Source organism: Aegilops tauschii, chromosome 3 (assembly GCF_002575655.3).
Source record: "Aegilops tauschii subsp. strangulata cultivar AL8/78 chromosome 3, Aet v6.0, whole genome shotgun sequence".
In the NCBI taxonomy this organism is placed as follows: domain Eukaryota; kingdom Viridiplantae; phylum Streptophyta; class Magnoliopsida; order Poales; family Poaceae; genus Aegilops; species Aegilops tauschii.
Window position 1 is genome coordinate 519,570,001 of NC_053037.3, and position 72,089 is coordinate 519,642,089.

General features: G+C 44.2%; 2 protein-coding genes and 2 non-coding genes across 4 annotated transcripts; all 4 read right to left on the reverse strand.

Annotated features, from left to right (window-relative positions):
• Window positions 1-7,219: 7,219 nt before the first annotated feature.
• On the reverse strand, window positions 7,220-8,715 carry LOC109786361 (probably inactive leucine-rich repeat receptor-like protein kinase At5g48380). Its single transcript, XM_020344932.3, has 2 exons — window positions 8,428-8,715; window positions 7,220-8,248 (listed from the first exon to the last, which is right to left on the reverse strand). The coding sequence occupies exon 2, from the start codon at window positions 8,209-8,211 to the stop codon at window positions 7,426-7,428; it is 786 nt and encodes a 261-aa protein (XP_020200521.1). The 5' UTR covers window positions 8,212-8,248; window positions 8,428-8,715; the 3' UTR covers window positions 7,220-7,425.
• A 17,268-nt stretch (window positions 8,716-25,983) lies between these two features.
• On the reverse strand, window positions 25,984-26,054 carry TRNAG-CCC (transfer RNA glycine (anticodon CCC)). The gene has a single exon. It is a non-coding gene; the product is annotated as a tRNA-Gly (tRNA).
• A 77-nt stretch (window positions 26,055-26,131) lies between these two features.
• Window positions 26,132-26,204, reverse strand: TRNAA-AGC (transfer RNA alanine (anticodon AGC)). Its single transcript has one exon. It is a non-coding gene; the product is annotated as a tRNA-Ala (tRNA).
• Window positions 26,205-36,125: 9,921 nt separating this feature from the next.
• Window positions 36,126-36,818, reverse strand: LOC141021028 (uncharacterized). The gene is made up of 2 exons (XM_073495961.1): window positions 36,358-36,818; window positions 36,126-36,253 (listed from the first exon to the last, which is right to left on the reverse strand). Exons 1-2 carry the CDS (start codon window positions 36,815-36,817, stop codon window positions 36,240-36,242), a joined length of 474 nt encoding a protein of 157 aa, XP_073352062.1. The 5' UTR covers window position 36,818; the 3' UTR covers window positions 36,126-36,239.
• Window positions 36,819-72,089: the final 35,271 nt, after the last annotated feature.

Below are 72,089 nucleotides of genomic sequence, written 5' to 3' on the forward strand. Positions count from 1 at the left end.
GAAACGTCACAGAGCATATGAGATGTTCCAAAGACTGAAATTGGGATTTCAGACTAGTGCCCACGTCAAGAGGTATGAGACCTCTGACAAGTTTCTTAAGCCTGCAAACTAAGGGAGAAAAACTCAATCGTTGAGCATGTGCTCAGATTGTCTGAGTACTACAATCACTTGAATCGAGTGGGAGTTAATCTTCCAGATGAGATAGTGATGGTTCTCCATAGTCACTGCCACCAAGCTATTAGAGCTTTGTGATGAACTATAACATATCGGGGATAGACATGATGATCCTTGAGCAACTCGCGATGTTTGACACCGCGAAAGTAGAAATCAAGTAGGAGCATCAATTGTTGATGGTTAGTAAAACCACTAGTTTCTAGAAGGGCAAGGGCAAGAAGGGATACTTCATGAAACGGCAAATCAGTTGCTGCTCTAGTGAAGAAACCCAAGGTTGAACCCAAACCCGAGACTAAGTGCTTCTGAAATAAGGGGAACGGTCACTGAAGCAGAACTACCCTAGATACTTCGTAGATGAGAAGGCTGGCAAGGTCGACAGAAGTATATTGGATATACATTATATTAATGTGTACTTTACTAGTACTCCTAGTAGCACCAGGGTATTAGATACCGGTTCGGTTGCTAAGTGTTAGTAACTCGAAATAAAAGCTGCGGAATAAACGGAGACTAGCTAAAGATGAGATGACGATATGTGTTGGAAGTGTTTCCAAGGTTGATGTGATCAAGCATCGCATGCTCCCTCTACCATCGAGATTGGGGTTAAACCTGAATAATAATTATTTGGTGTTTGCGTTGAGCATAGACATGATTGGATTATGTTTATCGCAATACGGTTATTCATTAAAGGAGAATAATGGTTACTCTGTCTATTTGAATAATACCTTCAATGGTCTTGCACCTAAAATGAATGGTTTATTGAATCTCGATCGTAGTGATACACATGTTCATGCCAAAAGATATAAGATAGTAATGATAGTACCACATACTTGTGGCACTGCCACTTGAGTCATATTGGTATAAAACGCATGAAGAAGCTCCATGTTGATGGATCTTTGGACTCACTCGTTTTTGAAAAGATTGAGACATGCGAACCATGTCTATTAGTATATATGCATGAAGAAAGTCCATACAGATGGATCATTTGGACTCACTTGATTTTGAATCACTTGAGACATGCAAATCATACCACATGGACAAGATTACTGAAAGGCCTCGTTTTCAGTAAGATGGAACAAGAAAGCAACTTGTTGGAAGTAATACATTTTGATGTGTGCAGTCCAATGAGTGCTGAGGCATGCAGTGGATATCGTTATGTTCTTACTTCACAGATGATTTGAGTAGATGCTGAGAATATTTATTTGATGAAACACAAGTCTGAATTATTGAAAGGTTCAAGTAATTTCAGAGTGAAGTTGAAGATCTTTGTGACAAGAGGATAAAATGTCTGTGATATGATCATAGAGATGAATATCTGAGTTACGAGTTTGGCACACAATTAAGAAATTGTGGAAATTGTTTCACGACTAATACCGCCCGGAACACCATATTGTGATGGTGTGTCCGAACATCATAACTGCACCCTATTGGATATGGTGCATACCATGATGTCTCTTATCGAATTACAACTATCGTTTATGGGTTAGGCATTAGAGACAACCGCATTCACTTTAAATAGGGAACCACGCAATTCCGTTGAGACGACACCGTATGAACTATGGTTTAGAGAAACCTAAGCTGTCGTTTCTTAAAAGTTTGGGGCTGCGACGCTTATGTGAAAAAGTTTCAGGCTGATAAGCTCGAACCCAAAGCGGGTAAATGCATCTTCATAGAATACCCAAAACAGTTGGGTATACCTCCTATTTCAGATCTGGAAGCAAAAGTGATTGTTTCTAGAAACGGGTCCTTTCTCGAGGAAAAGTTTCTCTCGAAAGAATTGAGTGGGAGGATGGTGGAGACTTGATAAGGTTATTGAACCGTCACTTCAACTAGTGTGTAGCAGGGCACAAGAAGTTGTTCCTGTGGCACCTACACCAATTGAAGTGGAAGCTTATGATAGTGATCATGAAACTTCAGATCAAGTCACTACCAAACCTCATAGGACGACAAGGATGCGTACTACTTCAGAGTGGTACGTAATCCTGTCTTGGAAGTCATGTTGTTGGACAACGATGAACCTATGAGTTGTGGAGAAGCGATGGTGGGCCCGGATTCCGACGAATGGCTCGAGGCCATAAAATCTGAGAGGATCCATGTATGAAAACAAAGTATAGACTTTGAAAGAACTACTTGATGGTCGTAAGGCTGTTGGGTACAGATGGATTTTAAAGGGAAGACAGACAATGATGGTAAGTGTCACCATTAAGAAAGCTCGACTTGTCGTTAAGATGTTTTCCGGCAAGTTCAAGGAGTTGACCGCGATGAGACTTTCTCACTCGTAGCGATGCTAAGAGTCTGTTAGAATTATATTAGCAGTTACTGCATTATTTATGAAATCTTGCAGACAGGATGTCAAAACATTGTTTCCTCGACGATTTTCTTGAGGAAAGGTTGTATGTGATACAACCAGAAGGTTTTGTCAATCCTGAAAGATGCTAACAAGTATGCAAAGCTCCAGCAATCCTTCTAAGGACTGGAGTAAGCATCTCGGAGATGGAATGTACGCTTTGATGATCAAAGATTTTGGGTTTATACAAAGTTTATGAGAAACTTGTATTTCCAAAGAAGTGAGTGGGAGCACTATAGAATTTTTGATGAGTATATGTTGTTAACATATTGTTGATCAGAAATGATGTAGAATTTCTGGAAAACATCCAGGGTTATTTGAAAAGTGTTTTTCAATGGAAAACCTGGATTAAGCTACTTGAACATTGAGCATCAAGATCTATAAGGATAGATAAAAAACGCTCAATAGTACTTTCAAATGAATACATACCGTGACAAGATTTTGAAGGAGTTCAAAATAGATCAGCAAAGAAGGAGTTCTTGGCTGTGTTACAAGTTGTGAGTATTGAGTAAGACTCAAGACCTGACCACGGCAGAAGAAAGAGAAAGGACGAAGGTCGTCCCCTATGCTTTAGACGTAGGCTCTACAATATGCTATGCTGTGTACCGCACCTGAAGTGTGCCTTGCCATGAGTTACTCAAGGGGTACAATAGTGATCCAGGAAGGGATCACATGACAGCGGTCGAACTTATCCTTAGTATCTAGTGGACTAAGGAATTTTCTCGATTATGGAGGTGGAAAGGGGGTTCGTCGTAAAGGGTTACGTCGATGCAAACTTTGACACTAATCCGGATGACTCTGAGTAGTGAACCGGATTCGCATAGTAGAGCAGTTATTTGGAATAGCTCCAAGTAGCGCGTGGTAGCTGCATCTACAAGATGACATAGAGATTTGTAAAGCACACACGGATCTGAATGTTGCAGACCCGTTGACTAAAACCTCTCTCGTAAGCATAACATGATCAAACCCTAGAACTCATTGAGTGTTAATCACATGGTGATGTGAACTAGATTATTGACTCTAGTAACTCTTGGGTGTTAGCCACATGGCGATGTGAACTTTGAGTGTTAATCACATGGTGATGTGAACTAGATTATTGACTCTAGTGCAAGTGGGAGATTGTTGGAAATATGCCCTAGAGGCAATAATAAAATAGTTATTATTATATTTCCTTGTTCATGATAATTATCTGTTGTTCATGCTATAATTGTATTAACTGGAATCCGTAATACATGTGTGAATACATAGACCACAACATGTCCCTAGTAAGCCTCTAGTTGACTAGCTCGTTGATCAATAGATGGTTATGGTTTCCTGACCATGGACATTATATGTCATTGATAACGGGATCACATCATTAGGAGAATGATGTGATGGACAAGACCCAATCCTAAGCATAGCACAAGATCGTGTAGTTCGTTTGCTAGAGTTTTTCTAATGTCAAGTATCATTTCCTTAGACCATGAGATTGTGCAACTCCCGGATACCGTAGGAATGCTTTGGGTGTACCAAACGTCACAACGTAACTGGGTGGCTATAAAGGTGCACTACAGGTATCTCCGAAAGTGTCTGTTGGGTTGGCACGAATCGAGACTGGGATTTGTCACTCCGTATGACGGAGAGGTATCTCTGGGCCCACTCGGTAATGCATCATCATAATGAGCTCAATGTGACTAAGGAGTTAGCCACGGGATCATGCGTTACGGTACGAGTAAAGTGACTTGCCGGTAACGAGATTGAGCAAGGTATTGGGATACCGACGATCGAATCTCGGGCAAGTAACGTACCGATTGACAAAGGGAATTGTATACAGGATTGATTGAATCCTCGACATCGTGGTTCATCCGATGAGATCATCGAGGAGCATGTGTGAGCCAACATGGGTATCCAGATCCCGCTGTTGGTTATTGACCGGAGAGTCGTCTCGGTCATGTCTGCATGTCCCCCGAACTCGTAGGGTCTACACACTTAAGGTTCGGTGACGCTAGAGTTGTAGGGATATTAGTATGCGGTTAACTGAAAGTTGTTCGGAGTCCCGGATGAGATCCCGGACGTCACGAGGAGTTCCGGAATGGTCCGGAGGTAAAGATTTATATATGGGAAGTCCTATTTTGGCCACAGGAAAATATTCGGGATTTTTCGGTATTGTACCGGGAAGGTTCTAGAAGGTTCCGAAATGGGGCCCACCTGCACGGGGGGACCCACATGAACGTGGGTAGTGGGGGCAAGGCCCCACATCCCTGGTCAAGGCGCACCAAGATCCCACCTTAGAAGGAATAAGATCATATCCCGAAGGGATAAGATCAAGATCCCTAAAAAAGGGGGATAACAATCGGTGGGGAAGGGAAATGATGGGATTTCTTTTCCCCACCTTTGCCAACGCCCCAATGGACTTGGAGGGCAAGAAACCAGCCCCCTCCACCCCTATATATAGTGGGGAGGCGCATGGGAGCAGCACCCCAAGCCCTGGCGCCTCCCTCCCTCCCGTGACAGCTCTTCCTCCCCGCTTGCGCTTGGCGAAGCCCTGTCGGGATCCCGCTACTTCCACCACCACGCCGTCGTGCTGCTGGATCTCCATCAACTTCTCCTCCCCCCTTGCTGGATCAAGAAGGAGGAGACGTCCCCGCTCCGTACGTGTGTTGAACGCGGAGGTGCCGTTCGTTCGGCGCTAGGATCATCGGTGATTTGGATCACGACGAGTACGACTCCATCAACCCCGTTCTCTTGAACGCTTCCGCTCGCGATCTACAAGGGTATGTAGATGCACTCCTCCCATCTCGTTGCTAGCATCTCCTAGATTGATCTTGGTGACACGTAGGAAAATTTTGAATTTCTGCTACGTTCCCCAACAGGCGCTGCCGCCAAAGAACTGTCGGACGCCACAGCCCACAGGCATGGGAATGAACGCAGATTGGTGGTCGGTGGCCGTGGACAGCGGCCTGGTGCAGAAGGGGCATGGGACCTTCAGAGCCCTAAACAACCGACTGTGGTCAACGCCTCCCGCCGTCAAGTGTCGACCCAGTGGTTGTAGTTCTCGGGTTTAGTGGGAATGGGATTGATGCACCGTGGAGGTGGAGAGGCCATCGAAGACACCGAATTAGCACTGAGAGAGTAATTTCTGAATGTGCTTGGACAGTGAGGCGAGAGAGGGTGGGAGTTAAGTCGGATTCGATACGACCCATCCATCTCTCACACTTCCCCAGGTGTGCAGGTGAGAGCCACACCAGAGACTGGCTCCCAAAAAACGGCCGAATCAACCGTTCTGCTTAGCCTACCCTAGAAGTGCTTCAGGGTTTGATGCAACCGAGACAATAAAATTTTTGCACCACCGGTACTTGGTTGGGTTGAATGCACGCAATCAAATAGTCCTTGGGACGGGCTAGATGACAGTCGCCTGATTATTATTTTTTGGTTCAGTCGATTGTTTCAAGTCGTCGGATGCGATGAAGGGCTAGATCCCTTTCTTCAACCTCCCTCTAGACCTCCTATTCATCCTTTTCCTTTGAACCGACGAGTCACTGCTTGCCTAACCGCCTGCTGCTGCCATTCGCAGCCGGCGGTGCTCCCGCGCCAAGCTCGCCGCCCCGCCCTGCCCCCAACCACCGGCCATCGTCGTGCCGTTGCTTCCCTGCCATTCCTTTAACCCCGGTCATGATCCATTTCTTGCGGCAAACCTGTACCCCCACCCCAACACCCCTAAGATAGATCATGGGGTAGCTTCTCTGGAGAGTGGCAACTGCTTATTCCTTCCTCTGGCGGCTGCCCCCTTTGTAAAAAAATCGACCGACCAAAATTCTATTTTCAGTCAACTTACATTTAGCTATCGAGATAGTCCTTGACATACGAACAACAACGGTGTGGAATGCGGCCTTCTTTTTCTTTCAGTTTTGCTAGAACTCATCTAGATGAAATATAATTTGGTCTCATTCATCTTTTATAGCCATTGAATGTGATGCTATAAGATGCGTGTGTGCTGACGTGGGTTGTATCTGTTCTTGTTTTCCAGATGAATAAGACTAAATTATATCTCATCTAAATGAGTTCTAAGTTTTTTTTGGCCGTAGCTTCTCGCTTTGGAAGGCGAACGCTACCTACCTACACAAGCTAGCGATCCCCGCGTCGTCGGCACACGGATGGATCGATCCGTATCCTCTTAACTTGGGAGGTTAGACCACGACGCCCGCTACTAGCGAGTGGCGTAGAGCGTGCGTACGTGGTGCGCGTGCGCTTTCCGGCGTGCGTCTCGCTGCGGATGTCGATGGATGGCCTCGCCATCGGAACCCATCTATGCAACTCGAGAGATGGCCCTCTCGCTTCAGCGAACCATCTCTGACCAAGTCACGGGTCAGCACACAGCAGTGATGGAACCAGAGCGCGTCCGTGGTAGTTAATTCGAGAGGCCCATCCTCTAGCTTGGACAGCTCAAAGGCACTGTACGTCGTAGTACAGCAGACAGCAGTGCCCTCACGGGTGGTGTAGAAACTCTCAACTGTTTCGTTAACGAATGAAGAATCTGCGGGCGGGTAGTCCCTTTGCTCAAAAAGAAAGAAATGAGTCAAGCAGTGCCCAGAACCGGAAGCAATCGATCGCGTGCGCAGCTTTGCCGTCTCAGCTGGTTTGCTTGACCTTGATTTCGGGTAGTGGGCGCGCATCAGTACGTACATCAAAAGCTAACATTTGATTTTTTTTTCTGCTGCTCCGGTTAGATTATGATCACAACTCACGCCATTGCACAAGAGTTGAAATATGCATTTCCCATTGCAAGCAACAGCACGCGGCACATGCCAAGTTGACTTGTATACTGCGCATCGGGTGAAAGATAACTGTTCAAACGGTAGACAAAATAAATAGAATAGCTGTTGGAGTTGCCGCTAATGTCAGACAAAGTTCCAGAACAGGTGGCAAGATCATACGCGGAGGCTGCAAGCACGGGGCCTCCCGGAGAAGCCGAACCAGTGCGGGAAGTAGAAAGCCGCCACGAACCCCACGACGAACCCGACAGCCGCTCCGACAGTAGACTGGTCGTTGATCGTGATCAATCCCCATCTCTTGCCAGGGCACCCGTCCAACGGCGCACCGCAGAGCCCACGGTTACCAGCAAAGTGCGAGGCCGGAAACTTCCGCAGCAAAGAAGGAACAGGCCCCGATAACAGGTTGTCCGCGACGCTGAACGTCGTTAACCGGCCAAGCGCGTTGAACCGCTCCGGAATCTGGCCGTCGAGCCGGCTGTACTCGAGGTTGAGCACGTTGAGATACACCATGTTGGCGATGCCGTCCGGGATCTCGCCGGAGAAGCTGTTGTTCGAGAGGTCCAGGTACGACAGGTGCGGCGCATCGTGTGCGATGCGCGAAGGGATCGGCCCTGAGAAACCGTTGCCTGAGAGGTCCAGCGCGATCATGCTCGTGCAGTCATGGAGGCCTTGGGGGAACGGCCCTTGGAGTCCCAAGTTGGGCAGGCGCAGAGTGAGCACCCTGTTATCGTCGTGGCTCCAGCATTCCACGCCGGTGAATCCGCATATGTAGCCGCTGCGGCCGTTCTTGTTGAATTTCCAAGAGGATTTGAGGATGCCGTTTGGGTCGGCCACTGATTTTTGTACGGACTTCAGGCACTGGATGTCAAGCTCAGAACCGTGGCACAACGATGAGCTGCTCAGGAGCAGCAGCCACAGGAGGAACTTGGTATCATCGGCCATCGCGATCGTGGAGGGAACGAAATTATCCAAGCATCGCCTGATCAAATCAAAGCTTGTGTAAGAACATTTAACACTAACACTATACTTGAAATCAGATCAGCTGAAGAAGTAATGTGCTCAGAGACATCACAAAGCAGCCTCCGAAGATGCGAATTGTAATGCATGCGTCAGTTCCATGCATTAGTACTTTTTAGACAAGATGAGGTGAACACTCACCGATTGATTCAGCCAAAGAAGAAACCTCCGCCCGGAATGACTGAACGATCAGAGCTCGTAGAAAAGAGAAAATCCCGGCACCGGAGCACCGCTTTGCTTGTGCTAATTCCTCAATTCTTGTCGCCGTTGGCACATTGCAACAAGGCAGCGGAAGTTGGGCAAGAACCAACAAGGTCGAATGTCAGCACGAGATGGTTAATCACCTAGCCATTAGACATGGACACGCAGCATCGGGGAAATGGGAAGGAGAGCTTTTATCAGATAATATTAATATTGGAAAGAGCAAGTTTTAAGCAACCGTGTCTTGCATTAGGAAAATGTCAACGATGTGTTATTTGAAAAAAGAAGTCAACGACTGAGCAGCAACTACTATGATAACGCGAGAATGCTACTGCCCATTGGTGACATTCCGACAAGGCGCATGGGCCCGCTTCTCAACTACTTCATCTGTTCAATAACTCTCGTCGTGATTTTAGCTAGATCAAACAAGAACTATGAAACGAAGGGAGTAGAGAGGCGTTTTGGAGGCCGAGCTTCACGGAGGTCTTTATTTTTGAAATATTCAAATTCAGATTTTAATGGTTCAAAAAATTCTGAAAAAATATGCGTGTATGTAAGGATGTAACCCACATGTGTGTAAAAATTCATCATGAAATATCTTGAGTTGCGACTTGTAAAAGAAAGACAAATTCATGGCCCGGAAGGATGAATAGTATCATGTTAAACAACCCCATATTTGTTTTTTCTTCACAACCCTCATTTCAACGTATTTTGCTCTGAAAATTTACACACATGTGTGTTATGCCTTCATGTATATCTCTGTGTGTTTTTCAGGATTTTTTGAAATGTAAAAATATGAATTTTGATGAAATTTGAGTTTTGAATTTGGAGGCCGAGCTCCAAAAGGGATTTCCGGCGTTAAGCATTGATTAGTGCCCAATCAGCCACTCATGCTTCAAATTGAAAACCCAATGCGGATATTATTTTATTACGCAGATCTCTGAACAATCGCACTGCATATGCATGTGGTACACGTCATCACCCACAAAGAGTTGCAAAGAGTCCATGAAGTTGGCAGCCGAGAAGCGTTGCAAAGAGTCCGGAACAGGACACGACAACAGAGTTCTCGGCGGCGTCGAAAGAATGGGCCGTGAAAGGTTGATCACCGGAATTCGGTCGGCGAACTGGTTGTGTTGAAGAGCGAGGACATTGAGATAGGTCATGTTCACGATGCTTGCAGGGATTCCACTTGAGAAGCCGTTATTTGAGATGTCCAGAAAGCTCACATAGGGCCTCTACTCATAGATGTGTTCCGAGAGCGCCCTTGAAAAGTTGTTGCCTGACAGGTCCAAGGCGGTGATGGAGGTGCAAAGCTCGAGGCCTCAAGGGAATGGACCTTCGAGTCCTAGGCTGCCGAGGCGCGAACTGAGAACCCTGTTCTCATCAGGGTGCCAACATTCCATTCTGGTGAACCGACATTACACCGGAATTTTTTCCCTAGAATATCATTATCAACGATTGTTTGAGGTCCTTCCATGGCCAAAGTACGCTGACGAGCTGCTTAGGACCAACAGCCAGACGACCAACTTTGTGTAGCCATGCATCCCGGCATCACTTTAGGCGTGTTTGGTTGCCCGCATTAGGGCCAACCAAGCCGAGTTGGGCCACGAATTGTGTTTTGGTTGCATACGGGGTGGTCTGGCTCACATGGGCACGAAGTTTAAAGCAGCCAGGAGCCTGCTCGCTGAAAATACTTGAATCGGCAGTTTCTAGCAAGCCAGGCTCAGTGTGGCGCAAGCTCGCACGCGCGGGAGCAACCCGAAAACGAGGGGGTGGCGGGAGATGGAAATTGGACGCGGCGGCACAACGCTAAATCTAGCCTCACCCTCCAATTACTCGGTCACCACTACCTCTAGGACAACCACTTCCTCTAGCCTCACCACCGGCGGCGGTGGCGACTCAGATCTGCACAAGCGGCGGCGGTGGTGGCAGACGAGGCAGCATCACTATCCGGCTATAGGAGCTAGTGCCCCCCTTCCTGTTGGACACTGTCGGGTCGTCCTTGCCTCAGCCATGCCACCCCCTTCGCTGTCCTCGTCTCCGGTGCCAGTAAGAAACACCCCCTCTCCCGTATGTTAGGTCTGTTGGTAGGATCGATTTTCCCATGCTTAACAGACCCTCGATGTCGACTAGGTTATGGACGCGGATGAGGCTGGAAGTTTAGGCGGCAGCACTGATTGCTGTGATTTAGGCATGGGTCATGTTCATGCACAGGAGAGCTGTTCGTCGTGGTGAGAGACCCGTCATTTCTTATGCTCCAATGATTATGCGGGAGCAAGAGAGGATCATGATGTCGCTTGAAGCTACGTCGGTATTTCCTCAAAGAGGAAGGGATGATGCAGCACAGCGGCGGTAGGTATTTCCCTCAGATATGAAACCAAGGTTATCGAACCAGTAGGAGAACCAAGCAACACAACGTAAACAGCCCCTGCACACAGATAACAAATTAATCCTCGCTACCCGATGTGTTAAAGGGGTTGTCAATCCCTTTCGGGTAACGGTGCCAGAAATTGGTGCGTGACGGGAAAAAGGTTATAAATATTGATAGATCGAACGCCAAATACAATAAATTACAGCAAGGTATTTTTGGGTTTTTAGATTAATAGATCTGAAAATAAAAGCAAAGGCAAATAATATGAGAAAGAAGACCCCGGGGCCGTAGGTTTCACTAGTGGCTTCTCTCGAGAAAAATAACAAAGCAGTGGGTGAACAAATTACTATTAGGCAATTGATAGAACTTCAAATAATTATGACGATATCCAGGCAATGATCATTATATAGGCATCACGTCCAAGATTAGTAGACCGACTCCTGCCTGCATCTACTACTATTACTCCGCACATCGACCTCTATCCAACATGCATCTAGTGTATTAAGTTCATGAAGAAACGGAGTAATGCAATAAGAACGATGACATGATGTAGACAAGATCTATCTATGTAGAGATAGACCCCCATCGTTTTATCCTTAGTAGCAACGATACATACATGCCGGTCCCCCTTCTGTCACTGGGATCAAGCACCGTAAGATCGAATCCACTACAAAGCACCTCTTCCCATTGCAAGATAAATAGATCAAGTTGGCCAAACAAAACCCAAATATCGGAGAAGAAATACGAGGCTATAAGCAATCATGCATAAAAGAGATCAAAGAAACTCAAATACTTTCATGGATATAAAAAGCTAGATATGATCATAAACTCGAAGTTCATCGGATCCCAAAACACACCGCAAAAGAGTTACATCATATGGATCTCCAAGAGACCATTGTATTGAGAATTACGAGAGAGAGATGAAGCCATCTAGCTACTAACTACGGACCCAAAGGTCTACAAAGAACTACTCACGCATCATCGATTTGATCTGGTGGTTCTGGACTCTGCGGCGACTGGATGAATATTTCGTCGACTCCCCTAGGGTTCTGGGATTTTTGGGGTATTTTGTTGGGGAACGTAGTAATTTCAAAAAATTTCCTACGCACACGCAAGATCATGGTGATGCATAGCAACGAGAGGGGAGAGTGTTGTCCACGTACCCTCGTAGACCGACAGCGGAAGCGTTATCACAACGCGGTTGATGTAGTCGTACGTCTTCACGATCCGACCGATCAAGTACCGAACGTACCGCACCTCCGAGTTCTACACACGTTCAGCTCGATGACGTCCCTCGAACTCCGATCCAGCCGAGTGTTGAGGGAGAGTTTCGTCAGCACGATGGCGTGGTGACGATGATGATGTTCCACCGAAGCAGGGCTTCGCCTAAGCTCCGCAACGGTATTATCGAGGTGTAATATGGTGGAGGGGGCACCGCACACGGCTAAGAGATCTCAAGGATCAATTGTTGTGTCTCTGGGGTGCCCCCTGCCCCCGTATATAAAGGAGCAAGGGGGAGGCAGCCGGCCAAGGGGAGAGGCGCGCCATAGGGGGGAGTCCTACTCCCACCGGGAGTAGGACTCCTCCTTTCCTTGTGGGAGTAGGAGAAGGGAAGGGGGAAGGAGAAAGAAGGAAGGGTGCGCCCCCCTTCCTTAGTCCAATTCGGACCAGACCATGGGGAGGGGTGCGGCCACCTTTTGAGGCCTTTCTCTCCTTTCCCGTATGGCCCATTAAGGCCCAATACGAATTCCCGTAACTCTCCGGTACTCCGAAAAATACCCGAATCACTCGGAACCTTTCCGAAGTTCGAATATAGTCGTCCAATATATCGATTTTTACGTCTCGACCATTTCGAGACTCCTCGTCATATCCCCGATCTCATCCGGGACTCCGAACTCCTTCGGTACATCAAAACTCAATAAAACTGTCATCGTAACGTTAAGCGTGTGGACCCTACGGGTTCGAGAACTATGTAGACATGACCGAGACACCTCTCCGATCAATAACCAATAACGGGACCTGGATGCCCATATTGGCTCCCACATATTCTACGAAGATCTTTATCGGTCAGACCGCATAACAACATACGTTGTTCCCTTTGTCATCGGTATGTTACTTGCCCGAGATTCGATCGTCGGTATCTCGATACCTAGTTCAATCTCGTTACCGGCAAGTCTCTTTACTCGTTCTGTAATACATCATCCCGCAACTAACTCATTAGTCACAATGCTTGCAAAGGCTTATAGTGATGTGCATTACCGAGTGGGCCCAGAGATACCTCTCCGACAATCGGAGTGACAAATCCTAATCTCGAAATACGCCAACCCAACAAGTACCTTTGGAGACACCTGTAGAGCACCTTTATAATCACCCATTTACGTTGTGACGTTTGGTAGCACACAAAGTGTTCCTCCGGTAAACGGGAGTTGCATAATCTCATAGTCATAGGAACATGTATAAGTCATGAAGAAAGCAATAGCAACATACTAAACGATCGGGTGCTAAGCTAACGGAATGGGTCAAGTCAATCACGTCATTCTCCTAATGAGGTGATCCCGTTAATCAAATGACAACTCATGTCTATGGCTAGGAAACATAACCAGCTTTGATTAACGAGCTAGTCAAGTAGAGGCATACTAGTGACACTCTGTTTGTCTATGTATTCACACATGTATTATGTTTCCGGTTAATACAATTCTAGCATGAATGATAAACATTTATCATGATATAAGGAAATATATGATACTTTATTATTGCCTCTAGGGCATATTTCCTTCAGTCTCCCACTTGCACTAGAGTCAATAATCTAGTTCACATCGCCATGTGATTTAACATCAATAATTCACATCACCATGTGATTAACACCCATAGTTCACATCTCTATGTGACCAACACTCAAAGGGTTTACTAGAGTCAATAATCTAGTTCACATTGCTATGTGATTAACACCCAAAGAGTACTAAGGTGTGATTATGTTTTGATTGTGAGATAATTTTAGTCAACGGGTCTGTCACATTCAGATCCGTAAGTATTTTGCAAATTTCTATGTCTACAATGCTCTGCACGGAGCTACTCTAGCTAATTGCTCCCACTTTCAATATGTATCTAGACCGAGACTTAGAGTCATCTAGATTTAGTGTCAAAACTTGCATCGACGTAACCCTTTACGACGAACCTTTTGTCACTTCCATAATCGAGAAACATATCCTTATTCCACTAAGGATAATTTTGACCGCTGTCCAGTGATCTACTCCTAGATCACTATTGTATTCCCTTGCCAAAATCAGTGTAGGGTATACAATAGATCTGGTACACAGCATGGCATACTTTATAGAACCTATGGCCGAGGCATAGGGAATGACTTTCATTCTCTTTCTATCTTCTGCCCTGGTCGGGCTTTGAGTCTTACTCAATTTCACACCTTGTAACACAGGCAAGAACTCTTTCTTTGACTGTTTCTATTTTGAACTACTTCAAAATCTTGTTAAGGTATGTACTCATTGAAAAAACTTATCAAGTGTCTTGATCTATCTCTATAGATCTTGATGCTCAATATGTAAGCAGCTTCACCGAGGTCTTTCTTTGAAAAACTCCTTTCAAACACTCCTTTATGCTTTGCAGAATAATTCTACATTATTTCCGATCAACAATATGTCATTCACATATACTTATCAGAAATGCTGTAGTGCTCCCACTCACTTTCTTGTAAATACAGGCTTCATCGCAAGTCTGTATACAACTATATGCTTTGATCAACTTATCAAAGTGTATATTCCAACTCCGAGATGCTTGCACCAGTCCATAGATGGATCGCTGGAGCTTGCATATTTTGTTAGCACCTTTAGGATTGACAAAACCTTCTGGTTGCATCATATACAACTCTTCTCTAATAAATCCATTAAGGAATGCAGTTTTGTTTATCCATTTGCCAGATTTCATAAAATGCGGCAATTGCTAACATGATTCGGACAGACTTAAGCATAGATACGAGTGAGAAACTCTCATCGTAGTCAACATCTTGAATTTGTCGAAAACCTTTTTGCGACAATTCTAGCTTTGTAGATAGTGACACTACTATCAGCGTCCGTCTTCCTCTTGAAGATCCATTTAATCTCAATGGCTCGCCGATCATTGGGCAAGTCAATCAAAGTCCATACTTTGTTCTCATACATGGATCTCATCTCAGATTTCATGGCTTCAAGCCATTTTGCGGAATCTGGGCTCACCATCGCTTCTTCATAGTTCGTAGGTTCGTCATGGTCTAGTAACATAACCTTCAGAACAGGATTACCATACCACTCTGATGCGGATCTTACTCTGGTTTACCTACGAGGTTTGGTAGTAACTTGATCTGAAGTTACATGATCATCATCATTAACTTCCTCACTAATTGGTGTAGGAGTCACAGGAACAGATTTCTGTGATGAACTACTTTCCAATAAGGGAGCAGGTACAGTTACCTCATCAAGTTCTACTTTCCTCCCACTCACTTCTTTCGAGAGAAACTCCTTCTCTAGAAAGGATCCATACTAAGCAACGAATGTCTTCCCTTCGGATTTGTGATAGAAGGTGTACCCAACTGTCTCCTTTGGGTATCCTATGAAGACACATTTCTCCGATTTGGGTTTAAGCTTATCAGGATGAAACTTTTTCACATAAGCATCGCAACCCCAAACTTTAAGAAACGACAACTTTGGTTTCTTGCCAAACCACAGTTCATAAGGCGTCGTCTCAACGGATTTTGATGGTGCCCTATTTAACGTGAATGTAGCTGTCTCTAATGCATAACCCCAAAACGATAGTGGTAAATTGGTAAGAGACATCATAGATTGCACTATATCCAATAAAGTACGGTTATGACGTTCGGACACACCATTATGCTGTGGTGTTCCAGGTGGCACGAATTTGTGACACTATTCCACATTGTTTTAATTGAAGACCAAACTCGTAACTCAAATATTTGTCTCCGCGATCAGATCGTAGAAACTTTATTTTCTTGTTACGATGATTTTCTACTTCACTCTGAAATTATATGAACTTTTCAAATGTTTCTGACTTCTGTTTCATTAAGTAGATATGCCCATATCTGCTCAAATCATCTGTGAAGGTCAGAAAAAAATGATACCTGCTACGAGCCTCAATATTCATCGGTCCACATACATCTGTATGTATGATTTCCAACGAATCTGTTGCTCTCTCCATAGTTCCGGAGAACGGCATTTTAGTCATCTTGCCCATGAGGCAAGGATCGCAAACATCAAGTATTCCAAAATCCCATCAGTATGGAGTTTCTTCATGCGCTTTACACCAATATGACCTAAACGGCAGTGCCACAAATAAGTTGCACTATCATTATTAACTTTGCATCTTTTGGCTTCAATATTATGATTATGTGTATCACTACGATCGAGATCCAACAAACCATTTTCGTTGGTGTGTATGACCATAGAAGGTTTTTATTCATGTAAACAGAACAACAATTGTTCTCTAACTTAAATGAATAACCGTATTGCAAAAAACATGATCAAATCATATTCATGCTCAACGCAAACACCAAATAACACTTATTTAGTTTCAACACTAATCCCGAAAGTATAGTGAGTGTGCGATGATGATCATATCAATCTTGGAACTACTTCCAACACACATCGTCACCTCGCCTTTTACTAGTCTCTATTTATTCTGCAACTCCCGTTTTCGAGTTACTACTCTTTAGCAACTGAACCAGTATCAAATACTGAGGGGTTGCTATAAACACTAGTAAGTACACATCAATAACATGTATATCCAATAAACCTTTGTTCACTTTGCCATCCTTCTTATCCACCAAATACTTGGGGCAGTTTCGCCTCCAGTGACCAGTCCCTTTGTAGTAGAAGCACTTAGTCTCAGGCTTAGGTACAGACTTGGGCTTCTTCACTCGAGTAGCAACTTGCTTGCCGTTCTTTTTGAAGTTCCCCTTCTTCCCTTTGCCCTTTTCTTGAAACTAGTGGTCTCGTCAACCATCAACACTTGATGTTTTTCTTGATTTCTACCTTCGTCGATTTCAGCACACGAAGTGCTCGGGAATTACTTTCATCATCCCTTGCATACTATAGTTCATCACGAAGTTCTACTAACTTGGTGATGGTGAGTAGAGAATTCTGTCAATCACTATTTTATCTGGAAGATTAACTCCCACTTGATTCAAGCGATTGTAGTACCCAGACAATCTGAGCACATGCTCACTAGTTGAGCGATTCTCCTCCATCTTTTAGCTATAGAACTTGTTGGAGACTTCATATCTCTCAACTCGGGTATTTGCTTGAAATATTAACTTCAACTCCTGGAACATCTTATATGGTCCATGACGTTCAAAACATCTTTGAAGTCCCGATTCTAAGCCGTTAAGCATGGTGCACTAAACTATCAAGTAGTCATCATATTGAGCTAGCCAAACATTCATAACGTCTGCATCTGCTCCTGCAATAGGTCTGTCACCCAGCGGTGCATCAAGGACATAATTTTTCTGTGCAGCAATGAGGATAATCCTCAGATCACGGATCCAATCCGCATCTTTGCTACTAACATCTTTCAACATAATTTTTCTCTAGGAACATATCAAAAATAAACACAGGGAAGCAACAACGCGAGCTATTGATCTACAACATAATTTGCAAAATACTATCAGGACTAAGTTCATGATAAATTCAAGTTCAATTAATCATATTACTTAAGAACTCCCACTTAGATAGACATCCCTCTAATCCTCTAAGTGATCACGTGATCCATATCAACTAAACCATGTCCGATCATCACGTGAGATGGAGTAGTTTCAATGGTGAACATCACTATGTTGATCATATCTACTATATGATTCACGCTCGACCTTTCGGTCTCCGTGTTCCGAGGCCATATCTGTTATATGCTAGGCTCGTCAAGTTTAACCTGAGTATTCCGCGTGTGCAATTGTTTTGCACCCGTTGTATTTGAACGTAGAGCCTATCACACCCGATCATCACGTGGTGTCTCAGCACGAAGAACTTTCGCAACGGTGCATACTCAGGGAGAACACTTATACTTTGATAATTTAGTGAAGGATCATCTTATAATGCTAGCGTCAAACAAAGCAAGATAAGATGCATAAAGGATTAACATCACATGCAATCAATATAAGTGATATGATATGGCCATCATCATCTTGTGCTTGTGATCTCCATCTCCGAAGCACCGTGCTTGTGATCTCCATCTCCGAAGCACCGTCATGATCACCGTCGTCACCGGCGCGACACCTTGATCTCCATCGTAGCATCGTTGTCGTCTTGCCACCTTATTGCTTTTACGACTATCGCTACCGCTTAGGGATAAAGTAAAACTATTACATGGCGATTGCATCTCATACAATAAAGCGACAACCATATGGCTCCTGCCAGTTGCCGATAACTCGGTTACAAAACATGATCATCTCATACAACACATTATATCACATCATGTCTTGACCATATCACATCACAACATGCCTTGCAAAAACAAGTTAGACGTCCTCTACTTTGTTGTTGCATGTTTTACGTGGCTGCTACGGGCTTAGCAAGAACCGTTCTTACCTACGCATCAAAACCACAACGATAGTTTGTCAAGTTGGTGCTGTTTTAACCTTCGCAAGGACCGGGCGTAGCCACACTCGGTTCAACTAAAGTGAGAGAGACAGACACCCGCCGGTCACCTTTAAGCAACGAGTGCTCGCAACGGTGAAACCAGTCTCGTGTAAGCGTACGCGTAATGTCGGTCCGGGCCGCTTCATCTCACAATACCGCTGAACCAAAGTATGACATGCTGGTAAGCAGTATGACTTATATCGCCCACAACTCACTTCTGTTCTACTCATGCATAGCATCAACGCATAAAACCAGGCTCGGATGCCACTGTTGGGGAACGTAGTAATTTCAAAAATTTTCCTACGCACACGCAAGATCATGGTGATGCATAGCAACGAGAGGGGAGAGTGTTGTCCACGTACCCTCGTAGACCGACAGCGGAAGCGTTATCACAACGCGGTTGATGTAGTCGTACGTCTTCACGATCCGACCGATCAAGTACCGAACGTACCGCACCTCCGAGTTCTACACACGTTCAGCTCGATGACGTCCCTCGAACTCCGATCCAGCCGAGTGTTGAGGGAGAGTTTCGTCAGCACGACGGCGTGGTGACGATGATGATGTTCCACCGACGCAGGGCTTCGCCTAAGCTCCGCAACGGTATTATCGAGGTGTAATATGGTGGAGGGGGCACCGCACACGGCTAAGAGATCTCAAGGATCAATTGTTGTGTCTCTGGGGTGCCCCCCTGCCCCCGTATATAAAGGAGCAAGGGGGAGGCAGCCGGCCAAGGGGAGAGGCGCGCCATAGGGGGGAGTCCTACTCCCACCGGGAGTAGGACTCCTCCTTTCCTTGTGGGAGTAGGAGAAGGGAAGGGGGAAGGAGAAAGAAGGAAGGGTGCGCCCCCCTTCCCTAGTCCAATTCGGACCAGACCATGGGAAGGGGTGCGGCCACCTTTTGAGGCCTTTCTCTCCTTTCCCGTATAGCCCATTAAGGCCCAATACGAATTCCCGTAACTCTCCGGTACTCCAAAAATACCCGAATCACTCGGAACCTTTCCGAAGTCCGAATATAGTCGTACAATATATCAATTTTTACATCTCGACCATTTCGAGACTCCTCGTCATATCCCCGATCTCATCCGGGACTCCGAACTCCTTCGGTACATCAAAACTCAATAAAACTGTCATCGTAACGTTAAGCGTGCGGACCCTACGGGTTCGAGAACTATGTAGAGATGACCGAGACACCTCTCCGGTCAATAACCAATAGCGGGACCTGGATGCCCATATTGGCTCCCACATATTCTACGAAGATCTTTATCGGTCAGACCGCATAACAACATACGTTGTTCCCTTTGTCATCGGTATGTTACTTGCCCGAGATTCGATCATCGGTATCTCGATACCTAGTTCAATCTCGTTACCGGCAAGTCTCTTTACTCGTTCCGTAATACATCACCCCGCAACTAACTCATTAGTCACAATGCTTGCAAGGCTTATAGTGATGTGCATTACCGAGTGGGCCCAGAGATACCTCTCCGACAATCGGAGTGACAAATCCTAATCTCGAAATACGCCAACCCAAAAAGTACCTTTGGAGACACCTGTAGAGCACCTTTATAATCACCCATTTACGTTGTGACGTTTGGTAGCACACAAAGTGTTCCTCCGGTAAACGGGAGTTGCATAATCTCATAGTCATAGGAACATGTATAAGTCATGAAGAAAGCAATAGCAACATACTAAACGATCGGGTGCTAAGCTAACGGAATGGGTCAAGTCAATCACGTCATTCTCCTAATGAGGTGATCCCGTTAATCAAATGACAACTCATGTCTATGTCTAGGAAACATAACCATCTTTGATTAACGAGCTAGTCAAGTAGAGGCATACTAGTGACACTCTGTTTGTCTATGTATTCACACATGTATTATGTTTCCGGTTAATACAATTCTAGCATGAATAATAAACATTTATCATGATATAAGGAAATATATGATACTTTATTATTGCCTCTAGGGCATATTTCCTTCATATTTATAGAGCAAAGAGGCGGTCCGACGGGCACCCGAGGTGGGCACAACCCACCAGGGCGCGCCTGGGCCTCCTGACGCACCCTGGTGGGTTGTCCCCTCCTCAGGACTCTCCCCAGGTGAAACCAGGGCCCAACATGTTCCTTCTGGTCCATAAAAAATCTCCGTAAAGTTTCATGGCATTTGGATTACGTCTGATATTGATTTTCTGTGATGTAAAAAACACGGAAAAAACAGGAACTGGCACTTGGCACTATGTCAATAGGTTACTACCAAAAAATGATATAAAATGACTATAAAATAATTATAAAACATCCAAGATTGATAATATAACAGAATGGAACAATAAAAAATTATAGATACGTTGGAGACGTATCAGCATCTCAAGCTTAACTCCTACTCGTCCTCGAGTAGGTAAGTGATAAAAACAGAATTTTTGATGTGGAATGCTGCCTATCATGTCATATCATATTCTTTTCTTTGTAGCATGGACAATTGGACTTTTAGTTGTTCAAAGCAATAGTCTAGTTTTGACATGATAATTTAGATACTCAAGCATATCAACAAGCAACCATGTCTTTTCAAAATATTAATGCTAAAATAAGTTATCCCTAGCCCATCATGCTCAAACATTGATCCATTCATGAAACACACTCAAATATTAGCTACACTCAATACTTAAGTATGATCATATTGCCTCCTAGTTGGTGCTTTTATAAGAGAAGATGGAGACTCAAATTCAAAAATAAAAATTGTGTAAAGTAAAAGAAAGGCCCTTCGTAGAGGGAAGTAGGGATTTGTAGAGGTGCCAGAGCTCAAAGCGAAAAACTTAGAGATAAAAATATTTTGAGAGGTGTATCCATCCCACCAACGAAAACGACTTAGAGTTCCCAATACTTCCCATGCATAGATATATCATAGGCGGTTCCCAAACAGAAAATAAAGTTTATTCCTTTTTCCACCATAACTTTCATTTTCCATGGCTGACCATATCCACTGGTGCCCTCCATACCAACACTTCTCAAGGAATTTATTATTTGACATCATAAAGTAAATTCATTTTTTTTTGCATTTCGGGACTGGGCATCCCTAATACCTTTGCCTTACTCTCGTGCAATGACAAGTGAATAAACACTCGTCTTGAGAATAACACATCTAGCATGGAAAATATTAGCCACCCCTCACCGCTCCGCGAGCAAAACGAACACACAAAAGAGAAGTTTATTTTAAAAATTAGAGATGGCACATACAAATTTTCTTAGAATGACAAAAGAATACCGCATATAGGTAGATATAGTGGACTCATGTGGCAAAACTGGGTTAAAGGTTTTTGGATGCACAAGTAGTGATCATACTTAGTACAAAATGAAGGCTAGCAAAAGATTGGGAAGCGACCAACTAAGAAACGAATAATCTCATAAAGCAAGCATTAAGCATAAATAACACCGAATAATGCACCACAAGTAGGATATAATTTCATTGCATGACTATTGACTTTCGTACTTGCATAGGGAATCACAAAACCAAATCTTCTCAGCACTTCGATGACAAAAGGCCAACTGATCGAGTCGAATGCTTTGGTAATGTCCAACTTCAGTAGAACCGCCGGGGATCTCAACGCATGTAGTCGCCGTGCCGTGCATTGAACGAGCATGAAGTTGTCATGTAGGGAACGCCCCTTGACGAACGCGCTTTGGTACTGCCCGATGAGCTTTGGAAGATCCTCCGCAAGTCGAATTGCCAAAACTTTGCCAAATATTTTGATGGGTCCACTAATGAGGCTAATCGGCCGGTACTCCTTGATGTCCATCGCTCCGGCCTTCTTCGGTAACAGCGACACCAGGGCCTTGTTAATTGCAGCCATTCCTCGCATGTCCTCCATGTGAAATTGATCCAGAGCCTTCATGAAATCCACCCTGATAATGTGCCAACATGTTGCGTAGAACCTGCCCGTGAAACCGTCTGGCCCCGGCGCTTTGTCGAGAGGCATACCCTTAATGGCTTTGTGAACTTCCTCTTCCGTGAATGGCGCCTCAAACCTTGACAGATCCATAGATGGTAAGTCCAGAGCATCCAGGTTGATATTGGCGTCTCTAGCCCCTGCTGAACCCAACAGACCCTGGAAATACTCATCCACCGCATCCGCTATCCTCTCCTGCCCAGTGAAGACCGCGCTATTGTGTTGAATGACTGTTATAGAGTTCTTCCTCTGCCTATGTCTCGCGTGACGTTGGAAGAATGCTGTGTTGGCATCCCCAACCTTCAGATGAAGCAGGCGTGATCTCTGTCTCACGATCATTCGCTCCAAGGAGCACAGTCCCAAGAGTTTCCTCTTTAACAGCTTATGGAGTCCATGCTCCGGAGCGGATAAATCCCTAGATTCTGCCGCCACGTCCAACCTTGAGATGATTTCCATGGCCAAGGCAATCAGAAGACGTGTGTTACCAATCCAGCGATCACTCCAGCTCTGCCAGGCCTTCGCCGTGATACGCAGCTTGTTATCCTGAACCACAAACGGGTTGCCCTCGGAAGGGATGGACTGCCACGCCTGTTCCACCGTGTCCAAAAACCCTGCCGCTTTGGGCCAGAAGCACTCGAACTTGAAACGGCGGCCCACCTCAAACTCTGCATCCAAATCCACTAACAGCGGGCAGTGGTCAGAGACTGCCGAACCGAGCGTAGTTAGTAAGCTCGTAGGGTATATATCCTCCCAACAGTTGGTGACAAAAACGTGGTCTATTTTCTCCATCGTTGGGTTGCGACGTTCATTGCTCCACGTGTAGCGCCTCCCATTGAGGTACAACTCTTTCAGCTCAAGCCTATTAAGCATGGCCCTGAACCTAGCCATCATTCTTCTTTTTCCATCTGCAAAAGGCATGAAATATGACAAACGTATACAAAGAAAGCGAGTTTTTCTGTGAGAGGGAGGCAAGCTTTTCAGGACAGAGGAAAGGAATGGCGATCAGCTGCTACTGCTCGTGTTCTACCAAATCTGCACAAAATTGACCCTAACTGAATTCAGCAATAGTACAAAGCTGCAAACAATACGAACCTGCATTGGTCTTCATCAGGAGGCGCCTCTTTACACAAAGCGAGCCGTGCCTTAACCCTCCGCTTGCGCTCGTACCTAATCGGCACCTGATACCCGGCCGAGATCGTGGACACGTCGCTCGGCGTGAGAAGGCTCAAAGTGATCCTTTCCTTTGCAAATACTGAAACAAGAGTTCCACTATGTAAACTAGTGGTACTAGCTATCCAAGAACCAATGGTCCAATGTATGTATTGTTGCTTAAAGGCTATGTAGATAAATCTTTATTGGTTATTTTTTAATCTTTTATCATTAATCTTAAGTCTTGCATGCTAGATATACAAAACATTTGGTTCTTGCTTATTTGGGCATCGAAGTTTCTAGCCAGAGCCATCTTTAAGGGCGAGTTGATGAAAGAATTATATCCCAGAGATATTTTTAAGGTGAGAACATGTATTCATTATATTGGTGTATTCCAATGATATGAAGCCACTTCACCCTTTGCAATAAGTAAAATGATATTGGAGTATTATTATATTATTATTCAATCCTTGACTTGTTGTGAGGTCCTTAAAGTTGATTTTGTTTAGTTATGGCTTGTGTTTTATCTAAATAAGCAAGTAGATTTATAGCTTGCGGTGAACGCAAAGAGACACACACATATACAATGACCCTGGATAGTTTTTGAGTTGCGGTGTTGAAAAGTAGAGGAGTAACATATACAAGAGCAGAATTTTCTGTTTCTTATTTAGGTTCTGTACCTTAACCTGAATCTGCGTCGGATGGGAACCATGTTGAAATTACCAACTGAAGCAAGAAGGAACTTACATAGTTACATTTAGTCTTTACACCAAACCTTCCAGCTTCGACTACTAATGGTTTGGCCTCCATGCAGGCTGAGGCATTGCTGATGGGAGGTAGAAGATGACAGAGGAGATGGCGGAGTGGCAACATTAGCTCTGTTCTTGTCATGTGTGTGCATTTTCCTCATCATTCTCTGCATTACTCATAAATTTTGCACATATATAGAACAAATAGTGTGATCATTTTCCTATGTATGATAAAGAAATATATGTGGCACTGACCACATACTGAACTTTTTATTACATTGAACCGTAGAAAATATGTTTTCTACATTTTTCTGTATCTGCTTCCCAGAAGTTTAGTCTATTGCGCACTTCTTGTTCCTTATGTTAGTTTTTATCTATGTTAATTCATGTCTTCACAAGATGCTTCATCAAGCTCGGCGTCGGCATCCTGAGGCATGACTGGCTCGCCCCTGGCGCTGCCTATCATGATCACGCCCAGGCCGGCAGGATCGACTGCCACATCTAGAGCAAGGCTACTAGAGCAACGAGCCTCCGTTTGTCATGGTGCTATAAGATGCCATGCTCCATCTTAATGGTTTGGACTAGTTATTTGTTGTGCCCCTGGTAGTATCTATCCTGTATGAACATTGCCTTATGTTCTTTGTTCTTACTTTTCAGTAGTACTACTAGTAGAACTGAACAATTTGTATTTTTGAAGTAGTACTCTAGTATCATCCTTTCGTGCCTGTCATGTTATCATGAACATCGTGTTAACGTATGTTATGAACAATGATACTTTAGTGATCTAAACGCTCTTATATTCCTTTACGGTGGGAGTAGAACTATTGTACTGTTCTCCTGAGTTCACTTTCAATTTGCATTGTTAAAAGTGACGAATGGCATGGTTGTAGTTTGAAATGCTAATTCCTTCACGAGTAGTTTTTGCATTTGTACTCACTTATGTAGCTCAATATTTTGATCTTTCACGTCCAGTGCACAGTTGATTTTGGCACCTGGACGCTTCTGTTCTTTGTGCGGAGATTTTTATTTTTGTTTTTTAAAAACGAGGATAACCCCCGGCCTCTGCAGTTCTTTCTGTGGAGATGTCTTTTCTTAGGCACATTTCAGAAACTGCATGTGATTTGGTGCTCAGCAGCATACTTTTGTGTCTGATTGTTACTATGGTGGCAAGTAATTTCATCACTACTACCACTGTTATGTGTCTGATTGCTACTTCAATACGACTATTGTTTTTTGTTTTTTGGCAAGGATGAACTTCGTTTTTGGAGAAAAGAGCTTGGCTGTTGGTTTCTGTACATGTTTTTTTGCGGGGTAGAAAAAGTTATGAGCTCTAGTGATTGACTTTCACTAATTGGGAGCAAAAAGGTTGCTAGTTTCTATGACCAGGATTTTTATGCAAGGCTGTTCTTCCTTGTCTTTGTGTTTTTGTTTGTCATAGTGGAACCTGGTTCTGTTGCTTCTATTTTTAGCCAAAGAAAAGGACCATGTGAATGTGCTAATTTCCCGTTCATCTTTATCTGGATGAAGATTTTATAGCTTACATGGTGACAGTTTCACCATGATGCTTCCATTATTTATCTAAAAAATTAGTGATAATTAAGCCAATTCAGATGTAGGACTTGAACTTACAAAAAAGTTAATTTAAATTTAAGAAAAATTGCGCATTCAGGGTATCGAACCCTGGTCAGTACCGTGGGAGGGTACTATGATACCACTACACCAGATACGCTTCAATGTTGACTCCTCTTTCTTTGGTATAGAGAACTTTGGATTCTGGAGCACTGCAAAGAAATAAAAAATAAGGTATGGAGAAGTGGGGTATCGATCCCCATACCTCTCGCATGCTAAGCGAGCGCTCTACCATCTGAGCTACATCCCCTTTGTGCTTGTACTATAAGGTAACTTTATTTCTCTTATGGACAATCGCTATACGCAATTTCAGAAAGCTGAGCACCTTAACAAATTAGGATTAGTAAACAGATCTAGGGGGATGTCAAATGACAGGTTACCTTTATCTGCGTATTGTGGCATGCATACGTACCATGTAATTATTCCAAGCCATTGACCACACCATCAGAATTGCATTCATTAGGCTTTGTATATAAACATAGCTCCAAGCATATTTGAACTGCACACCAGTTCGTGAAACATGACACAGTCAAAGACACCCTCATCCATGGCAATAGGAGACTCCAGAATAGATGATGAAGGAAAAACTGGGCCATCCCAAGGAGGATGCTCCCTTCACGACCAAAGGTCTTGACACCGCACGCGCCACACGCCATCAGGTCCGTCCGCAAGTGACGGTTTCGTGCTGTTTCTAGCGCCTTCGTTGCGACTCTGTGCGCACCTCGTCGGCAGTTCTTGCCGCTTGATCCCCATCTGCAATCACAAAATCCATAATCTAGCTCCCAGATTTCTCGTTTCCCTAACCTCTTTCTCAGATCCGAACACCCCCACCTTTTCCCACAACGTTCTCGATGCCCATCTAAATCTGAGGAAAATCAATCCAGCCAAATTGAGGAAAAGAAGCCAAAATCGAGTGAGGAGACGTTCCAGAGAGGACCAACACAGAAATCCCTCTGCTTCACGAGTGGATCCATCAACAAAATCTTTGGGTGTGCGGGGTTGGTGTTGGGAGGCGGAGAAGCGGCTGTGTTGGATCAGCAGATCCGACAGCTACCAGCTACGATGGAGGACTTCAAAGCTACACATCTGGAAGGAGTTGAGGATAAACTGAAGAATCTGCAACTTTCTGAAGCTGAAAAGAGGGGAATCAGGATTGGAAAGAAGCAAGCATGCTCCTCGCAAGTAAGTAAATTACAAGAAGTAGGTAAACTACTTTAAGAGAGGCCTGTTAGGGGGGAACTTGTGGGGAGAACCCTAGGGGGAGTCTGGAGCCCCTTTTTTGGCGTGGAAGGTGAAGATCTTGGCAGGAATCGATTTCTCTTTACATTCCACCAAAAGACTGACAAAGACAAGGCAATGGACGCTGGACCCTGGAGTTCTAATAACGATCTGTTGGTTATGGAAGATTTTGTGCCAAGCAAAACCATAGATGAGTATGAATTCAAGACAACACCCATCTGGATTAGAGCTTATGGCATTCCAATGGGGATGATAAACAAAGAAACAGGGGATGTAGTAGGAGAACAAGTTGGAGAAGTAATTGATGTGGATTTGGATGTTCATGGTGATTCATTAGGAGTTTTTATGCGAATTAAAGTGAAAATGGACATCACAGTCCCAATTATGAGGTTTATAACAATTTATATTGATGAAGAGGAAGAACAGGAGCATACAATTTAAATGGTACTGGGGAGAGATGATGAAGAGGAAGAGAAGAATAAAAAAAATAAAGAAAAGGAGGAAAAGATTGTCTCTCTTACATACAAATATTTACCCGACTTCTGCTATAGTTGTGGAATTATTGGACACACTGAAAAGTCATGCCCAACAAGATCTAGAAGAACAGGGTCCAGACAGTTTGGTCCATGGCTGCGGGCAATTATGTATAAGGGAAGCTCAAATGAAGAAAAGGGCAGAAGCTCGAGTGATAAAGGTAATGTTCGGACAAGTAATAGTGCAGGAAGTAATGGGAGCAAGCAAGGAAGCGACGGACCATCCTGGAGAAGGGTTACATCAGGAAGGGAGGAAGAGGAAGGACCAAGAAATAGAAATAGAGAAGGAATAGAAGTAATGAGTCCCCTGAAGTTACAACTAGCCATTGACCCAGAAACTATGATGAGGAAGGTTTTGAATCTTGATGGTAAAGTGTTGGAAGCATCCCCTGAAAGTAAACTGGAATCGAAAGTAGAGTTGAGCAATCCTGAAGGTAAGAATAACAAGGGCACATATATAAATAAGGTTTCAGAAGAGCCTGTGGAACATGTGCCGACACATAAGAAGGAAGGAACTCAGAAGAAAGAGGAAAATAAATTTCAGAAATCAGAAAAAGGTACAAAACAACGCACATTTAAACGTCTCGAGAGCAGAAAGGACAATGAACAGTCACAGTCTATAATAACAGAACCAAAGAAAAGGAACATTGACTCGATCGCAGTTGATGAGGAGGTAGAGCAAGCAAAGAAAGCAAAATCAATAACTTTGACATTGGGAACGCTGGGCTGCATGGACAGCCTGGCGAGCCAAAATGAGAATCACAGTTTGGAACTGCCGGGGATTGGGGAACGGCCCGGCAGTAAGAGGACTTCTGGACCTCCAGAAGCAGGCAGACCCCAATGTTCTATTCTTGTCAGAAACAAGGATGGATGAGAGAGGAATGGAAAAATTCAAATGGATGCTTGGCATGGGAAATATGATAGTTAAGGAATGTGATGGGAAGAGTGGTGGTTTGGCATTATTGTGGAAAAGGGAAATAAACCTTGAGTTGCATAATTACTCAAGATATCACATTGATGTTGAAGTGATAGAAAATGATGGTTTTAGATGGAGGTTTACAGGAATATATGGCAAACCAGCCCGGGACAAAAAGTGGAAGACATGGAGATTGTTGAGAATCTTAAATCAGCAATTAGACCTCCCTTGGCTGTGTGCAGGAGATTCCAATGAAATCCTATATAGTCATGAAAAGAAAGGAGGCCCAGCCAGACCACAAAACCAGATGGAAAGCTTCAGATTAGAAATATTTGAATGTGGGTTGCGTGACCTGGGATTTGAGGGAGATAAATACACTTGGCGCAATCACAGTCATGATGCTAATATGTATATCAAAGAAAGATTGGACCGAGCAGTGGGCTCAAGGAACTGGTGTGCACGATTTCCAGCATACAAAGTCCTGAATGGAGATCCACATCACTCAGACCACAGGCCAATTACTATTTTGGTGGAAGGCTCAAACAAAGCTTCAGTAGGTAGGAGCAGTGCACACATTTTCAGATTCGAAGCAAAATGGATACAAGAAGAGGATTGTGAGGAAGTGGTAAATAATGCTTGGGCTACAGCTGCTGCTAGAGGGGATCAAAGTACCTCTGATAGGTTAAGAACAGTAGCCCGTGATCTCCAAAACTGGGACTCAAATATATTAGGTGAGCTGCCGAAAAGAATTAAAGCACTCAAAAATGAATTGGAAGACGTAAGAAGAGGGCTAACTAATCAGCAACGAGTATCAAGAGAAAATTTCCTGAGGGACAAGCTAGACCAGTTAGAGCAACATTTGGACACATTTTGGAGGCAAAGAGCCCATGTTAAATGGCTACAGGAAGGAGACAAAAACACAAGGTTCTTCCATGCCTTTGCTTTGGAGAGAAAGAGGAGGAATACACTGAAAATTTTGAAGACTGAAGATGGTAGGTGTATTGAAGGGAATGAGGCGCTGAAAGAGTATATTTCCAATTACTTTTCTACCATCTTTTCCTCCACTGCAAAACAAGACAATGATACCATCCTGCGGTTCGTGTCTCCCAAAGTGACTTCAGAGATGAATGAGATCTTGTGTGCCGAGTACACTGAGGAAGTAGTGAAAGTTGCACTTCAGAGCATAGGGGACCTAAAAGCCCCTGGGCCTGATGGGATGCCAGCCATATTTTTCAAACGTTTTTGGCAGACTGTTGGTGAGCAGGTCACTAAAGACGTTCTAAAGGTTTTGAAAGGAGGTCAGATGCCAGAGAGCTGGAATGACACACTTGTAGTTCTCATTCCAAAAAATACAAATCCGGAAAGAATAAAGGACCTGCGGCCCATAAGTTTGTGCAATGTAATATATAATTTGGTGTCTAAGGTAATCACAAATCGCTTAAAAATAATACTCCCTGACATTATCTCTTTAAACCAAAGTGCATTTGTACCGGGACGGATGATATCAGATAATGTCCTTTTAGCATATGAATTAACTCATTTCTTACAAAGGAGTAGGAACAGATCAGTGGGTTATGCTGCACTCAAATTGGATATGGGCAAAGCATATGATCGTGTCGAATGGAGGTTTTTGAAGGATATCATGTATAAACTGGGATTTAATGCTGGATGGATTGAATTAGTAATGAAGTGCATTTCCACCATCAGATACCAGATCAAGGTAAATAAAGATATCACAGATGTGATTATTCCTGAAAGGGGATTGAGACAAGGGGATCCTTTGTCCCCCTATCTATTCTTACTATGTGCTGAAGGGTTTTCGGCCATGCTACATCATGCTGAACAGAGTGGAAAATTGAAAGGAATCAAAGTCTGTAATGGTGCCCCCAGTATCAACCATTTATTGTTTGCAGACAATTCATTGTTGCTGATGGAAGCCAATGCTAGAAATGCTCAGGAAGTGAACCGTATTCTCAACGTATATGAAGCATGTTCAGGCCAAGTGGTTAACAAGGAAAAGTCAACTATCTTGTATAGCAAGAACACAAGACCTTGGCAAAAGGAGGAGGTGAGGCGCTGTTTGCATATCACAACAGAGGGACTATCTCCAAAATATTTAGGTGTTCCAACCTATATAGGAAAATCAAAGACAAACACTTTTGAATATATAAAAGAAAGAGTGTGCAAGAAAATACAAGGTTGGAAAGAAAAATTATTGTCAAAAGCTGGTAAGGAAATACTAATTAAAGCTGTGGCACAAGCTATACCAGTATACACTATGGCTTGCTTTGATATAACAAAGTCTATATGCGATGACCTGAGCTCTACTGGTGGAGTCAAGTTGATAAGCAAAACAAAATACATTGGGTCTCCTGGGATAAATTGTCGAAGCAAAAAAAGGACGGAGGGGTGGGTTTCAGAGATCTATATTCTTTTAATCTAGCTATGTTAGCTAGGCAAGCATGGAGAATCATTCAACATCCTTCATCATTATGTGCTAAAGTGCTCTCAGCAAAATATTGTCCAGGAAAGTCAATTCTAGAAGCTACTCCCAGGAAGGGTATTTCTTACACTTGGCGCAGCATCTTGAAGGGCTTACAGTTACTAAAAAGAGGCATTATATGGAGGGTTGGGGATGGTAAAAGCATAAAAGTCTGGACTGATCCATGGATCTCACGAGACGACACAAGAACAGTAATATCACAAAAAGGACACAATCTTATAACGAAAGTCTCAGAACTAATTGACCCTGCCACAAGCTCATGGGATGCAAATCTAGTCCGACAAACCTTCCTACTATTGGGGAACGTAGTAATTTCAAAAAAATTCCTACGCACACGCAAGATCATGGTGATGCATAGCAACGAGAGGGGAGAGTATGTCCACGTACCCTCGTAGACCGAAAGCGGAAGCGTTAGCACGACGCGGTTGATGTAGTCGTACGTCTTCATGATCCGACCGATCAAGTACCGAATGCACGGCACCTCCGAGTTCAGCACACGTTCAGCCCGATGATGTCCCTCGAACTCCGATCCAGCCGAGTTTTGAGGGAGAGTTTCGTCAGCACGACGGCGTGGTGACGATGATGATGTTCTACCGACGCAGGGCTTCGCCTAAGCACCGCTACAGTATTATCGAGGTGGACTATGGTGGAGGGGGGCACCACACACGGCTAAAAGATCAAACGATCAATTGTTGTCCATAGGGTTCCCCCTGCCCCCGTATATAAAGGAGCAAGGGGGGGAGGTGCGGCCGGCCAGGAGGGGCGCGCCAGGTGGAGTCCTACTCCCACCGGGAGTAGGACTCCCTCCCTTTTCCTAGTTGGATTAGGAGTGGAGGGGGAAAGAGGAGGGGGAGAGGAAGGAAAGGGGGGACGCCGCCCCCCTCTCCTTGTCCTATTCGGACTAGGGGGGGGAGGGGCGCGCGGCCCTGCCCTGGCCGCCTCTCCTCTTCTCCACAAAGGCCCAATATGGCCCATTAAGCCCCCGGGGGGTTCCGGTAACCCCTCGGTACTCCGCTAAAATCCCGATTTCACCCGGAACACTTCTGATATCCAAATATAGGCTTCCAATATATCAATCTTCATGTCTCGACCATTTCGAGACTCCTCGTCATGTCCGTGATCACACCCGGGACTCCGAACAACCTTCGGTACATCAAAACATATAAACTCATAATATAACTGTCATTGAAACGTTAAGCGTGCGGACCCTACGGGTTCGAGAACTATGTAGACATGACCGAGACACGTCTCCGGTCAATAATCAATAGCGGAACCTAGATGCTCATATTGGCTCCCACATATTCTATGAAGATCTTTATCGGTCAGACCGCATAACAACATACGTTGTTCCCTTTGTCATTGGTATGTTACTTGCCTGAGATTCGATCGTCGGTATCTCAATACCTAGTTCAATCTCGTTACCGGCAAGTCTCTTTACTCATTCCGTAATACATCATCCCACAACTAACTCATTAGTTGCAATGCTTGCAAGGCTTAAGTGATGTGCATTACCGAGAGGGCCCAGAGATACCTCTCCGACAATCGGAGTGACAAATCCTAATCTCGAAATACGCCAACCCAACAAGTACCTTCGGAGACACCTATAGAGCACCTTTATAATCACCCGGTTACGTTGTGACGTTTGGTAGCACACAAAGTGTTCCTTCGGTAAATGGGAGTTGCATAATCTCATAGTCATAGGAACATGTATAAGTCATGAAGAAAGCAATAGCAACATACTAAACGATCGAGTGCTAAGCTAACGGAATGGGTCAAGTCAATCACATCATTCTCCTAATGATGTGATCCCGTTAATCAAATTACAACTCATGTCTATGGCTAGGAAACATAATCATCTTTGATCAACGAGCTAGTCAAGTAGAGGCATACTAGTGACACTCTGTTTGTCTATGTATTCACACAAGTATTATGTTTCCGGTTAATACAATTCTAGCATGAATAATAAACATTTATCATGCTATAAGGAAATAAATAATAACTTTATTATTGCCTCTAGGGCATATTTCCTTCAGTCTCCCACTTGCACTAGAGTCAATAATCTAGATTACACAGTAATGATTCTAACACCCATGGAGCCTTGGTGCTGATCATGTTTTGCTCATGGAAGAGGCTTAGTCAACGGGTCTGCAACATTCAGATCCGTATGTATCTTGCAAATTTCTATGTCTCCCACCTGGACTAAATCCCGGATGAAATTGAAGCGTCTCTTGATGTGCTTGGTTCTCTTGTGAAATCTGGATTCCTTCGCCAAGGCAATTCCACCAGTATTGTCACAAAAGATTTTCATTGGACCCGATGCACTAGGTATGACACCTAGATCGGATATGAACTCATTCATCCAGACTCCTTCATTTGCTGCTTCCGAAGGAGCTATGTACTCCGCTTCACACGTAGATCCCGCCACGACGCTTTGTTTAGAACTGCACCAACTGACAGCTCCACCGTTCAATGTAAACACGTATCCGGTTTGCGATTTAGATTCGTCCGGATCAGTGTCAAAGCTTGCATCAACGTAACCATTTATGATGAGCTCTTTGTCACCTCCATAAACGAGAAACATATCCTTAGTCCTTTTTCAGGTATTTCAAGATGTTCTTGACTGCTGTCCAGTGATCCACTCCTGGATTACTTTGGTACCTCCCTGCTAAACTTATAGCAAGGCACACATCATGTCTGGTACACAACATTGCATACATGATAGAGCCTATGGCTGAAGCATAGGGAACATCTTTCATCTTCTCTCTATCTTCTGCAGTGGTCGGGCATTGAGTCTTACTCAACTTCACACCTTGTAACACAGGCAAGAACCCTTTCTTTGCTTGATCCATTTTGAACTTCTTCAAAACTTTGTCAAGGTATGTGCTTTGTGAAAGTCCAATTAAGCGTCTTGATCTATCTCTATAGATCTTGATGCCCAATATATACGCAGCTTCACCGAGGTCTTTCATTGAAAAACTCTTATTCAAGTATCCCTTTATGCTATTCTGAAATTCTATATCATTTCCAATCAGCAATATGTCATCCACATATAATATTAGAAATGCTACAGAGCTCCCACTCACTTTCTTGTAAATACATGCTTCTCCAAAAGTCTGTACAAAACCAAATGCTTTGATCACACTATCAAAGCGTTTATTCCAACTCCGAGAGGCTTGCACCAGTCCATAAATAGATCGCTGGAGCTTGCACACTTTGTTAGCTCCCTTTGGATCGACAAAACCTTCCGGTTGCATTATATACAACTCTTCTTCCAGAAATCCATTCAGGAATGCAGTTTTGACATCCATTTGCCAAATTTCATAATCATAAAATGCGGCAATTGCTAACATGATTCGGACAGACTTAAGCATCGCTACGGGTGAGAAGGTCTCATCGTAGTCAATCCCTTGAACTTGTCGAAAACCTTTTGCAACAAGTCGAGCTTTATAGACAGTAACATTACCGTTAGCGTCAGTCTTCTTCTTGAAGATCCATTTATTCTCAATTGCTTGCCGATCATCGGGCAAGTCAACCAAAGTCCACACTTTGTTCTCATACATGGATCCCATCTCAGATTTCATGGCCTCAAGCCATTTCGTGGAATCTGGGCTCACCATCGCTTCTTCATAGTTCGTCGGTTCGTCATTATCTAGTAGCATAACCTCCAGAACAGGATTACCGTACCACTCTGGTGCGGATCTTACTCTGGTTGACCTACGAGGTTCAGTAACAACTTGATCTGAAGTTCCATGATCATCATCATTAACTTCCTCACTAATTGGTGTAGGCGTCGCAGAAAACGGTTTCTGCGATGAACTACTTTCCAATAAGGGAGCAGGTACAGTTACCTCATCAAGTTCTACTTTCCTTCCACTCACTTCTTTCGAGAGAAACTCCTTCTCCAGAAAGATTCCGAATTTAGCAACAAAAGTCTTGCCTTCGGATCTGTGATAGAAGGTGTACCCAACAGTTTCCTTTGGGTATCCTATGAAGACACATTTCTCCGATTTGGGTTCGAGCTTATCAGGTTGAAGCTTTTTCACATAAGCATCGCAGCCCCAAACTTTAAGAAACGACAACTTTGGTTTCTTGCCAAACCACAGTTCATAAGGCGCCGTCTCAACGGATTTTGATGGTGCCCTATTTAACGTGAATGCGGCCGTCTCTAAAGCATAACCCCAAAACGATAGCGGTAAATCAGTAAGAGACATCATAGATCGCACCATATCTAGTAGAGTACGATTACGATGTTCGGACACACCATTACGCTGTGGTGTTTCGGGTGGCGTGAGTTGCGAAACTATTCCGCATTGTTTCAAATGAAGACCAAACTCATAACTCAAATATTCTCCTCCACGATCAGATCGTAGAAACTTTATTTTCTTGTTACGATGATTTTCAACTTCACTCTGAAATTCTTTGAACTTTTCAAATGTTTCAGACTTATGTTTCATTAAGTAGATATACCCATATCTGCTTAAATCATCTGTGAAGGTGAGAAAATAACGATATCCACCACGAGCCTCAATATTCATCGGACCACATACGTCTGTATGTATGATTTCCAACAAATCTGTTGCTCTCTCCATAGTTTCGGAGAACAGCGTTTTAGTCATCTTGCCCATGAGGCACGGTTCGCAAGTACCAAGTGATTCATAATCAAGTGGTTCCAAAAGTCCATCAGTATGGAGTTTCTTCATGCGCTTTACACCGATATGACCTAAACGGCAGTGCCACAAATAAGTTGCACTATCATTATCAACTCTGCATCTTTTGGCTTCAATATTATGAATATGTGTATCACTACTATCGAGATTCAACAAAAATAGACCACTCTTCAAGGGTGCATGACCATAAAAGATATTACTCATATAAATAGAACAATCATTATTCTCTGATTTAAATGAATAACCGTCTCACATCAAACAAGATCCAGATATAATGTTCATGCTTAACGCTGGCACCAAATAATTATTATTTAGGTCTAAAACTAATCCCGAAGGTAGATGTAGAGGTAGTGTGCCGACCGCGATCACATCGACTTTGGAACCATTTCCCACGCGCATCGTCACCTCGTCCTTAGCCAATCTTTGCTTAATCTGTAGCCCCTGTTTCGAGTTGCAAATATTAGCAATAGAACCAGCATCAAATACCCAGGTGCTACTGCGAGCATTAGTAAGGTACACATCAATAACATTGATATCACATATACCTTTGTTCACCTTGCCATCCTTCTTATCCGCCAAATACTTGGGGCAGTTCCGCTTCCAGTGACCAGTCTGCTTGCAGTAGAAGCACTCAGTCTCAGGCTTAGGTCCAGACTTGGGTTTCTTCTCCTGAGCAGCAACTTGCTTGCTGTTCTTCTTGAAGTTCCCCTTCTTTTTCCCTTTGCCCTTTTTCTTGAAACTGGTGGTCTTATTGACCATCAACACTTGATGCTCCTTTTTGATTTCTACCTCCGCAGCCTTTAGCATTGCGAAGAGCTCGGGAATTGTCTTATCCATCCCTTGCATGTTATAGTTCATCACGAAGCTCTTGTAGCTTGGTGGCAGTGATTGGAGAATTCTGTCAATGACGCTATCATCCGGAAGATTAACTCCCAGTTGAATCAAGTGATTATTATACCCAGACATTTTGAGTATATGCTCACTGACAGAACTATTCTCCTCCATCTTGCAGCTGTAGAACTTATTGGAGACTTCATATCTCTCAATCCGGGCATTCTTTTGAAATATTAACTTCAACTCCTGGAAGATCTCATATGCTCCATGACATTCAAAACGTTGTTGAAGTCCCGGTTCTAAGCCGTAAAGCATGGCATATTGAACTATCGAGTAGTCATCAACACGTGACTGCCAGGCATTCACAATGTCTGCAGTTGCTGGCGCAGGTGGTACACCTAGCGGTGCTTCCAGGACGTAATTCTTCTGTGCAGCAATGAGGATAATCCTCAAGTTACGGACCCAGTCCGTGTAATTGCTACCATCATCTTTCAACTCTGCTTTCTCAAGGAACGCATAAAATTCAACGGAACAACAGCACGGACCATCTATCTACAATCAACATAGACAAACAAGATACTATCAGGTACTAAGTTCATGATAAATTTAAGTTCAGTTAATCATATTACTTAAGAACTCCCACTTACATAGACATCCCTCTAATCCTCTAAGTGATCACGTGATCCATATCAACTAAACCATGTCCGATCATCACGTGAGATGGAGTAGTTTCAACGGTGAACATCACTATGTTGATCATATCTACTATATGATTCACGCTCGACCTTTCGGTCTCCGTGTTCCGAGGCCATATCTGTTATATGCTAGGCTCGTCAAGCTTAACCTGAGTATTCCGCGTGTGCAACTGTTTTGCACCCGTTGTATTTGAACGTAGAGCCTATCACACCCGATCATCACGTGGTGTATCAGCACGAAGAACTTCCGCAACGGTGCATACTCAGGGAGAACACTTATACTTTGATAATTTAGTGAGGGATCATCTTACAATGCTACCGTCAATCAAAGCAAGATAAGATGCATAAAAGATAAACATCACATGCAATCAGTATAAGTGATATGATATGGCCATCATCATCTTGTGCTTGTGATCTCCATCTCCGAACCACCGTCATGATCACCATCGTCACCGGCGTGACACCTTGATCTTCATCGTAGCATCGTTGTCGTCTCGCCAATCTTATGCTTCTACGACTATCGCTACCGCTTAGTGATAAAGTAAAGCATTACAGGGCGATTGCATTGCATACAATAAAGCGACAACCATATGGCTCTTGCCAGTTGCCGATAACTCGGTTACAAAACATGATCATCTCATACAATAAAATTTAGCATCATGTCTTGACCATATCACATCACAACATGCCCTGCAAAAACAAGTTAGACGTCCTCTACTTTGTTGTTGCAAATTTTACGTGGCTGCTACGGGCTTAGCAAGAACCGTTCTTACCTACGCATCAAAACCACAACGATAGTTTGTCAAGTTGGTGCTGTTTTAACCTTCGCAAGGACCGGGCGTAGCCACACTCGGTTCAACTAAAGTTGGAGAAACTGACACCCGCCAGCCACCTGTGTGCAAAGCACGTCGGTAGAACCAGTCTCGCGTAAGCATACGCGTAATGTCGGTCCGGGCCGCTTCATCCAACAATACCGCCGAACCAAAGTATGACATGCTAGTAAGCAGTATGACTTATATCGCCCACAACTCACTTGTGTTCTACTCGTGCATATAACATCAACGCATAAAATCTGGCTCGGATGCCACTGTTGGGGAACGTAGTAATTTCAAAAAATTTCCTACGCACACGCAAGATCATGGTGATGCATAGCAACGAGAGGGGGGAGTATGTCCACGTACCCTCGTAGACCGAAAGCGGAAGCGTTAGCACAACACGCTTGATGTAGTCGTACGTCTTCACGATCCGACCGATCAAGTACCGAACGCACGACACCTCCGAGTTCAGCACACGTTCAGCCCGATGACGTCCCTCGAACTCGATCCAGCCAAGTTTTGAGGGAGAGTTTCGTCAGCATAACGGCGTGGTGACGATGATGATGTTCTACCAACGCAGGGCTTCGCCTAAGCACCGCTACAGTATTATCGAGGTGGACTATGGTGGAGGGGGGCACCACACACGGCTAAAAGATCAAATGATCAATTGTTGTCCCTAGGGTGCCCCCTGCCCCCGTATATAAAGGAGCAAGGGGGGAGGTGCGGCCGGCCAGGAGGGGCGCGCCAGGTGGAGTCCTACTCCCACCGGGAGTAGGACCCCTTCCCTTTTCCTAGTTGGATTAGGAGTGGAGGGGGAAAGAGGAGGGAGAGAGGAAGGAAAGGGGGGGCGCCGCCCCCCTCTCCTTGTCCTATTCGGACTAGGGGGGAGGGGCGTGCGGCCCTGCCCTGGCTGCCTCTCCTCTTCTCCACAAAGGCCCACTATGGCCCATTAAGCCCCCGGGGGGTTCCGGTAACCCCTCGGTACTTCGGTAAAATCCCGATTTCACCCGGAACACTTCCGATATCCAAATATAGGCTTCCAATATGTCAATCTTCATGTCTCGACCATTTCGAGACTCCTCGTCATGTCCGTGATCACATTCGGGACTCCGAACAACCTTCGGTACATCAAAACATATAAACTCATAATATAACTGTCATCGAAACGTTAAGCGTGCGGACCCTACGGGTTCGAGAACTATGTAGACATGACCGAGACACGTCTCCGGTCAATAACCAATAGCGAAACCTGGATGCTCATATTGGCTCCCACATATTCTACGAAGATCTTTATCGGTCAGACCCCATAACAATATACGTTGTTCCCTTTGTCATTGGTATGTTACTTGCCCGAGATTCGATCGTCGGTATCTCAATACCAAGTTCAATCTCGTTACCGGCAAGTCTCTTTACTCGTTCCGTAATACATCATCCCACAACTAACTCATTAGTTGCAATGCTTGCAAGGCTTAAGTGATGTGCATTACCGAGAGGGCCCAGAGATACCTCTCCGACAATCGGAGTGACAAATCCTAATCTCGGAATACGCCAACCCAACAAGTACCTTCGGAGACACCTGTAGAGCACCTTTATAATCACCCAGTTACGTTGTGACGTTTGGTAGCACACAAAGTGTTCCTCCGGTAAACGGGAGTTGCATAATCTCATAGTCATAGGAACATGTATAAGTCATGAAGAAAGCAATAGCAACATACTAAACGATCGAGTGCTAAGCTAACGGAATGGGTCAAGTCAATCACATCATTCTCCTAATGATATGACCCCGTTAATCAAATGACAACTCATGTCTATGGCTAGGAAACATAACCATCTTTGATCAATGAGCTAGTCAAGTAGAGGCATACTAGTGACACTCTGTTTGTCTATGTATTCACACAAGTATTATGTTGCCGGTTAATACAATTCTAGCATGAATAATAAACATTTATCATGATATAAGGAAATAAATAATAACTTTATTATTGCCTCTAGGGCATATTTCCTTCACCTACTTGAGGATGCAAATATGATCCTGCAAATACCTATCCATGAAGATATAGACGACTTCATAGCTTGGCACTATGACAAAAAAGGCATTTTCTCTGTTAAATCGGCATATAATGTGGCGGTGGATATTCGCGATCAGGAATCCCGTTTAGGTCTGACATCTTCTTCTAGTGCAGATAATGTTTTCAATTGGAAGAAACTATGGTCGCTGCCGCTGCCAGGCAAGGTGCTACATTTCTTATGGCGGATTACCACCTACAGTTTGCCATTACGAACAAAACTTCAACGCAGAGGTATGGATATTGACACCATTTGCCCTCTGTGCTTTAGACAAGATGAAGATGCTGGTCATTGTTTTTTAAAATGCAGAAAGGTAAAAGGCATATGGAGACATGCTCTATTAGAACACATCAGGCTTCGGCTACTTGAATGCCCAGATTCTTTTAAATTCATGGAAGAGATTCTTGAGCTTAATGAAGAAGAAAGATTAAAACTTGCATTCTTCTTTGGATGTGGTGGCACCAGAGAAACAAATGTGGGAGATAGACTCAGGTCAAATGATGAAATATGTTTCTCAATTAACCACTATCTTGTTAATGCTCTGAAAAATGTGGAGCCAAGCAAACACACAAGACAGAACACTATCCAAAGATGGACTCCTCCTCCACCGGGAATTATGAAGCTTAACACTGATGGCGCCTTTCAAGAGGAGACTCATTCTGGAGGTTGGGGCTTCATTTTAAGAAATGATATAGGTGCATTAATAGCGGCTGGAGCAGGAAACTTTGATATTTAGTAGATGCTCTGCACTCTGAAGCATTGGCGATGCTCTATGCTGTGAACACGGCAATCAGGATGGGATGTGATCGGCTAATTATAGAAACCGACTCTCTTTTGCTAAAGCAGGCTGTAATGTCAAATACTTATGATCTTTCACAGCTAGGTGCTGTCTTTAGAGATATCAAAATTTAGAGTTGGTTTATCTGATGTATGTGTCAAATATTGTAACCGGGAATGTAACCATGCTGCACACACTCTAGCTGCACATGGCACAACCATGAGTAGGAGTACATGGGAAATCTGGCTTGACAAATTTCCATCCTTTGTATCAGATTGTGTAGCTGGAGATTCTGCCAGCACTGCTTTATAATGGAATGCTGAGTGTTCCTTTCAAAAAAAAAAGGTCTCGACACCGCACCAACAAGTGTCGCTTCCTTCTCAAGTACCACACTGAAAGCTTCCCCTCTACGTCTCTTGGTCCACAAGCTTGGCTCGCGTGTGCACTATACATCCACAAACTTTCAAAGTGTGGCAGTCAGGTATACAAACTTGGCACGTCCGCACGTGGTGGCAAAAAAGTCCCTAACAAATCGGATCACGCCATCTGGCGGCCACGTCGAACCTGTCGGCCCAGCTGGATGTGCGTTCCATCGTTGTTTGTGAATACCCCCTTCCTATTTCTTGAAGTAACTTGCAATACCCACGTGCAATTTTGTTAATAAAACTCATCAAGTCGTGGACAGTTAAGTTGCATTCCCTAATGGCCGTTTGGAAGGCTAACATATTGCAAAGCGGGCCGTGTAAAGATTTGGGCGCTGCCACTCGCTCTTATTTTTTTGAAAGATCCAGTGTTCACTGGTTTTTCATTGATTTAGCAGAAGGAGATTACAAGTAAGTGCCTGGTCTTTGTTCCTTCCTTCTGCGCCCAGGCCGGCAGGATCATGATCACGCCCAGACTAACAGAAAGGATAATAACATGTGTGAATGATATACCACCAATTTGTACAGAATCATAAAATAAGGGTCCATCAGATTGTGGTGGTGCCACATGGGTACAGTTGCTGCAACTTTCTTTGTTTAGATTTCGATGTTTCCTTTCCTGATTCATAACGTAAGCATATCTTTCAGCGGCAAGCAATTGAAGTTTTGAAATCAATTTGCAGGACTTGATATTTTGTTTTGGAGTTGGGTTTTCGGAGCATGAACTACTGTAAACTTGGATGTGGTATATGGTTTCATTACTGATAATGTAACGCGGGGAGGAGGGGGCTTTAGTCTCCTGTTCATCTAAAAGAACATACATGACTTTTTCGCTGATGTCTCAAAATTAAGCCTTAATTTCGAGGATCTCGTTGACACTGTATGTGACCCCACAGGGTGGATTGCACATGTGACAAGCTTCGTGTCATAAGCGATGCTGGAGGTCTAGCCAAGGACAGCGGTAGAACGGCCAAGAACACCTACATCTCTGGACCTGATGGGCATGGCACGATGACAAGAGCTTTATCCCCAAGATCAGAATGTAGATCAGAGGCTAGCCTATCTCGTGGAATCATGACCTTCGCTGGTGAGCGTGTTCGTCTTTCTCTCGGCGCTTGATGCGTGCGTGTAACGAGAGGAGTGTTCTGCTGGTAAAAAATAAAACGAAATTTGAACAAAAAGCCCAGTGCTAATGTATAGCACGTGCCAACCCAGGGAATGCAATTGCACTATTTTTCTTATGACTGTGCCCTCATAGGAGATCTTTTTGCTGCATTGTTTTGGTCCGTGCGCACTTATCGGTGCTGGGTCATGGATGGGCTCGGAGGCCTTCTTTTCGTCCGTGTGCACTTTTTGGTGATGGGTCACGGGTTGGGATCAGTGGCCTCTTTTATTTGTGCTCTTTAGCATCTTTCGCAGCTGACAACCCTGCATGATCTTCGTGTTGGCGATGTACTCCGGTATGGTACTAAAGTAGCGATTCCCTGAAAACTCGGATGAGGCCCAAGTTGGCCTGTTTCAGGCCGCCAAGGCCCGTTCGGCCGTTCCCCTTCCACTCTCACTCTCGTCTCGCCGCCGCAAGTTCCTCTTCTGGATGAAAAGAAGGCCGTGGTCCGTCCAGGGCTGCGCCGCTGCGGGTCTCCGTCGCCGTCGGCAGTTGCAGCGTCAGTCCGCCAGCCGCCAGGCTAGAAGGAGATGCCATCCAATTCATCCGTTGCCATCGGCAGTTGAAGCCTGACCAAGGAGATCGGAGGGGCGGCGGTCATCTCGTCGGGGACCTGCGCTGTGCGACCGATGACAAGTGCTCCAACAGGTCGGTGTCCCAAGTATCCCGTCCGGGTCGCGACCGCTGAGTGTTTTCTGTGGCATCCGGGGCAGTGCAGTACGAGCACTTACCAGTCCGGGAGAAGCACGATTTCAGTGTCTGGCAGCGAAGAGGGCGAATTCCGGCCGGTGGCCGCCGTGGCGGACACAGTACTATCGCGGATGGCGAAGAGGCTGGCGTGCAGCCGACGCGGCCGGACGAGCTGCAGCACGCACGGATGCGGCGAGTAGCCCCGCGGGGTCGAGGTGGCTGAAGCAGCGGGGACGGCGAGGAAGTCGAGTGCCCGATTAGCCAGCCGGAGCCCAGTCATCATCATCGAGGAAGTCGAGTGCGGACCTGGCCACTACCGAAAGCTCACACAATCCCCATCCGCGCCCCCCGTCCCTGGTGAACCGGGTCTGCTTTTTTTGTGTGAGGAAAATCTGGATCCGCTTTGTCCTCGGCGGACGAGGTGATAGGAGAGGGATCGCGTCGCTGACTCCCATTGACCGACCTATCTCCTGGTTCTGATTTTTCCGTTTCTTCCTTTTCGTCTAGATCCTGTATAGTGCAGTAGCGTTCACCATCAAGCCACTCTAGGCGCCTCCCATCTACCTCAACAAACGCGCCCACAACCCCTCCTCCTCGAAGTTTCCGGCTAAACGACGCGATGATAGCGAGCGACGCAGTGGCGACTGCAGGCGACACCACGGCGACGACGAGCGGCTCCGCGGCGGCGACGAGCGGCGGTTCCGCGGCGACTGCGGGCGGTGGGCTTAGTCCTCATCTCGCCGCCGCAGTGGGTCCTCGTCTTCGGGAGATTTGGAAGGACCCAAGCAACAAATCAGGCAAGGGGCTTCTTGCCGACAACGAAATTCCGGTGGTGGGGGAGATCGCCGAAGATAGCAGATGGCCGGTCCTCTAAATCGCCGGGCTCCTCGCGGCTGGGCTCCTCTGCTACCAGAGATGCTCTCTCCTTGTTCAAGGTACGGTACGCAGACTGCTGCTGCTTGACGAGGAGGGATGGGTAGTGGATAACAGAGGATTACGAGAAGGCGAGAAAATTCCATGGCGATCGAAAATTCTATTCCCGTGTCATGTGGTACACGTTGGGTACACGATCGAGTGTAAGGCCGGGGGGCGCAGGGGTAAGCCCGAGGCGAACGCCCGCCATGAATGCGAGCGGGAGGAGGACAATAAATCGCCCCCCCCCCCCCCCCGCTCGATGGTAGGACAACGCATCTCGCTTTGGCTTCCTCCACCCACTGCACCACCCAACGAACCAATCCGGAGAGGGAGCGAGTCGATTCGGACGACGATGGCGCAATGGAGGATGAGGATGGAACTCCCATGGTGGAGTTGGCGAGCGGCAACGAGGAGAAGCTCGAGAGGGCGAGAGAGATCGTCTCCTGGTTCTCCACCAGGAAGGAGAGATGAGACGCGCAGCGGAGGAGGTGTTCAGAAATCTCACGGTGGAGGAGGACGAGATGCTCATGCCCAATGGGTTCACCACTCCCTCGGGCGCACCGGTGAGCTCCCTGGCGGCGCTGTTCTGGGCCATGGAAGAGACGGAGTTTGGGGATCCGGCGCAGAAGAAGAAATGGTGGGGATTCCGCTCCTGTCATCGATTTCCGGCAGGGCCGGAGGAGTTTGTAGTGGGGGCAGTGATGGCCATTCCCACCCCGGGGACGAGCTGGGTCCCAATCCCAATCGAAGACAGCAAGGAGGAGGAGGAGTTGGACACCGGGGCTCATGTGGCGGCGGCGGATCTGGCGAGGGATGGAGAGGGGGAAGAAAAAATAGAAGATCTACACCCCCGTCACTCTCCACGCTTTCTCTGACACTCACTGCGCCTTCTCAACCTCTCTCGCTCTGCGGCGGCGGAGTAGGCGTCTCCCCCGTCGGCAATCGCTTCTGGTTGCTGGCTGGGAAGGATGCTGACAAGGGAACTGGGACTTCGTCAGATTCTTCAGGTCAGTCTCATGGTGAAGATAAACCTTCCTGTTACTTGCTTAAGTGATTTGGGAGATGCGATAATATTAGGAGCAGAAGAGATAGAAAGAATGAGAGATTCAGAAAAGTTAGTAGAAATGCTGACAACTCACGTGCAAAAATCAATTGCAAGGATGAGGCGGAGAATAATAAAATAAAAAAGATAGATGATTTAGATGGGTGGATAGTGAAAGAAAAAATGAATATGATTCCCAAAATACCTGATTACTGGTCAGGGATTGGGCATGGGGAGGAAATTCTATATGTTTTTGATTGTATAGTGAAAGACTGCACTGATAGTCAAGAAAAGAATTCATGAAGATAAAATTTTAGAGGAATGGGCTGATGATCTGGTTAGTTGAGCAGGCTTAAGGCCCACCCCAGATGCTGAAGAAAGCCTGGTGAGAGAAGGGGTAAGGCACACGAGGCCCTGTGGATATATAAACCACACCCCCATCCACCCTCTAGGTTTCACTGATTGCAAAGAAGAGGTGCTAGGGTTTCCCACTGCACCGCCAGAAGAAGAAGGGGAGATGGACAGGTTTGGGGGCCGATTCGGTGGAGGAGGAAGATCCAACAGGGGGGTACAGAGAATTGGCAGTACAGGAAGAAGGAAGACAGAGGAGATGGGTTTAGAAACTACAACTATCGAGAGGTTAGGAAGGATTGGGGGCAAGGCTTTGGAAACAGCAGCTCGCAAGGGAGACATGACTTCCAGCAAGATCAAAAGTATCCGTAGGAGAAGGAGGAGTTGAGGAAGACAGACAAAGATAAAGAAAAGCAAGAGGCAGCTAAGACAGGTATGAGAAATTCTGATGATCCTGATGTGGGTAATTTGATGAGTGGAGCTGAGTTTGTGCAACAACAGCGTTTACTCTCAGCATTGTTGGCCCAACTTACTCAAGGAAACGTTCCAGTGGGAGGACGTAATGTCAATTTGCAAAGTGGGGTCAATCTGCTACACCAAAACACAGGAAACGAGATGGTCAGAGGAGAAAGCACTTGTCTGCAAGGAGAGGGAAACCAGAGACAACAATGGGGTCATAGACCTGAAAAAACCTCTGACAATGAGGGGGCATGGAAGGAGGATAGCCAAAGGGAGAGAGTTAGGAGGAGGAGCACAAATGAAAGATGGTAGCAAGATAGCTGTGGGGGTGCCAACAGGATGATATGCAATAAGTGCAAAGACACAAGACATGCTACAAAAGACTGCAAGTTGGACCATTGTGCAGTGTGTGGAAAATGGAATTACATCACAGATGACTGCACCTGGTTGAAGCAGATGAAGCTAGTACCAAAATTTGTGGGATATGCTGCAAGAGGCTTGGGTGTGCTGCTGGTGCAAAGTTCAAAGGATAATGTGGAACTTGAAAATCCCAATCCAATGGCCCCGGTGACTGTTAAATCTGGGATGCTGAATGAAACTCAACTGCTGGAAGGACTCAACTATATGTTCAACTGGAACTGGCAATGGAGATGTAAGAAGCAAGGAAGCAGTGCCTTTTTGATGAGATTCCTGAACAAGGGCAGACTGATGGAGCTGATCAACTATGATGACTTCACTCTACTGGGCACTGGAGCAGTGATAAACATAAAGAAATGGGCTTTTGACTCACAAGCAGTTGGGAAATCACACACTGTCTCGGTTACTTTTGATAAGGTGCCTGATTGTTTCAGGCACTTCTTTGGTATGTGTGAAGTGGTAGCATCCTTAGGGCCAGTGCTGGAGATTGACATGGATACCATAACACATGAGAGAATCAGAGCAAAGGTGGGAGTTAGAGATTTTGAAAAAATCCCAGGTTACACTGAAATAACTGACAGAGATCTGAACATTTACAGAGTTATGCCAACTTTGGAGAAGGTGGTTGAGATGGCTTGGTATGGTGATCATAAAAGACAACATCTAGAGGAGGCTGGGATGGATTGTGTGGGAGATGAACTTAGAAAGAGACAAAAAAACACAAACAACTCAGGAGATACCAATAGAGAGGCTATTAACTTAGGCAGCTTGAGCTTAGTGCAATTTGAAGAAATCAAAAAGAGAAGTGATGCGGTTCTTTTGACCCAACAGGAACAGATCAAGGAGAGAGAAGCAAGGAAAAAAGTGGAAGCGGACATGGCAGCACTTATGAAGAGGATGCAAGAAAATGAAGAAGAGAAAGCTAGACAGAAAGCCTTAAGAGTCCAAGAGGAGAAAAGAATTGGAGAAATGGAGAAAGAAAGGAAAAGTCTGATGGACTTGGTTCATAAACAGCAAAATATAATTGATAGGTGTGTGGAAAAAGTTGAAAGATGAGAATAAAGAGAAAAGGAAATAGAAAACATCACCGAAACTGAACTGGAGAAGATGGAAGAGGATAACAAAAATGAAGACAATGGTACTTATGCTGAACCTGTAGATTATGGGGCTAGTCAAGAATCAGTGGACTCCTTTGCTAGTAGGTTGGGCCTCAACCCTGAAGATTAGAAGGAAGGAGATGACACTGGTAACAATGGGGAAGATGGGGTGAGAACATGCAACAGACTCATAGATAAACAAGATGTGAAGATTGAGGAGCTGGCCAAACAAAGAGCAGCTCGCAAAAACAATTATGGTAAGATTCAAAACTCCGATCAGGGGAATTCCTCTTTACTTTTCATGGCTGATAAGATTGGTATAGATTTAGGATGTACCAAAGATATGATCAATCAAAATTTAGAGATTATTGAGAAAATGGAGCAAAGTAGAAAAGATTTCTATTGTGCTCATCTTAAGCAAAAAGAGGAGCCAACAGTGCAAAAAGAACATTACTCATTGACACTGGAGACATCTCTCTCAAAGAATTATACTCTGATGAGGATCACCCTGATGCTGAGATAGAAATGGACTATTATTCCCACCTGAAAAACATTTTCACCAGTGGGAAGAAGAACAACTTAGGATCACTTGGGATCACCAGTGTGAAACCAACTGTGTATATTTGGGGGAAAAAGGGTAGAAAAGGAAATAAAAAAAATGATAGGCATGATTTGGAATGTAAGGGGGATTGGGTCCCACATTAAGAAGAATTTTATTAGAGAATGTATCTATGAGACAAAAATTGATTTCATTGGTCTGCAAGAGACCATCAAAAATGAGTTCAACAAAAATGAACTACACAATTCGTGTCGGGGTAGGAACTTTAGTTGGAATTGGATACAACCCAGAGGAAAATCAGGGGGCATCCTAGTGGGTGTGAATAATGATACCTTTGAAATTCTCAATGTTGAGAAAGGAGTTTATTGTATTAGGACATTACTACTAGATAAAAAGGCCAAATTTGAATGAAACCTTATAATTGTCTATGGTGATGCTCAAAATGTGGGTAAAGCTGCTTATATGGTAGAAATATCCAGAGTTTATCATGATAATGCTGCTGTTCCCTGTCTCATGGGGGGGGGACTTCAATATCATCAAAAAAGTGATGACAAAAGCAAACCTGGGGGATGTGGTCACTTTCAATGCTATTATTGAACAGGCTGGCTTGAGAGAGCTAACTTTAAATGGTAGAAAATACACTTGGGCTAATAATCACCAGGATCACACATATGAAAAACTAGAAAAAAATTCTCATATGCCCAGATTGGGAAGATCACTATCCCCTGACTGAGGTATATGCTTTGGAGAGGGAATTATCGGATCATACTCCCCTAATCCTTGACACAGGGGAGAGAAAATATACTCCCCCTATTTTTAGATTTGAAAATTCTTAGATGTTGAGGGAGGGCTTTAGAGAATTTGTTAACAAAATTTGGCTGGCTAAATATCATGGAGATACCATGGAACAGTGGCAGGCTAGAATGATAAAGTTTAGACAGAAAGTAAGAGGGTGGATTATAAACTCTGATGCATGGTATAGAAAAATTAAGAAAGAAATCCTGATGAAACTAGACAATTTAGATAAAAATGCAGAAACCATGGGACTTACTGCGCATGATAGAGAGGAGCAGAAAGAGCTTAGATCCCAATTACATAGATTACTCAAACAAGAAGAGCTGAAGTGGTTACGGGGATATAAAGATAGAGAGATTAAGGATGGGGATTGTAACACTAAATATTACCATGCCAAGGTGAATGGTAGAAGGAGAAAAAATAGAATATTATCATTAGAACAAGAGAAAGGGGTGATTGAAGGTGAGGAAAACTTCATTAAATACATCACTGATTTTTATAAAAAGTTGTTTGGGCAACCAGATATTTCCACCATTAACCTCAACATTTGGGGGGGGGGGGCAGGGGATTACTAGGGAGCAGGCTGAAGTGCTGACTAAACCCTTTACAATGGAAGAACTACATTATGTGGTTTTTGGGATGAAAAAAAAACAAAAATCCTGGCCCAGATGGACTTCCTATTGATTTTTATCAACACTAGCAAAGTGGCCCGCTCGATGCGCGGGCAAGAACTTTTAAAAGTTTATAATGAGCACATATTTTATTGGTGTAAAGAAAAATTGACTTACTTTCATAAAACTTTCTAAACCGAACGAATAGTTGACTTGCTTTCATAAGGATCCTTTGTACTTTGGCCTTCCCTTTGTTAACATAAGTATTATCATTACATGTAAGTATGTAACTGTAATGGGGAGGTAAATGCAACTACAATGAATGTCAAAACTGTAATACAACATTATTCATTAACACATTTTATGAAACAATATCAAGATACATAGGAGAAGAAAATTCGTGTACATATATGCTTGTATAAATACTACAATAATTCTCCAAGTGTCCAAAGGTTATCTGCCTATTTAGATTGTTCGTGCGGGTAATAATCAAAATGATTCGAACTATTGCAAAGATGCAACATGCCCATAGATGATGCAACTGAGTACGTCTCTTGGGAACCATGCGTAAAAGTATGACTTATTCAACCTCTTCCTTGGCGTAAAAACACATTATCCAGAGCTTGACGGGCGCTTCTAACATTACAGGAGGTGTCCATGTAGTATCCAGGTGAACACGGTAACTTCTAGAGGTTATAATACATGGAGCAAAAGATCCAAAATGTACTTCATGTGTATAAACAATGTGAACCTAATTGAGTAGATAATAAATCTTGAGCTGTGCATGAGCTCTGCGCACGGAAGGGAAAGATACTTCTGTACTTTCGTAACAATATAGTCACATGACACCAATGTAAGATTAGAAATTTTCAGAAAGGGGGTACCCTTTCTAAATATGTAAAAGTCAGACACTTAGATTTAAGTGTAGTGCTTCTAGTTCGTCTGAACAATATATAGAGGATGTGTGCTTGACATCCTGCCCTTTTGAATTTTGATTTGTCATCGATGCAACATCTTCTTGAACCATAGGGTTCCCACAGGCAAGTGTGATTTAGAGATGCAAGGAATGATAGAGCTTCTCCTTCCAAAAACATATGGTGATGGTAGTCAGAACAAAAAACATGCTTTAGTCACATTGCTATAACACCGCACAATATAGTGCCAAGTGAATTTGATAGTCCTTATCCCGAGGCAAGAGCATTAAATATCCCCAGTATTGCTGCATACAATAGATGTCATGATTTGTTGCCAACATCAGAGAACTCCAAGACAATTGACAATGGAATCTCCCATTGAATAGTTCTATTAGCGTGAGACTGAAACCAACTCTCTGTTGAGAGTATGATTGTTGTGATTTTTTAATGCATTAGCTCAGAACCACAATAACCGGAATATTATCAGTAAATTAGGAGCTACCAAGGATTTCAGGAATTGCCATTCACAAACTTCCCAAAAGAATTATAAGCATAAGAAAGACTACACTCTTGAGCATCCCTTGGTGCCCACTTTGCTGAAATTCTGTGAGCTCATGCCAGATTTGAACCAGAACCAAGGCTAGGGTACTATCCATAACTCAGGCCAATTTCTCCAACTGTGCAATCAGTGAAGCAAATCATATCCTTGGTGCTAGTATATGTGACATTCTCTCTATCCAAATAATGTGTATAGAAAAGATTTCCAACTCCCAATTATTTACTCGGTGCTGGACAGAACAAAGTTTTGTAGTTATAAGATGTAAATGGTTGCGACATTATTCACGTAAGAAACTACTTTGCAAGCCTATTTTCTTACGAGTCTGTGGAAAAAAAAATCAAACATTAGAATTTATGGTTATCTAGAAACGTATACATTATAATCAAAAACATAATACATCCAATAAACTAAATGTTTTACCACTCCCATTTAAACTGAACTGGTATGATCTTAACACCTAGATGAGCTACTGTAGGTCCATAGAATAACATGATACCTAATAAAACAAAACCACGTGGCTTAGTGAAGCATTTAAAATTAAAGGATGTTCATAAAGACGTGTGGTGTTAATAAATATATGATCATTGTACTCCGCCAAAGGACATGGGAGTTGTTATGTGGTTCTACTTGAAGTTCATACGGTGTGTGGACACGTAAATGTGCAACTACAATTCCATTTCTAGAAGCTAAATCTGAAGAAGGTACATAGTTGAGCAATGATTAACCAACCAAGATTCCGGCATGTACTGTTATGTCTTGTATTAATTGCAGATATAGCAATGAAATCTTTTATCAATGAACTGGTAGCTATAGTTTCCTTGTCAAAGAATATGATAGTTCATCGTTTTTTTTTAGAAATACACGTTCATCACAGATGTAATAATACAACTGATATATTATTAGAAAAAAAGAAGGGGAAATAGATGCATAACATCACCATGCCTAATGCCATATTAGATGCGTACACTGCAAGGCGGATCCAAATCCAATATTTTCAACTAACTGGACATGTTCAACTGGCAATAGATTTTTTTCCAAGTCGATATTGTACATATGCTTTAGTGAATAATCGATCTATGTCATGATTTGCCACCCCATCAAATCAAATCTACCTGAAATATTGTGCATGTGCAGCTGATAACTGAATTTGTCTCATATAATTGCATCTATAAACAGCAAACCACCAGAGAGCCTCGTTTGCCCATATGATTCTACAAACCTGTGCAAAGTGCCTGGTAATTAAGATGTCGATGTTAGGTAAACGTACCTGGAGCTTGAGGTGCATCGGTGGCACTACCGAAGACCTCGGCTAGGAAATCCACAAGCTCGTTTCTATGCCCAGTGATCTCTTTCTGTTTGCTGCCGAATCCACTAATGCCGGGCCACCGTTTGTTGCTGAATCCATCGATCTGTTCTCCCAATGGCTGGTGCTTCCTCGAGTTATCCGGCTTATTCTGTATGTTGATTTGTTTCTAGAATAAGCTGTTTCCACGCACCAAACATCATGCCGATTTGTCCCACTCCAACTCCAGCTCAAATATTCTACTAAATCAAAATTCACAATACCATGTAATTCTCTGCAACTGTAACATTAGTACATACAAATAATACTGGTGGAAATAATCTCACATTGTCGTCTACGATAATACAAATAATACTGGAGAATACCATCTTCCTAGTCGTCTACGATTCGATAACACAAATAATAATGGAGGAAAGCATCTCATCTAGTCGTTTTGATAACACGCCTAATCTGCCCTAGCCATGCATGATATCGACCATGTCGATGGATATATCCCTAGTATTTTGGCAGAGCCCCTACTTGCTTCTTCAGAAAAAGTTCTATAATTAATACATTGCTATTTACAATAAGGATTTTAATTTAGTGTCATGTAAGACGTGCTTGGATGTCAGAAAATAACGTACTGTTTCAGCACCGATTATTTTACCTGCAGAGCGTTTTAACCCTCTTAGTTTATTATTGGTGTCACTGAAGTTTAGTTTGCTTTTCTGTTAGCAAGAGCTGGCCACTGTATTTACGAAACCAAACACTAACCTCACACGCTGCAGCTGGGCAATGAGATGCATGAAGCTAATCTTATTTTTACCTTGGAGAATAATTAGACAGCGTTGGCCTTCTCTGCTTTGCATCTCCACGTCTCCCACCAACAGAGTTCTGGCAGAATACAATTCTTCTTTCAATGGCCGTACCTTCTCATTATCTTTGCTGCCCACCAATAGAAAGAATTGTGCATGAAAGTACGTTGATGAACACCGGATGCACACTATGGTTCCGCTGGCCCCAACACGCATGCACGTACACAGCAGGCAACAAAACTGATTTATTTCTTGTGTGCAAAAGCTGGCCACGCTATCTAATTGATTCACGGCCGGCCGGAAACCCACGCCTACGTGAATCTTCGCACTCTCTAGTGGATGAAATCTTACCGCTGAGATTACGTACGTACACAGCTGTCTTCTGCCCATTAATTACTTCGGTCTTCTGGCTCGATGTGCAACTAAGGATGAAGCTAGCCGTGAATATGTAGTATGTGGCCAGCTACCCTCTAGCGAACTGATTCATGGCCGGCCGGAAATCACGCCCACAAATTAATCTCGAGATTAACAAAATAGATAAAGCTAGATGGTAGCTAATTGATTCACTGCCTTCGGTTGAGTTCCGCTGAGACCAAGAAACTATTCTCAAAAGGGCTAACAATTTGAAGGAGCAAGGAATTGAAGGGGGGAAACAGTACATGCAGATAAAACTAATCAAGATCAAGAGCTCGTTGGTCATTCCTTGATATTAACATCCAATTAAGCGGTTCTGGGATCTACAAACTTAGCATCTCTGTGATCACCTACCTAATCTTCATGAAGCATCACGTTCTTGGTCCAATACCTAATCTGCTCCATGCTATGGCGATGGGCTCTCTCTGTACTCGATCCCCGGAATCATCAATCAGGGGCATACCTGGGCGGATCAAGGTGGCCAAGGTTGAAGTAGACCGTTGATTCATAACGCAACATTGCTAACATCGACCTTCTGCAATGGGATCATGGTCGTTGTGGAGGCGTACGCAGAAGGTGTTGAGGCCACCGGCAGATGAGACACCACGTGCCTGCAAATAGGATGGCACGGTGGTGGTGATAGGATCAACCTTCTCCAATCGGATCATGGACGGGCGTTGAGGCCAATGGAGAAGGTGCCGTCGTGACCGGCAGATGGTGATGCGTGGGGTGGCATGGGATCGGCTGAACATATACGTGGATCTTGGGTTGTTTTAGGGCTTGAGGATTAGGGTTCAGTAGTAAACGCTTGGTTCTAATTTTCATGATGCGTGAGGGGCCATGGGATATGTGGTTTTTTGATGGTGCGTGAAGGTCCATGGGATGTGGGAGATTGGATGGCCAGATTACATTACAGGAGGCTGCAACGTGATGTGTATATGTTTTATATCACCGTGATGTGTGACGTAATGGCAATGGTGGGTAATTTTTCACATAAATCTAATCCAATCTAATGGCTATAGAATTTTTTTTTATTAAACGAATGGTCGGATGTTTCGGATTTTTGTGGTAATTTCTACAGTAATACTTTTTTTTTCTGGTTAGCTCGTAAACCCGTAAATTACTTTTATATATAGTAAATAGATAGATTTCTGGGATGTAGTCAAGTGGGACCTTATGAAACTATTAAATGAATTCCAGGCTGGGAAGTTAGACATAACAAGATTGAATTATGGAATCATCACCTTAATTCCAAAAACTGATGATGCCAAACAAATACAAAAATTTAGGCCAATTTGTTTGCTAAATGTCAGCTTCAAAATCATTACTAAGGTGTTGATGAACAAGCTTAGTGCAGTAATTAAACTCATCATATTACCAACACAGGCTGCCTTTATAAAAGGTAGATATATAATGGAGGGGATTGTAGTACTGCATGAAGCCCTTAACACCATCCATCATAAAAAACAGAGTGCTGTGTTGTTCAAAGTGGACTTTGAAAAAGCATATGACAATATTAAATGGCCTTTTGTGTATAGAATGCTGAAAATGAAACAATTCCCAGAGAAATGGTGTGATATGGTTATGCACACCATGATAGGTGGGCGGGTTGGTATTAAAGTTAATGACAGAATTGGCCCATACTTTAAAACCCACAAAGGATTAAGACAACAAGATGCCATGTCTCCTTTACTGTTTGACATAGCTGCTGATGACCTGGCAATTATCCTAAATAAAGCAAAATAGGCAGGTTATGTCAAAGGGGTCTTAACTGAGCTAGGAGATGGTGGGGTAAATACGCTGCAATATGCTAATGACACTATCTTCTTGCTTAAAGATGATGAGGATAGTGCAAAAAAATTAAAGTTTATACTTACTGCCTTTGAGCAGATGTCTGGCCTGACCATTAACTTTCACAAAAGTGAGGTTTTTCTGTTTGGAGAGGCAATAAACAAGAGTGACATGTATCAGGAAATCTTTACTTGCAAGAGGGGGGTCCCTTTCAAATACTTGGGACTCCCTGTGACTAATGTAAGGCTGGGAAATAAGTTTTGGAAAGGTGTCACAGAAAAAATAGAGAAAAGATGTGCATGTTGGCAGGGGAGGCTTCTTAATATGGCAGGGAGAGTCACCCTTGTTCAAGCATGTTTGACAAACATGCCAATGTACATGATGTCTTTTTATCCCCTTCCAGTGGGAGTGAGGAAGAAAGCTGATTTTTTAGAGCCAGATTAGTATGGCAGGAAAACGAAGAGAAAAAGAAATACCATTTAGTAAATTGGAAAACTTGCTGTCTTCCAAATGATTTGGGGGGTTAGGGATCTTAAACCTAGAGCTAATGAATAAAGCTCTATTGGCTAAATGGTTGTGGAAACTAGAGACAGAAGATGGAATGTGGATTAAAATCCTTCTTAATAAATGTCACAACCCTAGTTCAGTGATGCACTTGGGTTAGATTTGCATCTTGCATCATGTTTAATTTTTATCTAAAGTTGAAATGGGGATTGTTCAAACCCTAGCACCAGGTCAGATCAAATAGGTTCAACCTAAAATAATCTTCAATGGGCCCAAAATGCCCTTAAGAAAAGTTCATGATTTTGGTTAAGGTGGAAACCTCTGCCAAAAATGATGAATATATTCCTAGGACATTTTTGGACTTTTGAATTAACTCACTACCTATTTGAATTGGAGCTAATAAATGCTATAAAATAAGTTATAGCTCCAATACTTATGGATTTATTTTTTGGGCATATGGAATAACTCAGAGAGAGCCCATGAATATTTTCAGAATTTATGGAAGTGGTTTGGCCTTTGAATCAAACCAAACAGATTGAAATAAATAGAAAACAGAAAGGAGAGAGAGAGAGAGAAAGGAAACTAACCTGGCCTTACCTGGAAGCCCACTCACCTGGCGGCCCAACACTGTGGTTGAGGCCCAGCCCAATTCCCCACTGTCCCTAACCTCCTGCCAGTAGGAGCAGGGGCGCGTGGCCACCGCGCGTTGGCCACCTCCCGCTTCGCGCTGGAGGCCGCTCCTTCGTCCTAATACATGTCTGGAGACGCCCGAGGCCCCCCACTCGCTTTCCCCTCACTCTGTGCTCTCTCCCTCGCCCTCTAGCCCCTCCTGTGAGCGTCACCGAGAGCTTCCGCCGGCCGCCGTGCCTCGCCCGCGTGGCCACCGACAACGAAAGGACGCGCCACCGTGCTCCGAAGGTCGTCCGTATCGCTGCATCTCATCATCGAACCAAGCAAGGCCGGAGGCCCTCTAGAGTCGCCATCGTCATCTTCCTCGCCGTCTCGGCCACCGGACGCCGTCGTCGAATTTGCCGCCGTAGAGGCCTCCCCGAGCCCAATGAGACCGCCGACGACCTCGATGTGAGCTCCACTACGTTTACCCTCCTTTGTTTTGCTCGTTCCCGTGCCGTAGCATCCTCGCCCACATGCCCGAGCACCGCCGTCCTCCATGGCCGCCTAGCTTTCTCGACCCGAGCCCCTCCGCTTGAACCCGTGGCACCAGCGTGCTTCTGGTGGCCCGCGGATGCGACCTAGCCCATTAGCTCTTCCCCTAGCGCACCACAGCCCCGAACCCATCTGCTCCCGAACTCCGGCCGCCGCCTCGCTCGCCACCACCGACGCTGATACGTCTCCAACGTATCTATAATTTTTTATTGTTCCATGCTATATTATATTCTGTTTTGGATGTTTAATGGGCTTTATTATACACTTTTATATTATTTTTGGGACTAACCAATTAACCGGAGGCCCAACCCAAATTGCTGTTTTTTGCCTATTTCAGTGTTTCGCAGAAAAAGAATATCAAACGGAGTCCAAACGGAATGAAACCTTCGGGAACGTGATTTTCGGAACAAACGTGATCCAGAGGACTTGGAGTCTACGTAAAGCAATCAACGTGGAGAGCACGAGGCAGGGGGCGCGCCTACCCCCCAGGCGCGCCCTCCACCCTCGTGGGGCCCATGTTGCTCCACTGACGTACTTCTTCCTCCTATATATACCACGTACACCCAAACCATCAGAGGCATCCACGAAAACCTAGTTCCACCTCTGCAACCTTCTGTACCCGTGAGATCCCATCTTGGGGCCTTTTCCGGCGTCCTGCCGGAGGGGGCATTGATCACGGAGGGCTTCTACATCAACACCATAGCCTCTTCGATGATGTGTGAGTAGTTTACCTCAGACCTTCGGGTCCATAGTTATTAGCTAGATGGCTTCTTCTCTCTCTTTGGATCTCAATACAAAGTTCTCGATTCTCTTGGAGATCTATTTGATGTAACTCTTCTTTTGCGGTGTGTTTGTCGAGACCGATGAATTGTGGGTTTATGATCAAGATTATCTATGAACAATATTTGAATCTTCTCTGAATTCTTTTATATATGATTGGTTATCTTTGCAAGTCTCTTCGAATTATCAGTTTGGTTTGGCCTACTAGATTGATCTTTCTTGCAATGGGAGAAGTGCTTAGCTTTGGGTTCAATCTTGCGGTGTCCTTTCCCAGTGACAGCAGGGGCAGCAAGGCACGTATTGTATTGTTGCCATCCAGGATAACAAGATGGGGTTTATATCATATTGCATGAGTTTATCCCTCTACATCATGTCATCTTGCTTAAAGCGTTACTCCGTTCTTATGAACTTGATACTCTAGATGCATGCTGGATAGCGGTCGATGTGTGGAGTAATAGTAGTAGATGCAGAATCGTTTCAGTCTACTTGTCACGGACGTGATGCCTATATACATGATCATACCTAGATATTCTCATAACTATGCTCAATTCTATCAATTGCTCGATAGTAATTTGTTCACCCACCGTAATACTTATGCTCTTGAGAGAAGCCACTAGTGAAACCTATGGCCCCCGGGTCTATTCTCCATCATATTAATCTTCCAACACTTAGCTATTTTTATTGCCGTTTATTTTACTTTGCATCTTTATCATAAAAATACCAAAAATATTATCTTATCATATCTATCAGATCTCACTCTCGTAAGTGACCGTGAAGGGATTGACAACCCCTTTTTTGCGTTGGTTGCGAGGTTCTTATTTGTTTGTGTAGGTGCGCGGGACTTGTGCGTGATCTCCTACTGGATTGATACCTTGGTTCTCAAAAACTGAGGGAAATACTTACGCTACTTTACTGCATCACCCTTTCCTCTTCAAGGGAAAACCAACGCAGTGCTCAAGAGATAGCAGACGCCACAGCTCAACCCAGCTCCTCCCGATTGCTCCATTAGATGTGCACGGACTCGCCTTAGAGCCAAACCCTGCCGCAAACTGTTGGGGAACGTAGTAATTTCAAAAAATTTCCTACGCACACGCAAGATCATGGTGATGCATAGCAACGAGAGGGGAGAGTGTTGTCCACGTACCCTCGTAGACCGACAGCGGAAGCGTTATCACAATGCGGTTGATGTAGTCGAACGTCTTCACGATCCGACCGATCAAGTACCGAACGCACGGCACCTCCGAGTTCTACACACGTTCAGCTCGATGACGTCCCTCGAACTCCGATCCAGCCGAGTGTTGAGGGAGAGTTTCGTCAGCACGACGGCGTGGTGACGATGATGATGTTCCACCGACGCAGGGCTTCGCCTAAGCTCCGCAACGGTATTATCGAGGTGTAATATGGTGGAGGGGGGCACCGCACACGGCTAAAATATCGTATATCAAGTGTGTCCATGGGGTGCCCCTGCCCCCGTATATAAAGGAGCAAGGGAGGAGGAGGCCGGCCCTAGGAGGGGGCGCACCAAGTGTGGAGTCCTACTAGGACTCCCTAGTCCTAGTAGGATTCCACCTCCCATATGGAATAGGAAAAGAGGAAGGGAAAAAGAGAAGGAAGGAAGGGGGCGCCCCCCTTCCCTAGTCCAATTCGGACCAGACCAAGGGGAGGGGTGCGGCCACCCTTGAGGCCCTTTTCCTTCTTTCCCGTATGGCCCAATAAGGCCCAATACGTATTCCCGTAACTCTCCGGTACTCGGAAAAATACCCGAATCACTCGGAACCTTTGCAAAGTCCGAATATAGTCGTCCAATATATCGATCTTTACGTCTCGGCCATTTCGAGACTCCTCGTCATATCCCCGATCTCATCCGGGACTCCGAACTCCTTCGGTACATCAAAACTCAATAAAACTGTCATCGTAACGTTAAGCGTGCGGACCCTACGGGTTCGAGAACTATGTAGACATGACCGAGACACGTCTCCGGTCAATAACCAATAGCGGGACCTGGATGCCCATATTGGCTCCCACATATTCTACGAAGATCTTTATCGGTCAGACCGCATAACAACATACGTTGTTCCCTTTGTCATCGGTATGTTACTTGCCCGAGATTCGACCGTCGGTATCTCGATACCTAGTTCAATCTCGTTACCGGCAAGTCTCTTTACTCGTTCCGTAATACATCATCTCGCAACTAATCATTAGTCACAATGCTTGCAAGGCTTATAGTGATGTGCATTACCGAGTGGGCCCAGAGATACCTCTCCGACAATCGGAGTGACAAATCCTAATCTCGAAATACGCCAACCCAACAAGTACCTTTGGAGACACCTGTAGAGCACCTTTATAATCACCCATTTACGTTGTGACGTTTGGTAGCACACAAAGTGTTCCTCCGGTAAACGGGAGTTGCATAATCTCATAGTCATAGGAACATGTATAAGTCATGAAGAAAGCAATAGCAACATACTAAACGATCGAGTGCTAAGCTAACGGAATGGGTCAAGTCAATCACGTCATTCTCCTAATGAGGTGATCTCGTTAATCAAATGACAACTTATGTCTATGGCTAGGAAACATAACCATCTTTGATTAACGAGCTAGTCAAGTAGAGGCATACTTGTGACACTCTGTTTGTCTATGTATTCACACATGTATTATGTTTCCGGTTAATACAATTCTAGCATGAATAATAAACATTTATCATGATATAAGGAAATAAATAATAACTTTATTATTGCCTCTAGGGCATATTTCCTTCAGTCTCCCACTTGCACTAGAGTCAATAATCTAGTTCACATCGCCATGTGATTTAACATGAATAGTTCACATCACCATGTGATTAACACCCATGGTTCACATCGTCATGTGACCATCACCCAAAGGGTTACTAGAGTCAGTAATCTAGTTCACATCGCTATGTGATTAACACCCAAAGAGTACTAAGGTGTGATCATGTTTTGCTTGTGAGATAATTTTAGTCAACGGGTTTGTCACATTCAGATCCGTAAGTATTTTGCAAATTTCTATGTCTACAATGCTCTGCATGGAGCTACTCTAGCTAATTGCTTCCACTTTCAATATGTATCTAGACCGAGACTTAGAGTCATCTAGATTAGTGTCAAAACTTGCATCGACGTAACCTTTTACGACGAGCCTTTTGTCACTTCCATAATCGAGAAACATATCCTTATTCCAGTAAGGATAATTTTGACCGCTGTCCAGTGATCTACTCCTAGATCACTATTATACTCCCTTGCCAAAATCAGTGTAGGGTATACAATAGATCTGGTACACAGCATGGCATACTTTATAGAACCTATGGCCGAGGCATAGGGAATGACTTTCATTCTTTTTCTATCTTCTGCCGTGGTCGGGTTTTGAGTCTTACTCAATTTCACACCTTGTAACACAGGCAAGAAACTCTTTCTTTGACTGTTCCATTTTGAACCACTTCAAAATCTTGTTAAGGTATGTACTTATTGAAAAAACTTATCAAGCATCTTGATCTATCTCTATAGATCTTGATGCTCAATATGTAAGCAGCTTCACCGAGGTCTTTCTTTGAAAAACTCCTTTATGCTTTGCAGAATAATTCTACATTATTTCCGATCAACAATATGTCACTTACATATACTTATCAGAAATGTTGTAGTGCTCCCACTCACTTTCTTGTAAATACAGGCTTCACCGCAAGTCTGTATAAAACTATATCCTTTGATCAACTTATCAAAGCGTATATTCCTACTCCGAGATGCTTGCACCAGTCCATAGATGGATCGCTGGAGCTTGCATATTTTGTTAGCACCTTTAGGATTGACAAAACCTTCTGGTTGCATCATATACAACTCTTCTTTAATAAATCCATTAAGGAATGCAATTTTGTTTATCCATTTGCCAGATTTCATAAAATGCGACAATTGCTAACATGGTTCGGACAAACTTTAAGCATCGCTGCGAGTGAGAAAATCTCATCGTAGTCAACACCTTGAACTTTGTCAAAAACCTTTTTCCGACAAGTCTAGCTTTGTAGATAGTAACACTACTATTAGCGTCCGTCTTCCTCTTGAAGATCCATTTATTTTCTATGGCTTGCCGATCATCGGGCAAGTCAACCAAAGTCCACACTTTGTTCTCATACATGGATCTCATCTCAGATTTCATGGCCTCAAGCCATTTTGCGGAATCTGGGCTCACCATCGCTTCTTCATAGTTTGTAGGTTCGTCATGGTCTAGTAACATAACCTCCAGAACAGGATTACCGCACCACTCTGGTGTGGATCTTACTCTGGTTTACCTACGAGGTTTGGTAGTAACTTGATCTGAAGATAAATGATTATCATCATTAACTTCCTCACTAATTGGTGTAGAAGTCACAGGAACAGATTTCTGTGATCCAATAAGGGAGCAGGTACAGTTACCTCATCAAGTTCTACTTTCCTCCCACTCACATCTTTCGAGAGAAACTCCTTCTCTAGAAAGGATCCATACTTAGCAACGAATGTCTTGCCTTCAGATCTGTGATAGAAGGTGTACCCAACTGTCTCCTTTGGGTATCCTATGAAGACACATTTCTCCGATTTGGGTTTGAGCTTATCAGGATGAAACTTTTTCACATCAGCATCGCAACCCCAAAATTTTAAGAAACAACAACTTTGGTTTCTTGCCAAACCACAGTTCATAAGGCGTCGTCTCAACGGATTTTGATGTTGCCCTATTTAACGTGAATGCAGCTATCTCTAATGCATAACCCCCAAAACGATTAGTGGTAAATTGGTAAGAGACATCATAGATTGCACTATATCCAATAAAGTACGGTTATGACGTTCGGACACACCATTATGCCGTGGTGTTCCAGGTGGCATGAATTTGTGAAACTATTCCACATTGTTTTAACTGAAGGCCAAACTCGTAGCTTAAATACTCTTCTCCACGATCAGATCGTAGAAACTTTATTTTCTTGTTACGATGATTTTCTGCTTCACTCTGAAATTATATGAACTTTTCAAATGTTTCAGACTCTTGTTTCATTAAGTAGATATACCCATATCTCCTCAAATCATCTGTGAAGGTCAGAAAATAATGATACCTGCTACGAGCCTCAATATTCATCGGACCACATACATCTGTATGTATGATTTCCAACAAATCTGTTGCTCTCTCCATAGTTCCGGAGAACGGCATTTCAGTCATCTTGCCCATGAGGCACGGTTCGCAAGCATCAAGTGATTCATAATCAAGTGATTCCAAAATCCCATCAGTATGGAGTTTCTTCATGCGCTTTACACCAATATGACCTAAACGGCAGTGCCGCAAATAAGTTGCACTATCATTATTAACTTTGCATCTTTTGGCTTCAATATTATGATTATGTGTATCACTACGATCGAGATCCAACAAACCATTTTCGTTGGTGTGTATGACCATAGAAGGTTTTATTCATGTAAACAGAACAACAATTGTTTTCTAATTTAAATGAATAACCGTATTGCAATAAACATGATCAAATCATATTCATGCTCAACACAAACACCAAATAACACTTATTTAGTTTCACCACTAATCCCGAAAGTACAGGGAGTGTGCGATGATGATCATATCAATCTTGGAACTACTTCCAACACACATCGTCACCTCGCCTTTTACTAGTCTCTGTTTATTCTACAACTCCCGTTTTCGAGTTACTACTCTTTAGCAACTGAACCAGTATCAATTACCGAGGGGTTGCTATAAACACTAGTAAAGTACACATCAATAATCTGTATATCAAATATACCTTTGTTCACTTTGCCATCCTTCTTATCCACCAAATAGTTGGGGTAGTTCCGCTTCCAGTGACCAGTCCTTTTGCAGTAGAAGCACTTAGTCTCAGGCTTAGGACCAGACTTAGGCTTCTTCACTTGAGCAGCAACTTGCTTGCCGTTCTTTTTGAAGTTCCCCTTCTTCCCTTTGCCCTTTTCTTGAAACTAGTGGTCTCATCAACCATCAACACTTGATGTTTTTCTTGATTTCTACCTTCGTCGATTTCAGCATCACGAAGAGCTCAGGAATTACTTTCGTCATCCCTTGCATACTATAGTTCATCACGAAGTTCTACTAACTTGGTGATGGTGACTAGAGAATTCTGTCAATCACTGTTTTATCTGGAAGATAAATTCCCACTTGATTCAAGCGATTGTAGTACCCAGACAATCTGAGCACATGCTCACTAGTTGAGCGATTCTCCTCCATCTTTTAGCTATAGAACTTGTTGGAGACTTCATATCTCACAACTCGGGTATTTGCTTGAAATATTAACTTCAACTCCTGGAACATCTCATATGGTCCATGACGTTCAAAACGTCTTTGAAGTCCCGATTCTAAGCCGTTAAGCATGGTGCACTAAACTATCAAGTAGTCATCATATTGAGCTAGCCAAACGTTCATAACGTCTGCATCTGCTCCTGCAATAGGTCTGTCACCTAGCGGTGCATCAAGGACATAATTTTTCTGTGCAGCAATGAGGATAATCCTCAGATCACGGATCCAATCCGCATCTTTGCTACTAACATCTTTCAACATAATTTTCTCTAGGAACATATCAAAATAAACCAGGGAAGCAACAACGCGAGCTATTGATCTACAACATAATTTGCAAAATACTATCAGGACTAAGTTCATGATAAATTTAAGTTCAATTAATCATATTACTTAAGAACTCCCACTTAGATAGACATCCCTCTAATCCTCTAAGTGATCACGTGATCCATATCAACTAAACCATGTCCGATCATCACGTGAGATGGAGTAGTTTCAACGGTGAACATCACTATGTTGATCATATCTACTATATGATTCACGCTCGACCTTTCGGTCTCCGTGTTCCGAGGCCATATCTGTTATATGCTAGGCTCGTCAAGTTTAACCTGAGTATTCCGCGTGTGCAACTGTTTTGCACCCGTTGTATTTGAACGTAGAGCCTATCACACCCGATCATCACGTGGTGTCTCAGCACGAAGAACTTTCGCAACGGTGCATACTCAGGGAGAACACTTATACTTTGATAATTTAGTGAAGGATCATCTTATAATGCTAGCGTCAAACAAAGCAAGATAAGATGCATAAAGGATTAACATCACATGCAATCAATATAAGTGATATGATATGGCCATCATCATCTTGTGCTTGTGATCTCCATCTCCGAAGCACCGTGCTTGTGATCTCCATCTCCGAAGCACCGTCATGATCACCATCGTCACCGGCGCGACACCTTGATCTCCATCGTAGCATCGTTGTCGTCTCGCCAACTTATTGCTTTTACGACTATCGCTACTGCTTAGTGATAAAGTAAAACTATTACATGGCGATTGCATCTCATACAATAAAGCGACAACCATATGGCTCCTGCCAGTTGCCGATAACTCGGTTACAAAACATGATCATCTCATACAACACATTATATCACATCATGTCTTGACCATATCACATCACAACATGCCCTGCAAAAACAAGTTAGACGTCCTCTACTTTGTTGTTCCATGTTTTACGTGGCTGCTACGGGCTTAGCAAGAACCGTTCTTACCTACGCATCAAAACCACAATGATAGTTTGTCAAGTTGGTGCTGTTTTAACCTTCGCAAGGACCGGGCGTAGTCACACTCGGTTCAACTAAAGTGAGAGAGACAGACACCCGCCGGTCACCTTTAAGCAACGAGTGCTCGCAACGGTGAAACCAGTCTCGCGTAAGCGTACGCGTAATGTCGGTCCGGGCCGCTTCATCTCACAATACCGCTGAACCAAAGTATGACATGCTGGTAAGCAGTATGACTTATATCGCCCACAACTCACTTGTGTTCTACTCGTGCATAGCATCAACGCATAAACCAGGCTCTGATACCACTGTTGGGGAACGTAGTAATTTCAAAAAATTTCCTACGCACACGCAAGATCATGGTGATGCATAGCAACGAGAGGGGAGAGTCTTGTCCACGTACCCTCGTAGACCGACAGGGGAAGCGTTATCACAACGCGGTTGATGTAGTCGAACGTCTTCATGATCCGACCGAACCGAACGCACGGCAGCTCCGAGTTCTACACACGTTCAGCTCGATGACGTCCCTCGAACTCCGATCCAGCCGAGTGTTGAGGAAGAGTTTCGTCAGCACGACAGCGTGGTGACGATGATGATGTTCCACCGACGCAGGGCTTCGCCTAAGCTCCGCAACGGTATTATCGAGGTGTAATATGATGGAGGGGGGCACCGCACACGGCTAAGAGATCTCAAGGATCAATTGTTGTGTCTCTGGGGTGCCCCCCTGCCCCCGTATATAAAGGAGCAAGGGAGGAGGAGGCCGGCCCTAGGAGGGGGCGCACCAAGTGTGGAGTCCTACTAGGACTCCCTAGTCCTAGTAGGATTCCACCTCCCATATGGAATAGGAAAAGAGGAAGGGAAAAAGAGACGGAAGGAAGGGGGCGCCCCCCTTCCCTAGTCCAATTCGGACCAGACCAAGGGGAGGGGTGCGGCCACCCTTGAGGCCCTTTTCCTTCTTTCCCGTATGGCCCAATAAGGCCCAATACGTATTCCCGTAACTCTCCGGTACTCGGAAAAATACCCGAATCACTCGGAACCTTTCCGAAGTCCGAATATAGTCGTCCAATATATCGATCTTTACGTCTCGGCCATTTCGAGACTCCTCGTCATGTCCCCGATCTCATCCGGGACTCCGAACTCCTTCGGTACATCAAAACTCAATAAAACTGTCATCGTAACGTTAAGCGTGCGGACCCTACGGGTTCGAGAACTATGTAGACATGACCGAGACACGTCTCCGGTCAATAACCAATAGCGGGACCTGGATGCCCATATTGGCTCCCACATATTCTACAAAGATCTTTATCGGTCAGACCGCATAACAACATACGTTGTTCCCTTTGTCATCGGTATGTTACTTGCCCGAGATTCGACCGTCGGTATCTCGATACCTAGTTCAATCTCGTTACCGGCAAGTCTCTTTACTCGTTCCGTAATACATCATCTCGCAACTAACTCATTAGTCACAATGCTTGCAAGGCTTATAGTGATGTGCATTACCGAGTGGGCCCAGAGATACCTCTTCGACAATCGGAGTGACAAATCCTAATCTCGAAATACGCCAACCCAACAAGTACCTTTGGAGACACCTGTATAGCACCTTTATAATCACCCATTTACGTTGTGACGTTTGGTAGCACACAAAGTGTTCCTCCAGTAAACGGGAGTTGCATAATCTCATAGTCATAGGAACATGTATAAGTCATGAAGAAAGCAATAGCAACATACTAAACGATCGAGTGCTAAGCTAACGGAATGGGTCAAGTCAATCACGTCATTCTCCTAATGAGGTGATCTCGTTAATCAAATGACAACTTATGTCTATGGCTAGGAAACATAACCATCTTTGATTAACGAGCTAGTCAAGTAGAGGCATACTAGTGACACTCTGTTTGTCTATGTATTCACACATGTATTATGTTTCCGGTTAATACAATTCTAGCATGAATAATACACATTTATCATGATATAAGGAAATAAATAATAACTTTATTATTGCCTCTAGGGCATATTTCCTTCACAAACCACCTCCTGTAGCACCGTCCCGAGCAACTTCGGCGTGCCACCACCGTGCTTTTGGTCCCCGGCGTCAGTGACGGTGTCCTGGACTATGGGGGTACTCACCACGTCGTCTCCCGATCAGTGGATTGGGCCGAGGACCCCCATGTCCGTTTACTCATGGGCCAGTTCAGACATCCGATGACATACACAAGGGAGATTCCACAAGACTTGGTGATCAAGACAAGGACTCCTCTCCACCGACGTATTCGACTAGGACTCTTAGTTATCCTAGGCCTCTGGTATGTTATATAAGCCGAGGCCAGGCTAGTCGATGGATCATTATGACATTATTCATCATACCCTTAGGTTTTAGACCACAACATACGATCTCGTGGTAGATCAACTCTTGTAATCCTCATATTCATCAAGATCAATCAAGTAGGAAGTAGGGTATTACCTCCATTAAGAGGGCCCGAACTTGGGTAAATATCGTGTCCCCTGTCTCCTGTTACCCATCGATCCATGACGCACAGCTTGGGACCCCCTACCCGAGATCTGCCGGTTTTGACACCGACAATGGTGGTTTCATTGAGAGTTCCACTGTGTGATCGGCAATAGATCAATGGTTGGTTTGCAGATCAACTACGATGTAGGCGTCTTCATCGCCGGCTCGACTGGTCACCTCGGCTGGTCCGAGGACTAGGCTCCTCTTTGGATCGTCAAGATCGGACATATGTCCTCATCATCATCAACTCTGATCTCTATCAAGATCATGGAGGAATCATCCGTGGAACCCGGGGGCTCAACGTCAACATTGCCCTCGTGTGACCGTGCTGTTTTTCTGGACAGCAAATTCATATCCAATGCCACCGCCTCCTCGAGCATCACTTTGACGATTGCTTCGGTGGAATTGTGCGGAATTGAGTCTACAACAACCCTGGAAAATTTCGTCGAGTTCCGATGGAGGAATCTCTAGCAATCTACGATATACCGGAGCCCTGTCAAATCTGGACAGGAATCTGGACGAGTTTAGGGCATGGTCTCCAGAGCACAGCTCGGAGGTCCTTTGGAAGATCCAACCGTTCATCTGTCGCGGAATTCCCATATCTACCACCCCTCAAAATTTTAGCTCGATCTGACAGTTCAAACTCCGAGAACCTTCCGATGAGTGGACCAATTTTCGGATCTGTTTTCTGCGCGAATATGGATCCGACCCGAATTCATGTTTCTTTACGAACGTGATATTGGAGAACCTTTTTAAAGGAATTTTTTCTAGGGTATTGTGCGTTGTTTTTAAACATGTGCCCATAAAATTTTAAGCCTCCTCTGAGGTAATCTTCACCATCACGCTGGCGTCAAACCAGTCCGGCAACATTGCGCCAGGGCTGCCGACCTGCACTAGACACGTCGTCGCTTTGTTGAGCCGAGCTCAACTTCTTCGGGTCATCATCTCGGTGAGCTGAACGAGAGTTCGGAATTGCAAAATATAAATCATCACCAACATCGCCGCCTCACGGATCACACAGAGCCATGCCGTTGCTTTATCGCCCATCAGGCGATGAGTGTGTGCATCGAGTCCCAATTTTGGGAGTCACCTTTCTTCGGATTGCTACAACAAATAAACCAGGTGCTATTAATCCTAGTAATTTTTTAGGGGGGGTTTATTTTTCCCGAGGAATTATTACTCTAGTTTGTTCCATCATCTGTACACAGGTCTATCAAATGGTGGCCGCATTAACGATGGTCGCGTGGTGCTTCGGTCACTTTCCGTACACAGTTCGGCGAACGCCGTATCCGGAACTCAGACCGACCTATGAAATCAGGCTTTGCCATGCCTTTACTGCATCACGCCGACGCCCTGCATCGACATTGACTTCGGCGCCAGGCAACATATCTTAAAATAAATTATTTTGCATAAATTAATTAAGCGGGGATTTTTATATTTATATTATTATTGTTGGCATGCACTATTTTACATGTGTGGGTAATCGACTTCGACCGCGTCATGTGGTCACTTCGGCAAGCCGACGCCGTCGTCCCAATCGGCATAAATCGGCTCGCGTGATCACCTTGTTGGTCAAATTGCCATACGACATGTTCGGTTGCTTCGGGGACTTCGGCATCGCTAACAGAGCTCTACCTCATCGAGTGTTCGGCACACGGGCCATATTTCTTTCATTACTCACCTTGCATAAATCATTTCTTATGCCATGATTTTTTTAATTTATTATTATTACTATTATGTCCGGTTTGCACTATTTTCTATGCACAGGTAAATGATCCGGATTGGGATGTGTTGTCACCTCGGCGTATTGACATACCACGTCACCTCGGCTGGACTGGGGGCTGCATCAGCACTTCATTAACCCACGCCAGGGACTTCGGCGTCACTCTGCCGGCCTGTATTGGCCGTGCTATGTCACCACTTCGGAGTGCCGAGCTCTTCGCTCCGCTACCTCGGGACCGGCTTGGGTGATGGAACCTTGTCCCGCATCAGGCTCGGACCGCGTCATCAATGCCGAACACATTAACCAGCTAAGTCGCTTTCATGCTCAAAAGTTTTAAATTTGTAACTTGTGTTCGGTTCAACCATGCTCACGTGAGTATTTTGTTAAAGGAAACTCCCTTTACCCATGTTAACCGGGGGCTCCTAAAATTTATGTGAACCATTCTATAATAAATGTGTTTTCTTCTTGGTCGTTGGAAAGTCTTTTTCTACCGCTCCTTTCTCGACTCGAGCGTGTGGTCAATAGCCAGATAGCCTGGCTTCTCTCTAAAGCCGCTCGAGTTTAGTTCGCTAAAATGGCCTCAGAGAAGCACTCCGCCTTCGGGATAAGGAGCTTGAAGCCGTAGGCTGACCCGCTTGAAGTCTTGAGATTGGAAGTGTCATGTTAAAGAACGACAAAAGCACAATTTTTTTAAGACCAATTTTCGGATTGGCACCAAATGACTTGATTTAGTTCAGACGTTAAACTTTTGAATAAGTTTTTTGGCTTTTCGAGCCTAAGGCAGTTTTAAACTATTTGTGTGTTTCCAGCATAAGTCTCACAGTGCAAATGCCGGACACCTTTAGAGATTCGGCAAAAACGTTCTCGGATATTGCTATACATGCATCGGTTTTGAATTGTGTCTTCGGTCAATAGTTTGGTTGCCTGGCTCCTGTGCTTGCCTCCTACGTTCCGCTTTGTTCGGCTAGGTGTGCAAAGGGAGAACCACTGCGATTGTGCTTCCAGCTCGCATGGTTAAGCACCTCAGTGGAGAAAGCCGAAAACTGACTGTCACAATAAGCGTAAACTGGTCAACGATCCGATGACTGTGTTAAATGACGGACTGTTCATAACATTGGCCGAAGTGTTTACGGCTTGACCTCGGCTGTCGCCGAACACTAACCGGGGGCTACTAGCTAGCCTTCCAACTTTAAGCTCCTATGACCAAGTGAAAGTTATAAAGCCCGCATATATGATTGCCTCGTTTCCGCTAACACAACCGCCTCCGGGCGCTGAGACGTCGGCTAAGGGTTGTCTTGTTATTGCAGAAACACCCTGCATAGTATCTACAAAGGGGTAGAAGCCGACGATGGGCCACTTTCAACTGATAAACAGCCGCAATGGAGTCAAAATAAACATATATCATCAGTATTTGTATTCAGTATACAAGCATTGCCTTCCATAATTATCGTTATAAAGCCATAAATATGCATCAAATTTGACTTCAGATTTTGGCCAAGCTGGGTTGCCTGGCTCCTGTGCTTACCCCTACGTTCCCGATTGTTCAGCTAGGCGGTAAAGGGAGGACCTCTGTGATCATTACTACCGGGTCATCCGGATTAGTACCTCAGACTGGGTGAAGACAAAAGCTAGCTATCTTAGGAATATAATTGGTCAGCACGATGGAAGTGAAAATTCTGGTTCATCATGGAGCACAGAGTTTGGGAACTTTCCCCCAACTAAATCCTCAATATTTTCCTCCCACATTGATCAGAGATGAGGTTTCATGATATGGTCAGCATGACAACCCAAAGAAAGGAACTGATAGCGGGACTATTTTCTTTGGAAGATGTTTTTTACGTTACATAGTAATATAACATTCTCTCCGCATACCTTTGTTTATAAAACCATATGACCGGATTTCCTTGTTTGCCGTAAATCTTTGCCCTTATAAAGGCTTTATAAAGTGGGACAAACACTCCCCGGCCACTGGTTGAGGAGGTTGTGAAGGAAATATGCCCTAGAGGCAATAATAAAGTTGTTATTTATATTTCCTTATATCATGATAAATGTTTATTATTCATGCTAGAATTGTATTAACTGAAAACTTAGTACATGTGTGAGTACATAGACAAACAAAGTGTCACTAGTATGCCTCTACTTGACTAGCTCGTTGAATCAAAGATGGTTAAGTTTCCTAGCCATAGACATGAGTTGTCATTTGATTAACGGGATCACATCATTAGAGAATGATGTGATTGACTTGACCCATTTCGTTAGCTTAGCACTTGATCGTTTAGTATGTTGCTATTGCTTTCTTCATGACTTATACCTGTTCCTATGACTATGAGATTATGCAACTCCCGAATACTGGAGGAACACTTAGTGTGCTACCAAACGTCACAACGTAACTGGGTGATTATAAAGGTGCTCTACAGGTGTCTCCGATGGTACTTGTTGAGTTGGCATAGATCGAGATTAGGATTTGTCACTCGGATTGTCGGAGAGGTATCTCTGGGCCCTCTCGGTAATGCACATCACTATAAGCCTAGCAAGCAATGTGACTA

Excerpts from the sequence above, each read along its gene's own strand:
- LOC109786361 (XM_020344932.3), bottom strand. The coding sequence starts at position 8,211 with ATGGCCGATGATACCAAGTTCCTCCTGTGGCTGCTGCTCCTGAGCAGC.
- LOC141021028 (XM_073495961.1), bottom strand. The coding sequence starts at position 36,817 with ATGGAGGAGAATAGTTCTGTCAGTGAGCATATACTCAAAATGTCTGGG.